Source organism: Vicugna pacos, unplaced genomic scaffold, assembly GCF_048564905.1.
Source record: "Vicugna pacos unplaced genomic scaffold, VicPac4 scaffold_20, whole genome shotgun sequence".
Classification (NCBI taxonomy): Eukaryota; Metazoa; Chordata; class Mammalia; order Artiodactyla; family Camelidae; genus Vicugna; species Vicugna pacos.
Window position 1 is genome coordinate 28,060,160 of NW_027328741.1, and position 72,089 is coordinate 28,132,248.

Sequence of the window (72,089 nt, forward strand, 5' to 3'; positions counted from 1 at the left end):
TGGAACACAGAATGACATGTTGATGGAATCTTTGTAAATTTCATATATATTTTGTAGAAATCCCTCCAGCAGTATTTTTCTGTGAAAAATGCATGAATTAGAAACTGGTGTCAGGAAAATTTGTGAAATTATGTAAACGCTATTAGATGTAAATATGCCTTGTATAAAGGATGAGTAATCATTAATCCACAATCTGTGAACTCAGAAATGCTCGTGTGTTGAATCTGTTTTGCATGTTTAATATTCAGAACATGAAAATTTATTTTAATGGGATCTATGAAAATTACATATCTATTGGGTAGAAATAGCTCCAGGAGGGTTTTTCTGTTAAAATTGAACCAATTCAAATCTGGTGTTATGAAAAATCTGTGAAATGCATTAACAGTTTACATATGTAAATATGCCCTGAATAGAGGACTAAAGATCAGTTATCCACCCGCTCCCGATGAAGAAATACATTTTTGTTGAAATTATCATGCGTGTAGCATGTTTGGAACACGGAATATCATGTTGATGGCATCTATTTAAGTTCTATATCTATTGGGTAGAAATCGCTCCAAGAGTACTTTTCTGTGAAAAATGCAAGGACACGAAACTGGTGTCAGGAAAAGCTTGCGAAACTGAGTAAACGTTACTAGATATAAATATGCCTTGTATAGATGTGAAAGTTTGGTAATCCACATGCTCACAACTCAGAAATGCATGTTTGTCGAATCTCTGATGCATGTACATGTTCGGAACATGGAATGTCATGTTGATGTAATTTATGTAAATTACGTACCTACTTGTTAGTAATCTATCCAAAATTGTATTTTTGTGAAAAATGTCTGATTGTTGAATCTGGTCATAGGAAAAATCTACAAAGTTAGAGTGAATATTTCTACGTGTGTATATGCCTTTTTGGTGGTTGAATGATATGTAATCCACATGCTCAAAACTCAGAAATGCTTGTTTGTCGAATCCATCATGCATGTAGCATGAATGGAAAACGGAATGACATGTTGATGGAATCTATGTAAATCACATGTCCATAAGGTAGAATTCGCTCCAAAAGTATTTTTCTGTGAAAAAATTCTGATTTTTGAAACTGGTGATAAGAAAAATGTAAGAAGTCAGAGTTAATATTTCTTAGTGTAAATCTACCTTTTTTGGTGTATGAAAGATCAATAATCCACATACTCACAACTCAGGATTTCATGTTTGTCGAATCCGTCATGCATGTATCATGTAAGGACAGAAATGTATGTTTATCAAATCCATGATGCATGAATCATGTTCGGATAACGGAATGTCATGTTGATGGAAACTATGGAAATCATATTTGTCTTGGGTAGAATTCACTCCAAGAGTATTTTTCAGTGAAAAATGACTTCTTTTCGCAACTGGTGATAGAAAAAAGCTACGAAGTAAGAATAAATATTTCTAAGTGTAAATATGCCTTGTTTGGTGGATGAGAGATCAGTAATGCACATGCTCACAACTCAGAAATTCATGTTTGTCGAATCCATCATGCATGAAGCATGTATGGAACGTGGAATGTCTTGGTGAGGGAAACTATGTAAATTACATTTCTATTGGGTAGAATTCGCTCCAAGAGTGTTTTCCTGTGAAAAAAGTCTGATTTTTTAAACTGGTGATAGGAAAAACCTATGAAGTCAAAGTAAACATTTCAAAGTCCATATATACCTTGTTTGGTGGTTGAAACATCAGTAATCCACATGTTCACAACTCAGAAATTCATGGTTGTCTAATCCGTGATCCATGAATCATGTTCGGAACACAGATTGTAATGGTTAAATAAACTATGTAATTTACATGTGTATTGGGGAGAATTTGCTCAAAGAGTGTTTCTTGGTGAAAAATGTCTGATTTTGGAATCTAGTGATAGACAAAATCTACGAAGTCAGAGTAAATATTTCTAAGTGTATATATGTCTTGTTTGGTGGATGAAAGGTCATTAATCCACATGCTCACACCTCAAAAATTCATGTTTGTTGAATAAGTCATGCATGTATTAAGTACAGAACCCGGAATATCGTGTTGATCCAATCTATGAAAATTACATATCTATTAGGTTGATATCGCTCCAGGAGAATTTTTCTGTGAAAAATGCACGAATTCGAACCTGGTGTTAGGAAAAACTTTTGAAATTGAGTACACTTTTCTAGATGAAGTATACCTTGTATAGAGGATAAAAGATCAGTAATCCACATGCTCTCAACTCAGGAATGTATGTTTGTCGAATCCGTCATGTATGTATCATGTACGGAATTTGGAAAGTCATGTTGAGGGAATCTATTCAAATTAAATATCTATAGGGTAAATATTGCTCCAGGAGTGATTTTCTGTGAAAAAGGAACCAATTTGGAACTCCTGAAAGGAAAAACCTGCGAATTTCAGTAAAAGTTTCTATATGTAAATATGCCTTGAATAGAGAATGAAAGATCAGTAATCCACCTGCTAAGAACTGAAAATGCATGTTTGTTGAAACTATAATGCATGGAGCATGTTCAGAACAGAGAACTTGATGTTGATGGAATCTATGTAAATTACATATCTTTTTGTTTGAAATCTCCCCAAAAGTATTTTGTGTGAAAAATGTCTGATTTTTGAATCTGGTGGTAGGAAAAATCTACGAAGTCAGAGTAAATATTTCTTAGTGTAAATATGCCTTGATTGGTGGATGAAAGATCATTAATCCACATGCTCACAACTCAGAAATTCATGTTTTTCGGGTCTGTCATGCATGTATCATGTTCTTGCCACGGAATTTCATGTTGATGGAATCTATGTAAATTATATATCCATTGGTTAAAAATTGCTCCAAGAGTATTTTACTGTGAAATATTTCTGATTTTTGGTTCTAATGATAGGAAAAATCAACGAAGTCAGAGTGAATATTTCTTCGTGCAAATATGCCTTGTTTGGTGGTTGAAAGATCATTAATCCACATGCTCACAACTCAGAAATGCATGTTTGTCGGATCTGTCATGCATGAATCATTTTCCGACCACAGAATTTCATGTTGATCGAAACTATGGAAATCATATATGTATTGGATAGAGTTTGCTCCAAGAGTGTTTTTCTGTGAAAAATGTCTTATTTTTGAAACTGGATATAGAAAAAAGCTGTGAAGTCAGAGTAAATAATTCTCAGTGCAAATATTCCTTGTTAGGTGGATGAAAGATCTATTATCCCCATGCTCACAACTCAGAAATGCATGTTTGTCGGATCCTTCATGCATGTATCATGTTCGGACCACAGAATTTCATGTTGATGGAATCTATAAATAACATATCCATTGGTTAAAAACCGCTCCAAGAGTGTTTATCAATGAAATATTTCTGATTTTTGATTCTAATGATAGGAGAAATCAATGAAGTCAGAGTGAATATTTCATAGTGTGAATATGCCTTTTTTGGTAGATGAAAGATTAATAATCCACATGCTACAAACTCAGAAATGCATGTTTGTCAAATCCATGATGCATGAATCATGTTCGGATAACGGAATGTCATGTTGATTGAAACTATGGAAATCATATTTGTATTGGGTAGAACTCACTCCAAGTGTGTTTTTCTGTGAAAATATCTTATTTTTGAAACTGGTGTTAGAAAAAATCTATGAAGTCAGAGTAAATATTTCTAAGTGTAAATATTCCTTTATTGATGGATGAAAGATCAGTAATCCACATGCTCACAACTCAGAAATTCATGTTTGTCGAATCCATCATGCATGTAGCATGTATGGAACATGGAATGTCTTGGTGAGAGAAACTATGTAAATTACATATCTATTGGGTAGAGTTCGCTCCAAGAGTGTTTTTCTGTGAAAAAAAGTCTAATTTTTGGAACTGGTGATAGGAAAAATCTACGAAGTCAAAGTAAATATTTCAAAGTGCATCTATTCCTTGTTTGGTGTTTGTAACATCAGTAATCCACATGTTCACAACTCAGAAATGCATGTTTGTCGAATCCATGATGCATGAAACATGTTTGGAACACGGAATGTCATGGTTATCTAAACTATGTAAATTACATGTGTATTGGGGAGAATTCGCCCGAAGAGTGTTTCTTGGTGAAATTTGTCTGATTTTAGAAACTGGTGATAGAAAAAGTCTACGAAGTCAGAGTAAATATTTCTAAGTGTATATATGCCTTGTTTGGTGGATGAAATATCAGTAATCCACATGCTCCTTTTCTGTTGTGTTATGTTCATTTCTTATAAATTCCATATATGAGTAAAATCATACAGCATACGTCATTCTCTTTCTGACTTATTTCACTTAGCATTTTACACTGTTGGTCTACCCATTTGTTGCAAATGAAAAACTTATTCTTTATATAAGTGAGTAATAACACATTGTATTTTTATCTTTGTGTGTGCATTTATATAGATAGATAGATAAATAGATAGATAAATCTATAAAATATAAAAATAAAATATATTGATGTGTATATATATATTCTATAAACACACATTTTCTTTATCCATCATCTATTGATGAACAATTAATTTGCTTCTATATCCCCTTTATTGTAAATAATGCCACAGTGAATATAGGTTTGAATTTATCTTTTCTAGTTTCTGTTTTTATTTTCTTGGAATAAGTATCCTGATATGGAAATGTTGGATTATCTTTCATTTTTAATTTTTAGATAAAACTGCATACTGTTTTCCACAGTCGCTGCACAAATTTACTTTCTCTCCAGAAGTGCATCAGGGTTGTTTAACTTACATCCTCACCAACACTAATATTTGTTATCTTTATGATTATATTCATTCTGACAGGACTGACCTAAAATCTTGTTGTGTTTTGGACTTGCAATTTTCTGATTGTTAGTGTTGTTGAACGGTTTCATATGCCTGTTGTTTACCTTTCCCCCACTGTAAATTCATTGTTTGTAATTGGCTAAATGAACAAATCTGTGTGATTTCATTTTCAGGCATTCTTTTTGTTCCATTATTTTCTTTGTTCTGTGCCACTACCATATTCTTTTTATTACTGTAGATTTGTATTATAGTTTTAAATCAGGGAAAGTGATACATCTTCTTTGTTCTTTGTCAAATATGTTTGTGTTTATTGTTTGTTTTCTTTTCTTTTCTTTTCTTTAGTGATTTCAACACTTTTGTGTTTACATGTATATTTTAGAATTATTTATTGTAAATTTTGAAAATGCCCTTGTTGTTTTGAAAAGCACTGAATTTAATTAACGTGTTTTCTTGGCTAGTACTGTCATTTAAACAATATTTTTTTCCTAATATATGAACGCAGTATATCCTTTCATCTCTTTGCATTATCTTCAATTTCTGTTATAAATATTTTATAGTTTTCTGTGTACAGGTCTTTTACCTCCTTTGTTGGATATATTTCTAGATTTTTTTTGTAATGCAACTGTAAACGAGACAGTTCCCTCACTTTCTCTATCTGTTAGCTTGTTGTTAGTGTGAAGAAATGCAAAATTTCTGTATGTTAATTTTACATTCTGAAATTTTACCAAATGCATTGATAAGCCCTATTACTTTTGAGGTGCCATCTATAGGATTTCTGTTTAAAGTATGTCATCTGCAAACAGATACTATTACTCATATTCTTAATTAGCTATATTATATTTACATTTATTTGGATAGCTATGGTTGGAATTTCCAATACTATACTGAATAAAATTGGCAAGAGTGAGCATTCTTGTCTTCTTACTGCTTTTACAGGTAAAGCTTTCACCATTTAATCAGTGAGTGTCATGCTAGCTGAGTTCTTGTCATATATGATTTTAACTGTGTTGAGGTATGTTTCCTCATGCCCAATTTGAGGGGAAATATAATCTTAAATTGTTAATGAATTGTCAAAATATTTTATGACTCTATTGATGTGACTATATAATTTTTATTATTTAATTTGTTAGTGTGGTGTATCATATTGATTAATTTATAGGTAATGTATCACTTTGCATCCCTGGATTTAAATGGACTTAATCATAGTATATAATCCTGATAATGCATTTTTTGCTTTGCTAAAATTTCAATGATGATTTTTACATCAATGCTTATCAGTAGTTTTTAACCTGTAATTTTTTGAGGTACTTGTTCCAGTTTTAGTAGTAGTGTGATACAAAAAGGTGGGGTAGGAAGCCTTCCTTAATCTGCAAATTTTTGGAATTCTCTGAGAAGTATAGGTGATAGCTCTTCTCTAAATATTTGGCAGAATTCAACTGTGAAGCTGTCTACACCTGGAATTTTGTTTCTTGGGAAATTTTGTTTAATTACTAATTCAATTTCATTAGTGGTAATCTGTTCATATTTTCTATTTCTCATTCCATCCTGGAGATTGTGTCTTTCAAAGAAATTGTGTATTTCTTCTAGGGTTTCCATTTTATTTACATATAATTTGTTGTATCTTCTTATGATGCTTTATAATGCTTTGATATAAGCTGTAACTTCTCATTTATTTTGGAGCTTATTAATCTGTGTTCTTTTTTTCTCATGAGTGTGGTTAAAGTTTATCAATTTTATTTATCTTTCAAAAACCATTATTAGTATGATTGAATATTTCTATTTTTAATCATTATTTTATTTATTTATGTTCTGACCTTTCAGCTGTCTTTCCTTCTACTAACAATTTTTCTCTTATTTTGATACATCTTTTGTTTGTAAGATTATGTTATAAGAGAGAGATGTTTCTTATTTGTATAAGTGGGATTATTTTTCTGTTAGCTTCCCTATTAATACTGTTTTTGCTATACCCCATGGACTTTGTTTCTTTGTCACTTTTCTCAATATATATTTCCATTGATTTTTACAGCAATCCATTGTTTGTTTAATATTGTATGATTTATCCTCCACATTTTACTATTTTTCTTAAGTTTTTACTTTTAATAAATTTCTATTCTCACAGAATCCATATGTTTCTTCTCAAAACAAGAAGAATAATAATAAAATATATACAAAAATAGGGAAGACCCAAATTTTCTAAAATTATCTTTGAAAATTGAACACAGCTGTGGGTATTATATTCCCTGAATTTATAAAGTACTACAAAGCTACAGTAATCAAAACATGAATATATATCACTAAAAGGCACGCATAGATCAATGGAACAAAATAAAGAGTCTGAAAATAACCCCACAAACATATGGTCAATTATTCTACAATGAAGGAGGTAAGAGTATACAATGGAAAAAAGGCAGTGTCTTCAACAAGTAGTTCTGGGAAAACTGGACAGTACATGTAAAAAAAGATGTATGAGCACTTACTTCCATAGAATACAAAAAAAGATAAATATGGAATAATTTCCTAAATATAAAACCTGAAACTATACAATTTCTGACCAAAAACATGAGGAGAACTGACATTGAGATAAATCATAGCAATATTTATTGGTGATTTGTCTCCTAAGTAAAAAAAAAGAAATAAAATTATCAATAATAGTTTTATGTTTATTTATGAAAAATTAGATGTACTATGTGACATAGGGATTCTACTTCTTGTATAAGTTTGAAGTCCAAAACCTTTTGCAGAGCAAAGGAAACCTTCTACGGGACATATGACAACACAAAGAATACAAGGAAAAATTTCACACAATGAGACCAACAAGGTGTTAATATCCATAATATATATGTAGCATATTAGACTTAATATTTAGAAACACAGGCCCCAACTTTAAAACAGTTTAAGGATCTTCATGGAAACTTCAAAAACAGACAAGTGGATGATTTTCTTTCACATAAAAAGAAACATAACGTTGCTATTCATTAGGAAATCTTAAATCAAAACCAGAATGAAATATAATCTCAAAGCAACAAAAATTGCTATTAAAAAAGCCTTCAAATGATAAACATTAATAAGAATGTCAATGAAAGGGAACCCAGGTACACTGTTGGTGGAAACATAAATTGATGCATCCACTATTATAAAAGTGTAAACAGTGCACAGAAAACTAGAAAGAGAATCATTATATGTTGCAGCAATTCCAGTTTTAGATATAAATCTGTAAAAAAATGAAAATAATAACTTTAAATGTTATATTACCCACAATGTTCTTAACATCATCATTTAAAATAGCCAAGGACAGTTGCACAACTCAACTGCCCATCAACAGATGATTGGCTGAAGTAGATGTGAGATATAGATAACATAATAAATACTTAATCATTGTCCTAACAAAAAATAAAATTCTTCCATTTGGAAAAATGTGACTGGATTCAGAGAGCGTTGTACAAAGAAAAATATGTCATACAGAGAAAAACACTCTACGTTATCACTTATATGAGGAAACTAAAGATATAAGAGAAGTAATCATAAAGAAACAGGAACAGAATCACATATATATGTGCAGTGTACCAAGTAGTGGTTTACTTTAGGGACAGACAAGAAGGATGGTGAAGACCGAAATATGCAAGCTACCAGTTATAAACTAGAGAAGCAAGAGGGCTATATTTATAGCACAGAGAAATATTTTAATAATTTAAATGATTTTAAAGAGATTATAGGCATATATTTTAGTAAAATGTGCATGTATGTGGGAAAAACAATGAAGAAAATAACCCAGGAAAATCAAAATATTTTGCAGTACTATGACATGAAGGGAGATGATTTGTTCACTTTCTTTACTGTTCTTATAATGTCCTAATTAAAATTTAAGGTTTTAAATGAAAAAGAATATACTTTGAAAAAAGTGACATAAGTTTAAGCTATTTTAGTCTCTCCTCTTAAATCTACAGTCAGTAAAACGTTCACATCTCAAAAAAATAACTACAACACAAAACAATATTCCATAACGCATGTGTAAAGCTGAAGTTTGCTGGGCTAAAACATATAAAGGAGGCTCAACTGAGGGAAGAGCAGATTTGGTGCCTGCAACCAAGGCCAACTTACTAGGGTATATGAGCTCACAGGCTCAGAGAACCCAGTAGAAACAGGGTCTCAGTGGTTCACACAGCTTCGGCCTTCAACTGCACCAGCACTCATGGTCACTGGTAACTAGGTGGGAGCCACAATGGAGACAGAATTTCCATCCTTCAGACTCTCAGACATTCATGACACTGTCCTAACTCCCCATTCACATTGGTGGAGAAAAGTTACCTTGCAAAACTGGACATGGGAAAGGCACTTGCCTGATTCCAAATACCCTCATATCTTTACACCTTTCCTCAATGTGTAAACTGAGTCTCAAAGGATATCAGATAAAAGGAAGGGTTTACCATACCAGTGACAACTGTGGCATTAACCACCAGAGAAGTCTAAGAAGTGACAATGAAAGCACATCTTTTATCCAGACAGAAGTGACTGGAAAGTGACATTTTGAAATAATATCAGAGGTAGCTCAGGTAAGTAAATCCAAAAATTAGGCAATATTGCAAACTACCAGAAAACAAAACAAGGGCTCCAACTCCCAATCTGTTATTTAGTGTCATCAGAGCAATAGTTTACCAAGATAATGACCAATCACAGTAACATTATAGTGCATTCACACCCACAGATACACAGACACAGACACCAAAACAGACACAGACACACACGTATAAGCACACATGCACACACACACAATGTCAACCCTGCAGCAATCAAACTTAAGGTCATGGTACATTGCCATATAATTAATAGAGAATCCAAATAGGTGTCATACAGAAACTCAATACAAAAAACAAAACTCAGTTAGCAATTTAGTGAGCTTAGGAATAAATTAAATGCTGATAAGGAATACATTACCAAAGAGGCTGAAACTAAAAAATTACCAAATATTATTTGAGGACCAGATGAACTTAATAAATGAGATGAAGAATGCAACAGAAAGCATTGGGAGCAGACTGCCTTTGTGGAAGAGAGTTTAGCAAACTCACCAATACAAAACTAGAAATGATAGAGGAGTGCAGAGATACAAGATATTAAAAAGTGAGGAAATTCTACAATAGCCGTCAGACTTCTTCAGGAAGTGCACTTTAGAGTGAAATCCTGGAGGAAAAAGAAAGTTAGAAGGTAACTGTTGGTTTATTTAAATAAGTAACAGTTGATAACTTCCCGAAAATGTGTAAGGAACTGATATACAAGTCCATGAGCCAACAAAACACCAATAACTTTAAGGCAAATAGACCTCCTTCAAGATATGTCATATGCAAATTGGCTAGTCAATGACAGAGTAAAATTTTAAAGGTAGCCAAAAAATGTTATGATAATCTACAAAGGAACCCCCATTAGACTTTCAGCAGATTTCTCAGCAGAAAACATAGGCCAAGGGTAAATGAAATGGCATTTTCAAACTACTGAAATAAGAAATCTCTCACCCAAGAATACTCTACCTTGCACAGTTATCACTTAGATATAAAGTGAAAAAATGAAGACTTTAGCAGACAAACAAATTCTGAATGAGATGAAAAAACAAAACTGAGACACCTTACACGGGGTGCAGAAAAGAGCTCTTCTAAGAAATATAAAATGGCAAAAATATGCAAAACAGTGGACAAAGTGCTAAGCAGACACCACGAGAAATTTGCAACTGTTTCTTTGAGTATGTTCTTAAATGCTACTATACTATATGGATTAAAGAGTGAAAAATACGAAATCAGAGGCAATAAATATATATAAATCTATCTGGTAACATGTTCAGAAGAGTAAAAGAAATAATTTGAGACAATAATCATAAAAGGTAAAGAGTAAAAATAAATAAATAATAAAGGAAGCTTCTATCAGCCGAAAAAAGACTAAATTATACATGAGATGTTTTATTTTTAATTGAAGTAGAGTAGATGTACTATATTGTGTAGTTTCAGATGTACAGCATAGAGATTCCAACCACTGTTTTGATTATATAACATTATAAATTATCACAATACTTTTAACATTCAATTATTATGTTATTTTGTATTATTCCCTGATCTATACATATTCTCCTTGTTGATTCTATCCTTTATGTATACTACATTATATCTCTCAATATCGTATCATAAAATTTTCCTTCCCTTCCACTTTGATAAACATAAATTTTTTCCCATATCTTTCAGTCAGTTTCAGTCTTGTCTATCTAATCTCTCTCTCAACCATGTCTCTATCAATCAATCTATCTGTCTATCTATCTGTCTATCTATCTATCTATCTATCTATCTATCTATCTATCTATCTATCTATCTACCATGTATCTATGTATCTATCCTTCTATTTATCTGTCATCTATCAATAGATAGCTATTGATAGATGTGCATAGATATTTGTTATTCTTTAGATTCCACATATAAATTATGTTATATACTTTAGTCTTTGAGTTTCTTCACAAAGCACAATATTTACTAGGCCCATTCAGGATGCTGAAATAGCAATGTGTTATGCTTTTTCATGGCTGACTAATATTACATTGCATATTTATAGAATCATCATATCTTCTTAAGTCCATACTCTTCTGTGGAATTTTGGATTGCTTCCCAATCTTGCATGTTAAAAACAGTGCTGTTGTGAACATTGATTCTGCTCTATTAAGGGTTTTTTCCCCCGATTTTTTCTAGGAGAGGTATCTCTGTTTCATATCGTAGTTCTGTTTTAGGTTTTAAAGAAATCTGGATACTCTTTTCCATAGAAGCTGTACTAATTTACATTACTACCAAGTGTATACAAGAGATTTTTTTTTTCTCCACATCATCTCCAACACTTTCCATTTGTAGACTTTTTTATAATAGCCGTTTTAATAGTGTGAAGTGATAACTCATTTTGGTTTTGATTTGCAATTACCTAATAATTAGTGATGTTGAGCATTTTTATCACCTGCCCGTTACTCATCTGTGAGTTTTCTTTGGAAAAATATTAACTCAGTTACTCTGCTCTTGTTTTTGATTGGGTTTTTACTTTTCAAATTGAGTTGTGTAACCTAAATCCATGTTACAACTATTAACCTACATCTATTAAACCCTGGTCACTTGCATTGTTTGCCAATATGTTCTCCAATTACACAGGCAGTATTTTCATTTCATTGATAGTGTCCTTAGCTGTGCAGAAGTTTTCAAGTTCTTTTAGGTCTCACTTGCTTATTTTTGCTTTTATTTCTTTTGCCTTAAGAGACTGATACAAGAAAATATTCCTATGGTATATAACCAATATTGTATCACCTATATCCCCTTCCAGCAGTTTTATACTATCAGAGCTTACATATAGGTCCTTAATTCACTTGTAGTTTATTTTTGTATATAATATCAGGGAATGCTCTCCTTTCACTGTTTTACATGTAGATGTCCAGCTTTCCCAACCACCCATTGATGGACTGTCTTTTCTCCATTGTGTACTTTTGCCTCTTTTATCATAGATTCATTACTCATAGGTGTGTGGAATTGTTTGTAGGCTCTCTGTTTTTATTGATTATATCTCTGTGACAATGCCATGCTGTTTTTATTACTGTAGCTTTGTAGTATAGTAAGGTACCTTGGAGGTTTATATCTCCAGATTTGTTGTTTTTTCTCAAGATCATTTTGGCAATTTTTAATGGTTTCATGTAAAACTTAGAGTTATTTTTTCTGTTTCTTTGGAAAATTCTAAAGCTTCATATCAGAAATTGCACAAAATCTGTAGGTTTCTTTGTGTAGTATGGCCATGTTAACAATATGAACTCTTTCAATTCAAGAGCACAAGACATCTTTCCATTTCTATGGATCATTTTTAAATACTTTGTCAATATTTTATAATTTTCAATGTGTAGATTTTTCGCATATGTGGTTACATTTATTCCAAGATAATTCAGGGGATGGGATTTTAAATAGTATTGCTTTCAATGTCCATTTTAGGGTATCTCATGATTAATGTGTAGAAATGCAAGAGACTTCTTTACATTAATCTTGTACCCTGCTCCCTTGCTGAAATTATTTATTATTCATAACAGTCAGTGTGGAGCCTTTAGGATTCTCTGTGTAGATTGTTATGCCATCAGTACTGGTGACAATTTTGCTTCTTTATTTCCATTTTGTGTTTCTTTTACTTCTTTTTCTTTTCCTTTTCCTTTCTTGTATTACTATGGTACAGAAGTGGTGATAGTAGGAGTCCTTGTCTTATTGCCATATTTACCCAGAAGGCTTTCAGCTTTTCCCCCTGAGTATTATTAATTGTTATAAATGGCCATTACTATGCTGAGAGATATTCCCATTATACTCACTTTCATGAGAGTTCTGGTCATGAATGTATATTGAAATTTGTGAAATCCTTTTTCTGTGTGTATTAATATGGTCCTGTGAATTTTTTCCTTCCTTTATTAGATATGTGTCATGCTGCTTGACTTGTGTATGTTGAACCATCCTTGTGACTCTGGAAGGAATCCAACTGATCATCGTATATAATCCTTTCTATGTATTGCTGGATTAATTTGTTGATGTTCTTTTTAGGATTTTTGAATGTATAATCATCAAGGATATTGGCTTTTCATTTTCATTTGTTTTAGGTAGTGTCTTTGGTTTTTTTAATCAGGGTAATGGTGGCCTCATAGGATAACTTTGGGAATTGTCCTTCCTCCATCATTTTTTTAAATAGTTGGGGGAAAGAGGTTTTAGTGAAGGCAACCAGGCATATTGTTTAAGGGGTGTTTTTAAAATTATACATTTTATTTAACTTACACTGTTAGCTCTTTTCAAGTTTTCTGTGTTCTATTTATTCAGTGTTGGTAGGCTGCACATATCTAGAATCTGACCATTACATTAAGGTTATCCTATTTGTTGTCACATAACTGCTCATAGGGCTTTCATAATCTATTTTTGTATATCTGTAATATCAGATGTTATTTCTACTGTTTCATTTCTTACTTTGTTTGGGTCCACTCTGTGTATTTCTTGATAAGCCTGGCTAAATGCTTACCAGTTTGTTAATATTTTTAAGGAAAAAATAGCTCATAATTTTAGGAATTTTAACTTATTTTTTTGATTTTTATTTCATTTATTTTCAACCTACTAATTAAAGATTTCTCATACTAATGCCTTTGGAATTTGTTTTTATTTCTAGTTATTTTGGGTGGTATAAATGGTCCTTTTTGTGAGGTTTTTCTTGTTCCTTGTAGAAGGCCATAATCATTCTGAACTTTCCTCTTAGATTTGTATTTGCTGCATCCCATACATTTAATGAAGCTGTGTTTTCATTGTAATTTGCCTCTAGGTATGATTTTATTCCCACTCTAATTTCATCAATGACCTTGTTTTATTTTATTTTTTTAAAGGATGTGGTTTAGTCGCATATTTGTGCATTTCCTGTTCTTCTTTCTTGAGTTGATGCATTGTCTCATACTTATGTGTATGGAAAAATACTTGCTGTAATCTATATTTGCTTAAAGCTCCTGAGGCACTTTTCATGACATAATTTGTGGTTAATTCCTTTGATAACATCCTGTGCACACTTGAAAAGTTTATGTGTTCTGCTTTTCTGATGCCGTGTCCAATAACCCAGTTAGGTTCAAATGATCTAATATATTATTAAGACCTCTGTTTCCTTATAGATATTCTTCCTGGATGATCTGGCTATCAGAATAGTGAGGTGTTAAATTCATTTACTATTATTCTTTTGTAATCAATTAATTCCCTCATGTCTACTAATATTTCTTTATATTCTTAGGATATATGGTGTTGGGCCCATATATAATTTAATGAGTGTAATACCCTATTTTAATATGGATCTCTTTTTCATTATATAATCTCATATATATCTTTCATTGTGGCCCTTATTTTGAAACATATGTTGTATGAGTTGAGCATTGCAATCTGCACTTTCTTATCATATCCATGAAATATCTCTTCCAACTACTTCCAGGCTGTGTTTATATTCCACCTTAAAGTGAGACATTTTCAGGGTTGAGGCCAAGATGGTGGAGTAGAAGAATGCTCGATACTCACCCTTTTCCACAAATGCACCAAGACTCACATCCACAGACCCACTCAGCTAACCAGAGTACATGCAGAACTCTGACAGAACATTGTCCTCTTCAATAGGTTAAGATGCGTAAAATCTGGTAGGAGAAAAGGAAGAAAGACAGAACAAAAGGCAAAGCAGAGTGGGACAGGTCCCACAGGGAGGGAGCTACAAAGATGGACTGGTGCTCATTCACTAGGTCTCCCTTCTCCAACTGAGATTTTGGCTGGACAGAGGGGGAGTCTCCAAGGCTTGGACATGTACATAGTATAAGTTGACTGACAGAAATACATTAAACAGTCACAGACACACACCCCAAAATGCAGCCCAGAAGCTGGGGGCAGGGCCATGCTGCACGAGCTGGGTGGAAGATGGGAATTGCTGAACTGAAGCAGTCTGGGGAATGGAGGGTGCTGTGTGCCATCCCTGTGGGTGTACAGGGCAGAACAACCTGGGCCCTCCATAAAGCAACTGGGCAGATTTGCCCTGTGGGTGGAAGGCTGCATTTCCCATCTCTGAAAATCCACAAAAGTTTCTAGGTGAAGAGAGCTGGGGCTCAGTCACAGCCACCATACTCTCTGGTGCTTTGCACCCAGGCAGCAGTGGGGGCAAAATCTGCATCCATGTCTAAGGACTTAGCATCCTTAAGGGCCAGATGGAGACTTCTCTACAGCCTGAGACAGATAGGATACTTCTGTCCTGGTTCCTCAGAGAACTTGCTTCACCAAAACAAACAAGTACCTGGATTTTGGGCCTGACCAGGGACAGGACTGTTCCTCAGCCTCCTTCGAGCCCACTTCTGGTGTATAAACCCGAGGCAGGCCATAGAGTGGCAAAGAGCAGTGGAGTGACTGGCACACTGAGGGGACGTGTGGTCCCCCAAATTTTCTTCTGGAATGCAGCCCCTGACCATGGTGATAGGAGAGGGCATGATGCCCACTCCTGCCTGGTCAGCCTGCAACATCTGACTGGAGCATCAGGCAGGGCAGTCACAAGCCAGCAAAGAGTAAAGAGATCTGCTCCAGATGCAGTGTTTGGGGTAGGAGCAATCTGCTTGCCGACAGGCACTGGGAGCAGCACAGTTGAGGGCTCCAATGGAGGGCATCTGAAAACAGGAAGATTAGCTTCCAAAACAGGATGAATACAGAAAGACTTCACATTAAATATTCACAGTGTCCAGGAGGACACAGACCACCCCCTTGTTTTAATCTATTTTTCCTGATCCATTTTCTCTTACCCTAAAATTTTTGCTTCTTAGGCAATTATATATACCCCTATTTTCATCCCTTTGAAATATTTTAAAAATATTTTTATTATTATTATTTTTCAACACTCTGCTACAACTTGCACTTCTATTATGCATTATACAATGTCTTCAAACATTTATTTCCCCCTTCTTAAAATTCTTTGTCTCTCTCTCTCTCTTTTTTCTCTTTTCTAAGTTGTATTACTACATAGACACTAGGTAAAGAAACTCTTTTAGGTCCACAGTAGGTAACTGATACTCCACAAACCACAGTGCCAGAGAGGTAGGAGTAAGATGAAAAGCAGAGAAACCATTCCCAATTAAAAGAACAAGAGAAATCCCCTGAAAGAATGATCAGTGAAATTGACATCAATAGCCTAATAGATCAAGATTTTAAAAAAGAAGTGATCAAATTACTGAAGGAAATAAAAGATAGTGTTTAGAGATATAAAATATGTTAAAAATGAAATGGAAGCTGTAAAGAAGAGCCGAGAAGAATAGGTAAACTCATTCACTGACATGAGGAATGATCTAAAGGTATCGCAAAGCTGACTAGATAATGCAGAGTTATGAATTAGTGACTTAGAGGACAGTACAATAGAAAACACCCAATCAGAAGAGCTACAAGAGAAACAATGAGAAAGAAATGAAAAAAACATAAGGGACCTATGGGATAATAGAAAGAATGCCAAGCTTGGTATGATAGAATTTCCAGAAGTGGAAGAAAGATCAACGGGGATTGCAAAGGTTTTTGAAGACTTCATGACTGAGAACTTCCCTAACTTAAAGAAGGAATCAGATATCCAAGTACAGGAAGCTCAGAGGGCCCCAAACAGGAAGAAAACAAGTACACCATCACCAAGACATATAATTAAGATGGCAAGAGTCAATGATAAAGAAATGATCCTAAAGGAAGCAAGAGAATAGCAAAGAGTGAGTTACAAGGGAATCCACATAAGGCTCCCAGCTGATTTCACTTCACAAATACTACTGGACATAAGGTAGTGGCAAGATATATTCAGAGTCTTGAATGAAAAAATGATATACCCTAGGATAATTTAACCAGAAAGGCTATACATTATGGTAGAAGGAGACATTAAGGATTTCACAGACAGAAAAAATCTACAAGAGTTTAGCAACACTAGACCCATGCTAAAAGAAATATTGAAAGGTCTACTCTAAAAAGAAAAGCAGCAAAGCAGTAGGATGCTACAGAAATGTGAATCTCACAGTTGGAAAATTGATAACTCATGAATTATAAATTTATATAAACACAAAATTTTAAAACAAGACATACAAATCATTGAGAGTGGGAGAGGGAGGCAGGAAAATAGAGAATTTTTTTTGGTCTTTCCTTTTAAAATTTTTTGTTCCTGGTAGGATGGGTTTAAGATCTTTTTACTATCAGTTTAATAAAAGCAGTTTTAATAATGGTCTAAAAGAAATATAAAAGGGTAACAACAAGACAAAAACTTATCAGGGTGTCACTAAAACTAAATGAATTTCATGTTAATTCAAAGGAAAATGATGAAATCATAATAGGAAGATGAAATGAACCAAGAGGAAATACCTAATTATCTGCAAAGATAAGGTCAAAATGCCAATAAACACAAACATATCATCAATTATTGTAAATGTTAATGGACTAAATGCTCCAGTCAAATGTCTTAGAGTGGCAGGCTGGATATAAAACAAGAACCTTCAATATGCTACATACAAAAGACCCACTTCAGGGAGAAGAACACATATAGATTGAGAGAGAAAGGAAGGAAAATTTATTCCATACAAATGGAAAAGCCAAAATTCCAGGTGTTGCAGTACTGATTTCTGACAAAAGAGTCTTTAAAACAAAGACCATAAATAATGATATAGACGGACATTTTATAATGATTGAAGGAGTGATACAAGATGAGGATACAACACTCATTAATACATATGCTCCAAATAGAGGACTACCTAAATAGAGTAAATAATTACTAACAGATATAAAGGGGGAGAGTGATGGGAATCTAATCATATTTGGAGATTTAAACACAGCATTAACATAACTGGACAGATCATCGAGACAGAAAATAAATTAGGAAACAGAGAAGTTAAATAATACAATTGAAATATTACACATGGTGAATATTTTTAGAGCATTGCACCCTCCACAAAATAGTAAATCATTCTTTTCAAGTGCACATGGGGCATTTACCAGGTTTCATGATATAATTGGGCACAAAAGAAACCTCACCAGTTTTAAGAAGATAGAAATTACCTCATGTATCTTTACTGACCACAGTAACATGAAGCTAGAAATCCACAACAGAGAAACAAAGGAGAACAAAAGGAAAACATGGAGATTAAACAATATGTTATTAAAAAACCAATGGGTCAGTGAAGAAATCAAAGCTGAAATGAAAAAGTATCTGGAGAAAAAAGAAAATGAATGCAAATCCACACAAAATTTATGGGACACTTCAAAAGCAGTGCTGAGAGAGGAGTTTATAGTGATACAGGAATTCCTCAAAAATCAAGAACAATCACAAATAAACAATTTAACCCACCAGCAGAATGAACTACAAAAAGAAGAACAAAAAAAACGCCATAAGGCAGCAAAAGGAAGGAAATCATAAATATTGGGGAGGAAATAAATATAATAGACATTGGAAAATCCATAGGAAAAAAATCACCAATCAAAAAGCTGGTTTTTTAAAAAAAATAAGTAAAACCAAAAAACCTCTGGCCAATTGCGACAAGAAGAAAAGAGTGAGAGCACAAATTAGCAAAATAAGATAGGAGAATGGAGAAATTGCAACAAATAAAATAGAAATACAGAATATCATACGAATATATTATTAAAAGTTTATGCAACCATACTGGATACTCTAGAGGAGACGGACAATTTTCTGGAAACATACTGTCTACCAAGAGTGAATCAAGAAGGAACTAATCCCTTGAACAAGCAGAGAACTAGAAATGAAAACAAAAGAGCAATATAAAACTTCCCTACAAATAAAAGTCCAGTACGAGACGGATTCAATGAGGAATTCTATCAAAAATACAAAGAAGAACTCATACCAGTGTTTCTCAAATTATTCCAGAAGATTGAAAAGGAAGGAATACCCTCAAAGTCATTCTGTGAAGTCACAATCACCCTGACTCCACAACCAGGCAAAGGCACTACCAAACAAGAGAATTATAGGCCAATATCACTGATGAACACAGACGCCAAAATTCTCACCAAAATAGTAGAAAATAGAATCCAACCACAGAAAAAAGATTACACATCATGACCAAGTGGGGATCATGCCAGGGACACAGGGATGGTTCAACATATGTAAGTCAATCAATGTAATACAGCACATCAACAAGAGAAAGGACCAAAACGACATGATCATCTCAATAGATGCAGGAAAATCATTTGATAAAATTCAACACCCACGTATGATAAAAACTCTCACCAAAGTGGGCATAAAGTGAACATATCTCAGCATCATGAAAGCTATAGATAACAAACCTACAGCCAGCATAGTACTGAATGGTGAGAAAGTTAAATCCTTCCCACTAAAATCTGGGACAAGACAAGGATGCACACTATCATCACTCCAACTGAAGATAGTCTTGGAATACCAAGCCACAGAAATCAAATAAGAGAGAGATGTAAACGGGATACAAATTGGAAAGGAAGAGGCAAAAGTCTCACTATATGCAGAAAATATGTTACTATTTATAGAAAACCCTACAAGATCCAGACAAAAACAACTAAAGCTGATCAAAGAATTCAGCAAGGTAGCAGGTTACAAGATTAAGGTTCAAAAATCAGTGGCATTTCTTACACTAACGATTCAGAAAATACTATAGAGATACAGTCTACATGACAGCAATGTAGTGGTAGGAAAACATACATATACAACAATGGAACAGAAGAGAGAGCCCAGAAATGAACCCACAAATTTTTGGTCAATAAATCTTCGACAAAGAAGGCAAGAAAATACAATGGAATTGAGACAGACACTTCAGCAAATAGTGTTGGGAAAACTGAAGAGCAGCATGTAAATCAATGAAGCTTGAAAACTCCCAATGAAGCTAGAACACCACACTCAAAAATAGAATCAGAATGGATCAAAGACTTAAAGATAAGTCAAGATACAAAAAACCTTGAGGAAAATATAGGCAAAATATTAACTGACATAAGTCTCGAAAATTTTCTCGTAGAAGAAATAAAAGAAAGAAAAAACAAATGAGACCTAATGAAACTTACAAGCTTCTGCACAGTAATGAAACCGGAAGTAAAACAAAAAGACAACCTACGGAATGGGAAAATAATTTGCATATGAAACCGACAAAGGCTTGATCTTAAGAGAATATAAGCAGTTCATCCAACTTAATAAAGAAAAATAAATCACCCAATGCGAAAATTGGCAGAAAACCTAAACAAGCAATTCTCCAAGGAAGACAAACAAATGATCAAGAGGTACATCAGAAAATGCTCAATATCACTGATTATCAGAGAAATGCAAATCAAAACTACAGTGAGGTATCACCTCACACCAGTCAGAATGACCATCATTCAAAAATCCCCAGATGACAAATGCTGGAGAGGCTGTGGAATAAAGGGAACAGTCCTTCATTGCTGGTGGCAATGCAGTTTGGTGAAGCCACTGTGGAAAACAGGATGGAGATTCTTCAAAAGCCTTGGAATAGACTTACCGTATGACTCAGGAATCCCACTCCTGGGCATAAATCCAGAAGGAACCCTATTTCAGGATGACTCCTGCACACCAACGTTCTTAGCCAGCACTATTTACAATAGCCAAGACATGGAAACAGCCTAAATGTCCATTGACAGTTGACTGGATAAAGAAGAAATGGCATATTTATACAATGGAATACTAGTCAGCCATATAAACCGAAAACATAACGCCATTTTCTGCAACATGGATGCTTCTGAAGAAAATCAGTCTTAGTGAAGTAAGCCAGAAAGAGAAAGAAAAATACCATATGAGATGGCTCATCAGTGGAATCTAAAAACAAAACAAAACAAAACAAAAAGAGCACAAATACAAAACAGAAATAGACTTGCACACATAGAATACAAAGTTTTGGTTGCCATGGGGCGGCGGGTGGGAAGAGATAGACTGAGAGACCAAAATTGTAGAATTGATAAACAGGATTCTACTGTATAGCATAGAGAAATGTATAAAAGATCTTACAGCAACTCAAAGATGAAAAAAATTGGACAATAAATGTACATATGCTCATTGTATTTGAAAAATTGTACTGTACGCTGGAATTGGAGACAACTTTGTGAAATTACTGTTAATCAATGAAATAAGTTAAAAATAGAAAAGAAATTATCCTAAATATTACAGGTGTAAATATAAATTACAGAGAACAAAATATATGCTAAAGAGTAACAAAATCAAAGATTTTCTTATATGTTTTGTTTTTGTGATAAGCAATTCAAAAACCTCTAGCCAGGTGCATCATGAAGAAAAGATAGATTCTCCAAAGAAATAAATTTAGAAATAAAAGAAGAGAAATAACAATTGTTACCTCAGATATACATAAAAGGGATCATTCTGTCAACATTTACATGCCAATAAACTGGGCAAATTAGAAGAAATAGACAAATGTCTAGAAAGAGACATAGATAAGGAGAAACAAGTAATTTGAACAAACTGTTTACTAGAAGAAAGATAGAATTTGCATTTTAAAAAATGTTGAATAGAAGTGCAGATTTAAACAGCTCCCGTGGAGAACTGTACAAAAATACAAAGCAGAATTTATACTCTTCAAACTATTCAAACATAGTGAAGATGTGGGAAATTCCCAAATTATTTCTATGAAGCTTTCATCAACCTGATAGCAAAACCAACAAAAAAAGTACAGGCAAAGTGAACTTTAAGCCATTATATTTGATAGATTTACAAGCAAAATTCTACAAAATATTATTAGCAAACTAAATCCAGCAATACCTAAAATGAATCATACACCATGATCAACTTGTATTGATTGAAATGTCACAAGAGAGGTTCAACATACACAAATCAATCAGTTTGATACACCACATTAACAAAAGAAAAAGAGAAAATGACATGATCATCCTAATCCATAAAAAGCATTTCATAAAATTCAACATTTATTCATTAAGAGAGCAACAACAGCAGCAACAGCAACAACAACAACAACAACAACAACAACAGCAACAATGACAGAAACCTCTTAGCAAAGTAGGGTTCATGAAATATATCTCAATATATCTGAAGTCATTAATTACAGACCCACAGACAACATAATATGCAAAAGTGAAAAACTGAAAGCCAAATTAAGGAATAAGACAAGGATGCCCACTCTCACCATTTCTATTAAACACAGTATGGGAAGTTCTAGCAACAGCAATCGGACAAGAAAAAATGTTATGCAAGTTGGATTGAATGAAGTAAAACTGTTTTTATTTTAGATGACATGATAAACTATATAGTGATTCCTAAGGATTCTCCAAACCAAAACAACTGAAACTATTAAAGACATTTATCAAAGTAGCATGATTCATGATTAATATACAAAAACTGTTACTCTTTTACACAAACAATGAAATATACCATAATTTTAAAAGATCCATATGAAATCAGATCAAAAAATGAAAAACCTATGAAAAAACCTACATAATAAAATGAATAGGACACTGATAAAGAAATTTGAAGATGATGAAAAGAAATGGAAAGAAATATCAAGGTCTTAGTTTAGAGGAAATAATATTGTTAAAATATACATACTACAAAAGATGTCTACATATATAAAGTGATTCAGATCAAACTACATATTTTCCACAGAACCAAAAACAGTCCTTTGATTTGTATGGAACTGCAAAAGAAACAATGAGAAAAAAACAAAGTTGGAGGTATAACCCATAACCCTCCAAGATCACAGAGTATATTACAACAAGACAGTAATCATAAGAGCACAGTGCTGAAAAACAACCAAACATCTATATCACTGGAATGGAACATGGAGGCAGAAATAAAATATCACACATATGGTCAAATAAACAATGACAAAGGAAACAAAAATATACAATGCCATAAAGACAGTCTTCAGCAAGTGATGCTGAGAATGCTAGACAGCTATATGTAAATCAATGAAATTAGAACAATCCCTCACACTGTACAAAAATAAACTCAAAATGATTTAAATATCTGAAACTAATACATGACACAATAAAACTCCTGGAAACTAACATAAGCAAAACAAGACATAAATTGCAGCAAAATTTTCTTATGTCACTCTCCCAAGCTGAAAACAATAAAAACAAAATAAACAAAAAGGTCCTAATTAAATTGAAAAGCTTCTACACAGCAAAATAAACAAAATGAAAAGATGTTCTTCCAAATGGGAGAAAACATTAGGAAACAATGCAATCAACAAGAGGCTAATTTCTAAAATATACACATCGTTCATACAACTCCATTTCAAAAATCTACAAACAACTCAGACAGAAAATGAGCAGAAGACAATTCTCTAAATAAGACACACAGATGACAAACAGGAAAAGGAAAACATGCTCACACTGCTAATCATTATACAAAGACAAGACAAAAATAAAATAATATTTTACCTCACACTATTGAGAAGGGCTGTCATTCAAATGTCTACAAATAATAAAGAATGGGGTGGTTGTGGAGAAAATGGTATTCTCCAATGCTGTTGGTGGGTATGAAAATTGGTGAAACCACTTTGGAACCAGTATGGAAGTTCCTTTAAATAATAAAATTAGACCTATCATATGACACAGCAATTCCATTCCTGGGCATATAAAACATAAATCCTGAAAACAAAGAATCCTAGAGTAAAATATAAGAAGTACACTCTGACATTGGACTTAATATGATTCTACATATTTCTCCTCTCGCAAAGGAAGCAGAAGCAAAACTAACAAAATACAATTGTATCACTCTAAACAGATTTACACTGCTGAAGAAATGATCAATAAAATGAAAAGTCAACAAACACAATGGGAGAATATATTTGGAAGTTATATTTTCGAATCTAGTGTTAATATCAAAAATATATGGCAAACTCTTTCCCCACAACAACAACAAAAAAGACCAAACAATCCAATTAAAAAAAAATGTCCATAGGAACTGAATAGATAGATCTGAATCAATTTTCTGTAGAAAACATACATTTGGCTAAATGACACATGAAAGTATGACCAGAGTTATAAATTATTAGGAAATTCATAAACCAAAAATGAGAAAAGACCTCACACTTGTCAGAAGACTCTCATCAAAAAGAAAACAAATACATATTGGTGAGATTGTGGAAAAAAGGAACACCATGGACACTGTTGATCGGAATGCAAAGTATTGATTGCATTGCATATATACATCAAATTTTCTTCATCCATTTTTCTGTCAAGGAATGTTCGGTTTGTAGGCCCCAGTCTGAAGGCTCTAGAGAATAAGCCCATGGGATGAACTGATAAACAAGCTGTGAGGAATGTCACATATCCAGGCTGGATAAGAAATGGCCTAATCAGTGTATCCATTATGGATGGCTGGATAGAATATGCTGGGTAAGATCCTCAGTGGAGGACAACCTAAGACAGGCACAGACGGCTGTATAAGAGATGGCCTACTTAATGAAGTTCTGTGATGAACTTTAAAACAATCCGTGATCATTTAATATCCTGCGCTTACTGCAGGAGCATGAGGACATAAAGAGCTTAAGATTGTTAACATTGTTAAACCTTAGATGATATGTGAGGCATTGTGCATGTCCTATATAAACCCTTCTAAGAATCAATAAATAGAGAACTGCTTCACTCTATCCACACAGTGTTTGTGTGTATATGATATCATGCCAATGACAGGGTTAATTTAATTTGTTAGGAGTATCTTAAAAGTATGTTGCATTATATACAAGGCACTTTCCGCACTTATTGGGATGATTATATGAGTTTTTCTTCTCATTCTATTAGTGTGGCATGTCACCTTTATTAATTTGAATATTTTGAAGTATCCTTAACCCAGGGATAAATCCCTTTACTCATGTATGTGTATTATACATTAAATGTTGTTGAATTCATTTTGCTTGTGTTTTGTTGAGAATTTTGGCACATAAGTTCATCAGGGATAGTATTCTATATTTTGCATATAATGTCCTTTCTAGCATTGTTATGCAAGTAAAGCTGGCATCATAAATCATGTTTGGAATCTTTCACCCCCTTCAAATTCTTGGAAGATTTGGGGAAGAATTGGTGAAAAATTGTCTTCAAATGTATGACAGAATTCACCAGTAAATTCGTCTTTCTAATTTTTTCTGGTGTGGGAAATTTAGATTATTGATTTACTCATTCACACTTTTGCTCTATTTAACTTTTTTATTTCTTCTTGATTCAGTATTGGAAGACATATGTAACTGGGAATTTGTCTTTTGTTCTAAGTCATTCAGATCCTTGTCTAGTGGTAATTTCTTATGTTGCTTTGCATCTATACAACATCAGTGATAATATCTTCTATTTTATTTCTAAGATGTTTTGAGTATTTTCTTAGCCAACCTAAACGTTTGTCCACTTTGTGTTTAAAAGAAACAGACTTAGGTATATTTTTTTATATTTTCAATTGCTTTTCTTGTTATTTGCCTTACTCTCATTCATTCAATTTTCTTCTTTCTTCTTTCTGTTTTTTCCTAGATTTTGAGGTGAAAATTTAAGTAGTGAGAATCTTTGTATTTCATTTATTGCTAAATACTTTTTATTTAGATTTTATTTATTTATTTATTTATTTATTTATTTAATTTATTTATTTATTTACATATTTTGTAATTTATTTATCATTGAAATACTGTCATTTACAATGTTTCAATCTGTGGTTATAGCACAGTGTTCCTGTACATGTATACATTTGTGTATCTATTAAAGGTTACTTCACGATATTTAACTTACTGCCCTGTGTCATACAGAAGATATTTTGAAAAAATCTATTTTTTATATAGTGTATAACATTTATAAATCTGAAGCTCCCAAATATATCCTCTCACAGCCCCTTTTTTCAGTATTCATAAAATTGTTTAGTAGGTCTGCAAGTATGCTTAAGTTTTGTAGATGAAATCATTGTGTTCTCATCCAAAATTTTTTTGAGATTCCACATATGTCATGTCATGTGTTATTTTTCTTTCTCTTTCTGGCTTTCTTCAATTAGAATGACAGTTTTTGGGGACATCCATTTTGCTGCAAAAGTCATTGTTTTATCATCTTTTATTGCAGAATATTATTGCATTGTGTAAATACAGCATAACTTCTTAATTATGTCATCTGCTGTTGGACAATTAGGTTGCTTCCATGTCATGGATGTTGTATATAGCACTGCTAAGAACATTGGGGTGCAGGTGTCTTTTTGAATTAGAGTTCTCTTTGATATATACACTGAAGTGGGATTGCTGAATCGTATGTAAGTCTATTTTTATTCTTTTCAGGAATCCCCATCCTGTATTGCACAATGACTGCACCAATCTACATTACTTCCATCTGTGTAGGGGGGTTCACTTTCTCCACAGCTTCCCCAGCATTTATTGTTCGTGGATTTTTGAATGATGGCCATTGTGACTGTTGGGAGGTGATACTTTATTATAGTTTTAAATTGCCCTTCTCTGATAATGATAGTGAGCAATTTTTTTTTCTTATATCTGTGTGGCATTTGTATGTCTCTATTGGAGAATTGTTTGTTCAGGGCTTCTGCCAATTTTCAGATTGGGTTTCTTGTTGTTCTTTATTATTATTATGTTGTATGAATTCTTTATATTCTGGAAAGTAAGACTTTGTCAGTTGCATCACTTCTAAATATTTTCTTTAATCCTGTAGGTTGTCATTTTGTTTTGTTTATGATCCCCTTTTCTTTGCAAAGGTTGTAAGTTTAAATAGGTCCCATTTATTAATTTTGCTCTTACATCCATTACCTGGGTAGGCTGTTCTAGGTGATCATTGCAGTGATTTATGTCAGAGTGCTTTTCCTATGTTTTCTTCCAGGAGATTTACTGTGTCTTGCCTTACATTTAAGTCTTCAAGTCATTTTGAGTTTTTTCTTGTGTATGGAGTGAAGGAGTGTTCTAACTCCATTGCTCTGTATGCTGCTATCGAGGTTTCCCAACACCATTTGGTGAAGAGATGGTCTTTTCTCTGTCGTATTCTTGGCTAATCTGTCAATGATTAATTCATCAGAGACCTGTAGACTTATTCCTAGGCCCTCTATTCTGTTTCATTGTTCCATATGCCTGTTTCTGTACCAATATCTTGTCATTTTGATTATTATAGCTCTACTATAGTGTATGGAGACCTGGTGGTTTATTCCTCCATCCTCTTTCTTTTTTTTTTGAATATTGATTTGGAAATTATGGATCTTTTATGACTCTCTGTAAATCTAAGAGCATTCGTTTCAGTCCTAAAAAGGAATGTTTTGCATAATTTGATAGGATATCACATTAAGTCTGTTGATTGCCTTGGGCAGTATGACCATTTTAACAATTTTGTTTCTTCCATTACAAGTCCATTGGGTCTCTTTTTAATTCTTCAAATCTTTTTTGATTTCCTCAATCAATGTTTACTAGTTGTCCATGTATAAGACATTTACCTCCTTGGTCAGATTTATTCTTAAGCATTTAATAGTTTTGGGTGCAGTTATAAAAGCAGTTGTTTCTATACTTTGTTTTCCTGTTGATTCAAAGGTAGTGTAAAGAAATGTAATTGGTTTTTGTACATTACTCTAGGTACCTTGCCCAGTTTGATTTTTAGCCTAAGTATTTTTTTGTGAAGCTTTTACAGTTTTCTCTATATAGTGACATGTGTGTATATCATGGCAATTTTACCTCTTCTATTCCAGTCTGAATAATTTTATTTCTTTTTCTTGCCTGATCATTGTGGCTAGGACTTCCGAGACTATATTGAATTGAAATTGTGAAAATGGGCAACCTTGACTTGTCTCAGGATTTTGTCAGAAGGGTTTCAGTTTTTCACCATTGAGTATTTTGCTGGCTATATGTTGGTCATAAATAGCTTTCATTATGTTTAGATATCATCCCTCTATGCCCACTGTGATAAGAATTTTTATTTCAAATAAGTGTTAAATATTTTCAAATGCTTTTTCTGTATCTACTGAGATGATCATGTGGTTTTTTTCTCCTCTCTTCTGTTGATATGGTGTATCACAATTGATTGACTGATTTGCATATGTTCAACCATGCTTGTGTTCCTGGTATGAACCTAACTTGACCATGGTTTATAATCTTTTTTTTACATGATGTTGGATTCTGTTTGTTAATAATTTCTTAAAGACTTTAACATCTTTGTTTATCAATGATATTGCCCTTTTTTTGTCTTTTGGGGCAGTGTCTTTGGTTTTGGTGTCAGGTTGATGTTGGCCTTATGGTGTGAGATTGGGAGTACTCTCTTCATATCAAGCTTTTGGAAAAGTTTGAGGAGGAGTGCTATGCATTTTTCTTTGAAAGTTCGGTCAAATTCCCCAGTGAAGCTATTTGGGTCTGAATTTTGCTTGCAGAGATTTTTTATTTTATTGATAATTCTATTCAAATTCTAATGATCTGTCTGTCCAAATGCTCAATTTCTGCTTAATGCAAATATGGTGGGCTGAATGTTTCCAGAAACTTCTGCATTTCTTCCTAGTTATCCAGTTTGTTTCCATACAGTTGCTCATGGTATTCCCTTATGATATTTTGCAAATTTGTTGTACACTTTGTAGTTTCTCCATTGTCATTTCTTATGTTATTTGTGTTCTCTCTCAATTCTGGTGTTGAGTCTTTCCATAGTTTTGTCAATTTCATTTACTATTTCAAAAAAGAGTTTGATTTTTTCTATTTTTTAAACGCTATTTCCATTGTTTCTTCCTTGATCTTAAGTATTTCCCTCTTTCTGGTGACTTTTGGTTTTGTTTGCTCTTCTTTTCATGATTAGTGTACATAGAACGTTAGATTGTTTATTTGAAATTACTCGTCTTCTTTGAGGAGGGTCTTGTCACTATGAACTTCCCTCTTAAGCCTGCTCTATCTGTATTCCATAAACTTTACGTAGTGTTTTGTCATATTTCTCGATATTTTTTAATTTCTTATTTTACTTCTTCACCTCCCCTATTTGTTTTAGTGCCATGTTGTTTAATCTACATGTTGTCATTTTTTCTCACTTTTTTTCTGTGATTGATTACTAGTTACATGGTATTATACTCAGAAAAGATGCTTGAAATAATTTTTATCTTCTTATATTTGTTGAGGCTTCTTCTGTGCCTGAGTACATAATTTTTCCTTGAAAATGTTCCATGTGCACTGGAAAAGAATGTATATTCTGTTTTGGGGAGAAGTACTGTTTTGAAAATATCTAGCAACTCCAATTATTTCATCGTATCTTTTAGTATCTTTGTTCCCTTATTCATTTTCTGTCTGAAAGATCTGTTTAGTGATGGAAATGGGGAGTTATAGTCTCCTACTGTGATTGTGTTCCCTCTAATTTCTCTCTTCTTATCTATTAGTATTTGCTTTATGTATTTAGGTGCTCCTATATTGAGTTCATATATATTAATGTGTATAATACCCTCATTTTGTATTGCTCTTTTAATCATTATATCATGTCCTTTTTTATCTTTCTCTATGGCCTTTCATATATAGTCTATTTTGTGTGAAGTCTGTACTGCTAGTCCTGCTTTCTTGTCATGTCCATTTGCATGGAATATATTTTTCCATCTTCTGACTTTAAATTGATATGTGTTTCTCTTACTAAAGTGGGTCCCTTGTATGCTTCATAATGTAGGGTCTTGTTATATTATCCCATCTGACACTATATATCTTTTGATTGAAGCACTTAGTCTATTAACAATTGTAATTATTATTGATAGACTGGTGTTTATTTCCATTTTGAACTTCATTTCCCAGTTGATTTTGTATTTCCTTTTTGTTTATTTCTTTTTCTTTTTGTGGCTTGATAAGTTTTATTTTATTATCTTGGTTTCTTTTTGGCTCTTTTACTTCATTGTAAGCTTTTGACTTATGGTTACCATGTTTTGTATGTATATTGAGCCTTTACTATATCTGTTAATTTTGGCTGATAGGAATACAAATTCTAACCCCTCCTACAGAGAAGAGAAACAAGAAGAAAATACTCTGTATTGTCCTGTTTCACTCTCTGAAACTTAAAAATTTTGATGTCCTGTTTTACAACATCATGTATATTCTATTGTATGTCATTGTAGCTATTGCCTTTCTAATTATGACTTTCTCCTTTCTATAGCATCCTTCTTCTTTTCTTTAGAGTAGATCGTTCATTATTTCTTTTTTGTTGCTATATTCTTTTAGTATTTGCTTTTATGGAAGTTATTTATCTCTCCTTCTATTCTAAAGGAAATTCTTGCTTGATATATTATCTTAGAATACAGCTTTCTTTCATTCAGGACTTTGAATATGCCTTGCCACTGCCTTCTGCGTGTTGTATTTCTGTAGGAAACGTGTTTACAAATATAATGTATATAATTATATACATATGTAAAGTATACTTAGAAATGAAGTTAACAAATAAGATGAAAACCTATACATTAAAAAATAGAAAACGTTGATGAAAGAAATTTAATCTGATCCAAAAAAATGAAAAGATCTATTATGTTAATGATGCGAAACTATGTGGTTGAAACAAACATACTACAAAGCAATCTACATTTAGTGTGATTCATGTCAAATTACCCATGAGATTTTTCCATTAATAGAACAAATAAATTCAAAATTTATATGTAACAACAAAGATTATGAGTTACCAAAATAATCTTGAAAGAGAGTATTAAATCTAATAGTGTAAAATACTCTGATGTTAAAGAGTCTTATAAAGCTTTAGTAATTTAAACAACATGATACTGGATCAAAAACAGACACCAATCAATAGAAGAGTGTAGATCACCCAGATATAATCCCTCACACCTATGATCAATTAACACATGAAAAAGGAAGCTAGAGTATAAAATGAAGAAATGAAATTCTCTTTAATATGTTGTGCTGGGGAGAATGAACATGTGAAAGATAGATTAGAGTATTTTCTCACATTCTATACAATCTATGAGCACAGAATATCTTTTATTTATTTTGTTTACTTAATTTCTTGCACCTTTAATTTATAGAAATTGTTTAGTTCTTTTATTTCACTTATCAATTTTATTCCTATTTTATTCTTTTTGGTATAAATGTACACACAATTGTTTTCCTAAATTCTGTTTCTGATAATGTGTTGTTAGTATTTAAAAATGCAACAGATATTTGTATATTGATTTTGTAATTTGCAACTTTACTAAGTTTGTTGACTATATCTAACAGTCACTGGAGCAGTCTATTGAATTTTCCATTTATGTATAATTATGCCATATGTATAAATGTACTACTTGTTTACAAGTTGGATGCCTTTCATATTTTATCTTGACTAGTTTTTCTGGCTAGGACTTCTTGTAGTGTAATTTAGGACTTGAGAGAATAAGCTACTTTTTTGTATTACTGGATCAGTGAAAAACCTTCCTGTATGTTAACATTGAACTTGATCTTAATCATGGGTTTTTCATATCTGGCTTTTATTTTCTTTAGTTATATTCTATCTAGGGAGAATTTGTTAAGAATTTTTTGTATACAAAAGTTAAGATCAGTTCTGTCGATAACATTGCTACATTTTTTGAGATTGTTACTTTTGACTTCTCTGTTATTTAAGGGATGGTATCTCATTTATTGATTTGCATATGTTAAATAATATTTATGAATCAAGACCAAATCAAGCTTAACTATAGTTTATAATACTTATATTATTCAATGAATTCAAGTTGCTAATATTTATTTAGAATGGAATATACACATACTGAAAGAAAAATTTACATTGTAGATTGAGTGTACTTTTATTTATTTAAAAATTTTTCACTCATTTTGAATTTGGCTTATGTTTAATGGAATTTATTTCTAAATAAAAAATATAACTTTTGGTAGAACTGGATTTACTACAGTTTACTGATACAGAACATAGCTATCATTTACAATTAGTGCACAAAGTAGTTGCCTTAAAATGCCGTATTATACTAATAATGCCAACTGTTTCAGGACTGGGAAACATATTGCTTCCTAAAATGCATTACCTGGTCTTTTCCACCCCAACCAACATATAATGTTATTTCTTTGTTTATTGATTGTTTGCCCCTTAATGGAGTCACTGCTTATAGAACCCAGCACCTTGTGCATAAATGTATTAATCAACATCTTTTTGGAACACTTAACAGAAGCCACAAGAGTATGTAATATAAAAATGACAAGAAAATTTATCCCTTCTAGGGACTGAAAAACCTCTGAGTGAAATAATGGCAAAAATAAACATTTGTAAGTGTACAGTAAGATTTTCTCTTGTGTAATTTTAATGTAGAATATTAAATTACATTTGCTTACATATAGCACTGAATTACAATTTAAAACAAAAATTCCCGCCTTTGGGATTTCTTAAATTTGATTGATTACTTTAATAAAATTTTTATGCATAAATGTTTACCATTTATTTATAAACATACCAAATAAGCTGATATTTATTCTGCTGATGATTTGAATATAGAGCTACTTATTGCAGTACACAGATTAATAAATACTTCTGTTTCAAAATCAAATTTTCTTCACTTTAATTACAACAGATAATGAAATTGTTATACATTTTCTGTAAAGGTTTTACACAAATTTCACTTTAAATACCAAAACTTTAAAATAATATTTTTATTTTTTGCATATGTATACTCTGTTCACTAATCTGGTATAAATTTGTGTACAAAACGAAGGAGATTGTTTGTATTTAATAAAACGCAAAATTAAATTATTTAAAAAGAGTTTGTGGTGAAAATATTTGCAGATCACACTATAAATATAAACATCCTATATGTTTCATATTAACTGGATGAATGAGAAAGAAAGACTGGCTGAATGTTACACTTGGGTTGCTAGGAGACCTGTCATTTTGTGATGTCACAGCCACTCAGGTTGAGAACCATTTTCATGGCCTAGCAGTTTAACTGTGCAGGCCTGCTAAAGCAGCATTTGAAGCTGCAGTGCTCAAAATCATGCAGATTAGAAAAGTAGCTTTAGAAAAAGTTATTTGACATGGAACATATTACTTCAGAAATTCAAGATGTGTCTCCTAAAGTTGGACCAAGTGGTTCAGGAAACTCCGGTAGATATCTATTTTGTGATCAAACATTCTCTGGGGACTTGGATTTGAGGTTTATGATTGAAGAACATGTTTTTCAGACTTGTCTGAAGAATCCTTGATAAAAACACCATGTTACACATATTGTGTCTCTGAACCAGATGAAGATAATTATTTTTTGCTCTCTGACATTTCCAAGAAAACTCTGGAAAATGGCTGGGAGTGACCAATTTAAATCCATCTTGTGGGATGATAATGGAACTTCCATAGTGATTGATGAAGTTGTCTTTAAGAAGGAAGTTTTGGAAAGAAAGGCCCCTTTCAGAATATTTGAAACTGGAAGTATGAAAAGTTTTATTAGACTGCTTAATCTTTATGGGCTTTGTAAAGTGTGGCAGAAATTTCAACGATCTGCTTGTCTAGCTGAATTTCTGGAAGAAGAAAAAGAAGTCTCTGTTTTATGCAAGGTATTCAGAAATTTTAGTTATCACTTGGTAACTTAGGTATAAAATTTTATTTTGTACATCAATCTCTGATAATATAAATGTAAAGCTTGATTTTGAAAATTGTATAAATCTGTAAAGGCTAAAATTCTTAATTTTTTTAAAAAATGAGAACAGTGCCTTAATTATTCAAGATTATGAGAAACTTTGCAAGCAACTATGAATCTTAACAGAAATCTAAATAAAGGTACTAAAGCTGCTTTTCAAAAGTGGCATTCACCATTACTTCAAATGCTAACTTCTTAAATTGGATGACTATATTATTTAAATGTGTATTTTCCAAATAAGGAACTTCAAAATATCGTCAGCAATGTTCATATTTTGATGATATTATCTTTGCATAGTAAACGTGAAATCTGAGGTTTTATAAGTTATGCTTATTTTAGTCTTGTATTTTGGTTTAGAATATTACTAAAATCTTTCTACTTTGGTTGTAGATGCACTTATACCATAATCCAAATTTTAAACGAGACAGTCCCCAGCTTCTATTGAGAATAAAAAGAAGAGTTGGGATTAAAAATGCCTCTCTGGTATCTTCATTGGCTCAAGATTTCAACAAGAAGCCCTTTAAAGGAGGGGGTAATGTTGGTAAACATAATTCTGATTTTGTGTCTGACACTAGTGGAGAAGGTGCATTTTTACCCTCTCCAAATTTAAACATGCCTCTAATAAGACAGCCCTCTACTAGCCACATAATTGATGATACAAATACCCCGATCAGAGGTGACTTTTCTCCTCCATCATCAATGTCACTTAGACCACCAAACAAATTTCAGTGGATCAACGTGCTATTTTAAATCAGTTGACCACTGTCCATGGGCACTCTCAAAGCAGCTACACTGAAGCAAATGGCCGTGTTGTCAACTTCATTACAACCACAAATTCTACTTCTCAGTACAGCATCTTGTCTCCCAAACACAACAATTATTTTGGACTGATGTTGGTGCCTTCTACTTTTCCAAATAGATATCACAACATATCTGCCAATGAAGGTGGTTTTCTAAACTTCAACCAGGTATCAACCCACGGTTTCCAGTGCCAGTGATAGCTGATATATTTGCTAACTCCCTTTCATGGCCAACTCAACAGCCATCTTCAGTTTATGAACGTCACCCTAATTACAACTGATCTACCAGACGACTACCAGGTTATGTAGGATTACAAAGATTAAAATTGATGTTGCCAAATATTATCAAATATCAGCAATTTTCTTATTGAACAATTAACATAGATGTGTACATTTATTATCCTTATGTTTTTTTAAAATAGATAAAGATTTAAATGGGAGACTAAGTTACCATTTAAAGAAAAAAGAGATATTTGATTGATATGATCATTTGATGTAACAATATGGGTGTAAATTTAAGTAATTTCTGTAAGAAATAAAAGAAAATTGAAGAATTTGGAAAAAGACTAAAACATGGAGAGAGCTAAAATTACTAAGTGATTTATGGTTCATCCTCGAAAGTATTAAAAGTGTTAAGTAAGGATATGTTGAAACAGGATATAGATGCTGGAACCAGCCCAGGGATCATGGTCTCTATTATGTCATCCATGGTATCAAAAAGTCTCATGATGTAGTCTCAGATGGCACAGTCAGCAAAGGGTAGAATTTAAGAATTAATTTTATCTATGGTCTTCTTTGTGCTGTTATAAAAGCATTCCAATTGGTGCTTTCTTTCCTCCCCTCAAGAGTCTACACTATATTTTCAAGTGAATATTTAATGTTACTTTTATGTTCCAGCCAAAGACAAGCTTACATCCTCTGGGTGGCACTTAATGCCTTTCCAACTCTAAGCCCACAAACTCAACATAGTTTGGTCATTTCATTATAGATCTGGCATCTGACTAACTTGGCATATCTTTATGTTTCACTGTTTCTGGAACTACATCCAGGCAAATGCTTATCAACCATATTAAATCCAACCTCACAACTTTTGCTCCAGCGCATCCTTAGACTTAGGATGTTCTCCTTTTACCTACTTAGACTTTCCCAGTCTCAGCATAGAAACCACCTCCTCCAGATATTTTCTGTCTGTCCCCCTTTCCTTGTCTAACTTGGATACCAGCACAGTAAGCACAGCACATGCCACAGGATGCATTTTAGTATTTAGTGAATGAAAAATACATGTTGACTTTAAGCAAAATCTACTTTCCTGAAACAGCAAAACTCTCATGGTTTTCAAACTATTTCATTATGGTCTTTACTCTTCACCACAATCTAGCTATTTTTGTAGCCCAAGGACTAGTCACTCAAGACTGAACGTGTAGGTAGGTACAGGAGACAAAGTATTATTTTCTACTTAATTCATGCCTCCAGAGGCCTAAAGCATTCCATTCTCATTTGCTGGATTTTTTCCTGTCTCTTCATCACCCAACCACCGCAAAATAGCTGATTCTCTTCCCCATACCAATAACTATACTGCTTTCTAATTAATTGTCTTACAGAAGAGACAGTGCTATTGCAAATATTTAATGTAGGCTTATACACCCCACATAACTTGTGCCCCTTCTAACCTTCACAGTGGAAGTGTCTAAGAGGTACTAGCCCCTTGGTTGGGGTGCTCATATTCTGTAACTAAATTGCAATCAAACTGTGTGGACTAAAGGAGGTGAGGGTGATGGAATTAAAACTTTGTCCAACTGCAAGAATACCAAATTTCTGCAGATATTAGGAATTATAAAATATTCATGGAAGACTTTGACTATTTCCCATTAATTTAAAATAAAAGGTGAAGCATTTTCAGAATGTGAAATGAGCTGAAATTCTGGAAAAACTGTAGGCAAGGTCAGGGAGCCTAAGGCTTCTGCTCACAATCATGCAGCCTGTGTCAGCTGATAAGACTAGAATGGCAACATTGATTCCTGAAAATGTGTCACCAGTTGTGAAGAAAGACTTTGATAATCTGAAGAATGGGCAAATGTGCCAAGATAAGCTCTAGCAACATTCCACAAATATGAGCTTTACCAAGAAAAGAAAAGAGCCACATGCAGTAGGAGATCTGTGTCTGGACAGCAGTGGTTTTCCTATAACAGAAACATCAAGCTTTAAAGTTTGTCAGCTCAACTCTCATGTTGGCTACATTGTTGCTTACATTAGCAGTCTGTGGTTCAGATGGACTGGTTCAGCAGCTAGTTTTCAGCTCTCTTATCACACAGTGGGTCTTACCGTGATCATCATAACAAGGTTCTACACTGATAAGTCAAAAGCTACAGTTTACTTTCAAAATTAGAAACCCTAAAGAAGAATATTGTTTGTTTCTCCATCTCTACTTTTCTATCTGGGAAAACTAGACTATTGGCAAAAGTACAAATGTTGGCTGGTGATTTGAAAACGATTCTCTGATCTGTCCAGTGAATTCTTTCCACTAAATACTTCAAATCAGTCTACCACTGTGTGTGTGTGTGAAGATGGATTGTTAAGCTGTAAATAAGTTTGTTTTAGTTGAGTCATCAGTGAATTGTTCCTCTGCATCTTGCAGAATCTTTGTGAATTAAGAGTTTCAATGAGCCATCATATTTTCTTCTGATCAAGGAGAGGTAGATTATATTTCTCCCAGTATACTAATTTTTACCTGTTCATTGAATCCCGAGCTGATGCTAGGGCCAAGCCACTGAACCCTTGAATTGGACTGTGGCATATACATTCTCCAGTCCCCAGAGCCCAGCACAGGACTGTGTCTCCTTTTTAATTTAAGCTTATGTCCAAGTTTATTTCTCTTTTAATTCTCTTTGTTGACATGACTTCTTTTGGCTTTGAACACCCATAGACTAATTTATAGAGACTGAACGACTGATGTATTCCAGTTCAACTACAAATAGCAATAACCTTTCTTTTATTGGACTACCTGGAATACAGTGAGCATAGTCATCATTTTGAAAGCAGTCCTCAGTCCTAATAATGCAGAACATTTACAGTTCTTTGCCAGCACTTGAGCGAGGATGTTTCTTGTGGATCTCAGGGATTTTCCTCACATCCCCTAATGCAACCATGAGAAAACACCATATTGTTATCCAAAATCAAATTTTTGTCAGTATTGCATTCCCATTGCAAAACAGTTAAGAATTTTAGGAGTTTTGAGATTTTACCATGCTGAGATTTTTAGCAACCTAGCATGTTCCTTTCTTTCTGATGCTGTTGGGGAGATGAGACCTTTGGTCAGAGACAGTGAACTTTATCACTCAAAGCAAGAGCAGTCATGGTTAACTTTTGTATCCATTCCCTAATCTCAGATGAATACACTGAGTGCAATTTTGATGCCTACAGAATCAGTGGGCTGTTATCATAAAGAAAGTTTAAGGCATGGTAAAACACTATTTATATTAGTATCTTTATGTATAATTTATTAGAATCACTTATTTATTAGTATCTTTATCTAGGATAAGTCTATCATGACTCAAGATTACTTGCTGCAAAACAATCATGAGAAATGACATGGGAATCAATGATCATTGTCTTTCCATTTTTCCTTCTGCTTTTATTGATATATAATTGACATAAAACATTGTGTAAGTTTAGGTGCATTGGGTAGATATTTGAGTTACATGTGACAAGAAGTAAATATTATAGCAACTTTATGGAGAATTCATTATCTCATTTAGATAAAATATTAAAGATATACAATTTGTCTTTTGGTTGTGATGAGAAAGCTTATGGTCTACCCTCATAACAACATTCATATGTTACATAAAGCAGTATTAATTGTATTTATCATGTTAATACATAGCATCCTTTCAAAATGTTTATTTAACGGCTGGAGGTTTGTATATTTTGAGTGCATTAATCTTATTCTCCTTTCCCAACCCCTGCCTCTGTTAACTACAAATCTGTTTTTTTCTATAAGTATGTTTGTTTGTTTTTGAAGTGTTCTTTAATGTATAACACTGTGTTAGTTTCTCTACATAACATAATGTTTGAAAATTTAAATACATTTCAAACTGATCACAAGAATAAATCTAGTTATGATATATTGCTATTTAAAGATATTTCATAGTTATTGACTATTCCCCATACAGTACATTTCTTGTCCTTGACCCATTTAATTTGACACTGGAAAATTTTCTGTCTTAATTTTCCTCAACTCTTTCTTTTTCTTCACCACATTTCCCTCCTTCTTGTGAACAACCTGTTTCTTTCTATATGTATAACTCCTTTTCTCTTTTGTTATGTTAATTTGTGTTAAATTCCAAATATGGTTAAAATAATTTAGCATTTGTCATTATCTGTCTGACTTATTTCACTTAGCATGTTACCCTCTTGGTATACCCATTTGTTGCAAATGACAAGAACTTGTTATTTTTAGAGCTGAGTAATGACCCGTTGTATTTTTATGTGTGTGTGTGCATATATATAAATATACATATATATATTTAGTGTGTGTGCATATATATATATATACAAATATAGATAAATCTTTAGTTAATAGATGGTTAGATATACACACTAATAACAGACATTTTTTTATCCATCATTTATTGATGAGCAATTAATTTGCTTCTATATCCTGGCTATTGTAAATAATGGCACAGTGAATATAGGGTTCAATTTATCTTTTCTGATAAGTGTTTTTATTCTCTTGGAATAAGTATCCAGATATGGAAATGTTGGATCATATTTCATTTTTAATTTTTAGGTAAAACTCCATACTATTTTCCACAGTGACAGCACAAATTTACATTCTCTCAAGCATTGCATCAGGATTCTATTTCTTACATCCATACCAATATTTATATTTGTTATCTTTTTTATCATTGTCATTCTGACAGGAGTGACATAAAATCTCATTGTGTTTTGGACTTGCGTTTTTCTGATGGTTAGTGATGTTGACAATTTTCCTGTACCTGTTGATTACCTTTCCACCACTGTATATTCATTTTTTTTGTAATGGGCTAAATGACCATAACTCGCTGATTTCATTTTTAGGCATTCTGTTGTGTTCCATTATTCTGTTTGTTCTGTGCCACTACCATATTCATTTCTGTAGCTTTGTATTATAACTTAAAATCAGGGACAGTGGTACTTCCTCTTTGTTCTTTGTCACAGTTGTTTGTGTTTTAGTTTGTTTGTTTTCTTTTTTTCTAGTGATTTCAACTCTTTTATGTTTACATGTAAATTTAAGAATTATTTTTGTAAGTGTCTGAAAATGCACTTAGTATTTTGATAGGCACTGTACTTAATCTGTGTATTTTCTTGGCTAGTACTGTCATTTAAACAATATTTTTTTCCTAATACATGAACACAGTATATCCTTTCATCTGTTTGCATTATCTTCAATTTCTGTTATAAATATTTTGTACATTTCTGAGTACAGGATTTTACCTCCTTGGTTGGATACATTTCTTGATTTTTTATTTGTAATGCAACTGTAAATGAGACAGTTCCCTCACTTTCTCTATCAGTTAGCTTGTTGTTAGTGTGTAGAAATGCAAGATTTCTGTATGTTAATTTTACATTCGGAAATTTTAACAAATGCATTGATAAGCCCTAGTACTTTTGTGGCGTCTTTTTTAAGATTTCTGTTTAAAGTGTTTCATCTGTAAACAGATACTTTTACTCCTTTTCTGAAATAGCTATATTTTCTTTACTTTTATTTTGGATAGCTATGGCTAGAATTTCCAATAGTATATTGAATAACAGTGGTAAGAGTGAGCATTGTTGTCTTCTTCCTGCTTTTATAGGAGATGCTTTCAGCTTTTAATCCGTGAGTGTCATGTTAGCTGAGTTCTTGTCATATATGACTTTAACTGTGTTGAGGTATGTTTCTTCACGCCCACTTTAGGAGAAATTTAATCATAAATAGATACTGAATTTGTCAAAACATTTTATGTCTCTTTTGAGGTGACCATATACTTTTTATTTTTCAATTTGTTAGTTTGGTGTATCATATTGATTAATCTGTGGGTAATGTATCAATTTTGCATCCCTGGGATAATAGGGACTTAATCATACTGTATAATCCTTTTAATATTTTGTTTGCTTTGTAACAGTTTAGTGATGATTTTTGCATCTCTGCTTATCAGTAGTATTTAACCTGTAATATTATGAGATATTTGTACCTGATTTAGTAGTAGTATGATACCAAAATTGGGATAGGAAGACTTCCTTACTCTTCAAATTTTTGGAAATCTCTGAGAAGTATAAGTGATAGCTCTTCTCTAAATGTTTGGCAAAAGTCACTTGTGAAGCTGTCTAGGCCTGGAATTTTGTTTCTGGGGGATTTTATTTAATTACTTATTCAATTTCATTAGTGATAATCTGTTAATATATTCTATTTCTCATTCCATCCTGGAGATTAGGTCTTTCTAAGAAATTGTCCATTTCTTCTAGGGACACCATTTTAATTGGCCTATAATTTGTTGTATCATCTTATGATGCTTTCTGTTACTTTGATATAAGATGTAACTTCTCATTTATTTTGGAGCTTTTTAATCTGTACTCCATTTTTTGCTCATGAGTCTTGTTAAATTTATCAGATATATTTATCTTTCAAAAGCCATTATGTAGTTTGATTAGATATTTCTATTTTTAATCTTTATTTTTTTATTTCTGTTCTGACCTTCCAGCTGTCTTTCCATCTACTAACAAGTTTGTTTATTATTTTTCTACATCTTTTGCTTGTAAGATTATAAGTGAGAGATATTTCTTATTTGTATATGTGGGATTATTTTGCTATAAGCATCCCTATTAATACTGCTTTTGCTATACCCCATGGACTTTGTTTTTGTTGTAATATTTCTTTATGTATTTTTTCTTTGATTTATGCAGCAATCCATTTGTTGTTTAATATTGTATGATTTATTCTCCAAACATTACAATTTTTCTCAGGTTTTTCCTTTTAGTAAACTTCTATTCTCACAGAATCCATATGTTTCTTCACAAAACAAGGAAAAAAATAATAAAATTTATACAAAATTGTGAAAGACCCAAATTTTCTGAAGTTATATTTGAAAAATGAACAAAGCTAAGGGTATTATCCTCCTTGACTTAAGAATATACTACAAAGTTACAGTAATCAAACCATCAAAATATATCACTAAAATATTCCCATAGATTAATGGAACAAATTAAAGAGTCCTAAAATAAACCCACACTCATGTGGTCATTTAGTCTACAATGAAGGAGGCGAGAGTATACAATGGAAAAAGGGCAGTCTCTTCAACAAGTAGTTCTGGGAACACTGGAAATTACATGTAAAAGATAGATGTAAGAGCAATTCCTTCCATATTATGCAAAATAAGAAAAAAATGGATTAATTTCCAAAATGTAAAACCTGAAACTATACAATATCTGACCTACAACAGGAGCAGAACTGCCTTTGAGATAAATCATAGCAATATTTACTTTTGATCTATATCCTAAGTTCAAAAAATTTAAAATGTAAATAACAGATATTATTTTTACTGAGGAAGTAATAGATGTACTGTATGACACAGCGATTCCACTTCTTGTATAAGTGTGAAATGCAAAACCTTTTGCATAGCAAAGGAAACCTTCAGCAAGACTTATGACAACACACAGAATAGTAGGAAGAGTTTCATACAATGAAACCAACAAGGTATTAATATCCATAATATATATATATAGCATATTAGGCACAATAGTTAAAAAACAAAGACCCCAACTTAAAAACAGTGGAAAGATATTCATTGAAACTTCAAAAACAGGCATGTGGATGATTTTCATGCATGTATAAGAAACATAACTTTGCTATTCATTAGGAAATCATAAATCAAAACCAGAATGAAATATAATCCCACAGCAACAAAAAAGGCTATTAACAAAATGTCTACAAATGACAAACATTAATAAGAATGTCGATATAGGGAACCCAGGTACACTGTTGGTGGAAATATAAATAAATGCATCCACTATTATAATAGTGTGGACAGCGCTCAGAAAACTAGAAATAGAAGCATTATATGTTGCAGCAATTCCAGTTTTTGGTATAAATCTCAAAAAAAAATGAAAACATTAACATTAAAGAATATATTTCCCCCAGTGTTCTTAACATCATCATTTATAATAGCCAAGGACAGATGCACATCTCAACTGCCCATCAACAGATGACTGGCTGAAGTAGATGTGAGATATAGATAAAATAAAAAATATTTAGTCATTGTCATATTAAAAAAAAATGCTGCCATTTGGAACAATGTGACTGGACCCAGAAAGTGTTGCACATAGGAAAATAAGTCATACAGAGAAAAACACTCTATGTTGTCACTTAAATGAGGAAAATAAAGATAAAACAGAAATAATCATAAAAAAACAGGAACAGAATCACATATATATGTGTAATGTACCAAGCAGTGTTTTCCTGTGGGGACAGGGAATAAGGATGGAGAAGACAGAAATGTGTAAGCTACTAGTAATAAATTAGAAAACCAACAGGCCTATATTTACAGCACAGAGAAATATTTTAATAATTAAATTGATTTTAAAGAGATTACAGGGATATTATATAGTAAAATGTGCATGTAGTCGGGAAAAACATTAAAAAAAAACCCCAGCAAAATCAAAATATTTTGTAGTACTCTGATATAAGGCAGGTGATTTATTCACTTTCTTTACTGTTTTCATAATGTCCTTAGCAGAATTTAAGCTTTTAATTGAAAAAGTGTATACTTTTAAACTTGACATAAGTTTAAACAAATTTTGTCTCTCCCCTTACATCTACAGTCAATAAAAGGTTCACATCTGAACAACAAAAAATACAACACAAAACAATACTCTGGAATTCATGTGAACAGGTAAAGTTTGGTGGAGTAAAACACACAAAAGAGACTGAACTGACGGAAGAGCAGATTTGGTGTCTGCAACCAAGGCCCCCTGACTAGGATATATGAGTCCTCAATTTCGAAGAACCTAGTAGAAACAGGGTCTCAGTGGTTCACACAGCTTCAGCCTCCATCTGCACCAGTACTCATGGTCACATGTAACTTGGAGGGAGCCACAATGGAGACAGAAATTCCATCTTACAGACACTCAGACATTCATGACACGGCCCCTAATCCCCATTCACAGTGGTGGAGACAAGATACCTTGCAACACTGAACATAGCAAAGGCACTTGCCTGATTCCAAATACCCATCTGTCTTTACACATTTCTTCAATGTGTACACTGAGTCTCAAGGGATATCACATAATAGGAAGGGTTCACCATCCTAGTGACAACAGTGGCATTAACTACCACAGAAGTCTAAGAAGTGACAATGAAAGAACATCTTTTATCCAGACAGTGACTGGAAAGTGCCATTTTGAAATATTATCAGAGGTAGCTCAGGTAAGTAAAACCAAAAATTGCACAATATTGCAAACTACCAGAAAACCAAAGCAAGGGCTCCAACTCCCATTCTGTAATTTAGTGTCATCAGAGAAATAACTTATCAAGATCATGACCTATCAAAGTAACATTATAGGGCATGCATACACAGATACACAGATACAGACACCAACAGAGACACAGACACACACGCATATGCACCTGTGCACACACACACACACAATGTCAACCATGCAGCAAACAAACTTAAAGTCATGGAATATTGCCATATAACTAATAGAGAATACAAATAGTTGTCATTCAGAAACTCAATACAAAAACAAAACTAAGAAAGCAGTTTAGTGAGCTCAGGAATCAATGAAATGATGATAAGGAATACATTACCAAAGAGACTGAAACTATAAAGTAACCAAACATCATTGGAGGACCAGGAGAACTTAATAAATGAGATGAAGAATGCAACAGAAAGCATTGGAAGTTGAGTGTCTTTGTGGAAGAGAGATTAGCAAACACACCAATACAAAACTAGAAATGATAGGAGAGGGCAGAGATTCAAGATACTAAAATATGAGGAAATCCTACAGTAGCCATCAGATTCCTCAGGAAGTGCACATTAGATGGAATCCTGGAGGGAGCAGAAATTTAGAAGGCAGCTGATGGTTTATTTAAAGAAGTAATAGTTGATAACTTCCCGAACGTGTGTAAGGAACTGATATACAAGTCCGTGAGCCAACAAAACACCAATAACTTTAAGACAAAGGGACCTCCTTCAAGATACATCATATGCAAATTGGGAAGTCAATGACAGAGTAATATTTTAAAGGCAGCTAAAAATAGTTAAGATAGTCTACAAAGGAACCCCCATTAGGCTATCAGCAGATTTCTGAACAGAAAACATAGGCCATAGGTAAATAAAATTACATTTCAAACTACTGAAACACGAAATCACTCACCCAATAATACTTACACAGCTATCACTTAGATATGAAATGAAAATAAAGACTTTAACAGACAAACAAACCTGAATGTGATGAAAAAAACAAAACCGAGACACCTTAAAAGAGGTGCAGAAAAGAAGTCATCTAAGAAATATAAAATGGCAAAAATGTGCAAAACATTGACCAAAATGCTAAGGAGAGACCACGAGAAATTTGCAACTGTATCTTTGGGTATGTTTTTAAATGTTACTATACCGTATGGATTAAACAGAGAAAAATAGGAAATCAGGGGCAATAAATATAGATAATTCAAACTGTTAACATTTTGACAACAGTAAAAGAAATAATTTGAAACCGTAATCATAAAAGGTAAAGAGTAAAAATAAAACAATATTAAAGGAAGATGCTATCAGCGGAAAAAAGACTAAATTATACATGATATTATTTATTTTTAATTGAAGTACAGTAGATGTACTATATCATGAATTTTCAGATGTACAGCATAGTTATTCTAATCAGTTTGTAGATTATATTGCATTATGAATTATTACAATAATTTTAACATACAATTATTTTAAGCTATAGTGTATATTTCCATAATCTATACAGATTATCCTTGTTGCATCTCTCCTTTTTGTAAACTACTTTCTATCTGTCAATATTCTGCTGTTGAAATCTCTTTCCCTACCACTTTGTTAAACATAAATTTTTTCCCATATCTTTGAGTCTGCTTAAGACTTGTCTATCTAATCTATTTACCTCTCCAACGTGTCTCTATCTATCTATCTATCTGTCTATCAATCCCTCTATCTCTCTCTCTATCTATCATGTATTATCCTTCTATCTATTTATCTATCATCAATCAATAGATAGTTATAGATAGATGTACACAGATATATGTTTTTCTTAAGATTCCACATATAAATTAAATTATATACTTTTGTCTTTGTCTAAGTTACTTCACAAAGCACATTATTTACTAGGTCCATTCAGGATGCTGAAATAGCAATGTGTTATGAATTTTCATGGCTGAGTATTATTCCATTGCATATTTATAGAAACATCATATCTTCTTATGTCCATAGTCTACTGTGGACTCTTGTATTGCTTCCCTGTCTTGCATATTATAAATAGTGCTGTTGTGAACATTGGTTCTTCTCAATTTAGGGCTTTTTCCCCAGATTTTTGCAAGGAGAGGTTTTACTGGGTCTTATGGTAGTTAACTTTTTAGTTTTTAAAGAAATCTGAATAATCTTTTCCAAAGAAGTTGTACCAATTTACATTCCTACCAAGAGTATACAAGAGATTTCTTACCTCCACATCGTCTCCAACACTTACTATTTGTAAACTTTTTGATAATAGCCATTCGACCAGTGTGAAGTAATACCTCCTTGTGGTTTTGATTTGCAATTACCTAATAATTAGTAATGTTGAGCAATTTTATCACTTGCCTGTTAATCATCTGCATGTTTTCTTTGGAAAAATATTAACTCAGGTACTCGGCTCTTGTTTTTGATTGGGTTTTTGATTTTCAACTTCAGTTGTGCAACCTAAATCCATGTTACATCTATTAACCTACATCTATTAACCCCAGGTCACTTGCGTTGTTTGAAAATATGTTCTCCAAGTACACAGGCAGTGTTTTAATTTCATTGATAGTGTCCTTAGCTGTGCAGAAATTTTCAAGTTTGTTTAGGTCCCACTTGCTTAGTTTTGCTTTTATTACTTTTGCCTTAGGAGACTGATATAAGAAAATATTCCTAAGATATATATACAATAGGGTATCACCTATATTCCCTTCTAGCAGTTTTATAGTATCAGGTGTTACATTTAGGTCCTTAATACACTTGGAATTTATTTTTGTTTATGATGTCAGGGAATGCTTTCATTTTACTGTTTTACATGTAGATGTCCAGCTTTCCCAACACCATCCATTGACATGACTGTCTTTTTTCCATTGTGTACTCTTGCTTCTTTTATCATAGATTCATTGCTCATAGGTGTGTGGAATTATTTCTAGGTTCTCTATCTGTTTTTATTGATTATATCTCTGTGCCAATGCCATACAGTTTTTATTACTGTAGATTTGTAGTATAGTAAGGTATCTGGGAGGGTTACTCCTCCAGATTTGTTGTTTTTTCTCAAGATCAATTTGGGAATTTTTAATGGTTTCATGTAAAACAGAGTTATTTATTTTCTGGTTCTGTGGAAAATACTACATGTTCGTAACAGGAATTGCACTAAATCTGTAGGTCTCTTTGTGCAGTATGGCCATGTTAACAATATGAACTCTTTCAATCCAAGAACACAAGACATTTTTCCATTTCTTTGAATCATTTTTAATTTCTTTGTCAATGTTTTGTAATTTTAAGTGTGTAGATCTTTCCATACGTGGTTACATTTTTTTCCAAGATATTCAAGGGAATGGGGTTTTAATTATTATTGCTTTCAACGTACATTTTATGGCATCTCATGATTAATGTGTAGAAATGCAAGAGACTTCTTTACATTAATCTTGTACCCTGCTCCCTTGATGAAATTATTTATTGTTCATAATAGTCAATGTGGAGCCCTTAGGACTCTCTATGTAGATTGTTATTCCATCAGTACTGGTGACAATTTTGCCTCTTTCCATTTTGTGTTCCTTTTTCTTCTTTTTCTTTTCCTTTTCCTTTCTTCTTTTATTATTGAACAGAATTGGTGGGAGTAGGAATTCTTGTCTTGTTCCTGAATTTACCTAGAAGGCTTTCACCCTTTCCCCTGAGTATTATAAATTGTTATAAACAGCCTTTAGTATGTTGAGAGATGTTCCCACTGTACTCAGATTCATGAGAAATCTGATGATGAATGTATGTTGAACATTGTCATATGCTTATAATTTGTGTATTGTAATGATCTTGTGAATTTTGTCTTTCCTTTATTAGATTCGTGTCATGCAGATTGACTTGTGTATGTTGAACCATCCTTCTGACTCTGGAAGAAATCCAACTGATCTTCATATATAATCCTTTCTAAGTATTGCTGTATTCATTTGTTGATTTTTTTGAGGATTTTTGAATGTATATCATCATTCATCAGGGATATTGAATTTTCATTTTCATTTTTTTTTGGTAATGTCTTTGACTGGTTTTGTTATCAGGGTAATAGTGGCCTCATAGAATAACTGGGAATTTTCCTTCCTCCTTCATTTTTTAAAATAGTTGGGGGGGTAGAGGTATTAGTGAAGGCATCCAGGAATTTTGTTCATGGGGTATTTCTAAAATTATACATTTTATTTAACTTAAACTGATTTTTCTTTTAATGTTCTCAGTTTTCTTTTTATTCAGTGTTGGCGGGCTGTGCATTATAGAAATTTGTCCATTTCTTTTAGGTCGTCCAGTTGGTTGTCACGAAACAACTCATACTGCTTTCGTAATCTTTTTTGTATTTCTGTAATATCAGATATTATTTCAACTCTTTAATTTCTTATTTTGTTTAGGTCCACTCCCTGTATTTCTTGATAAGCCTGGCTAAATGCTTACCTGTTTGTTAATATTTTTAAAAAAATTTAAAGCGGTTGGATTTATGATTTGTAATTTATATTTCAACTATTATTTTATTTATTTTCAACATTATAATTAAAGATTTCTCGTTCTACTGCTTTTGTGTTTTGTTTGTTCTTATTTCTTGTTATTTTGGGTGGTATGCATGGTCCCTTCTATAAGGTTTTTCTTGTTCCTTTTAGAAGTCCTGATTTGCTCTCAACTTCCCTCTTAGATTTGTCTTTGCTGCATCCCATACATTTTATGAAGCTGTGTTTTCATTGTAATTTGTATCCAGTTATAATTTTATTACCTCTTTGATTTCATCATTGACCTTGTTTTACTTTATTTTTTAAAGGATATGGTTTCTCCTCATGTTTGTTCTTTTCCTATTCTTCTTTCTAGAGTTGATGCACAGTTTCTTACTTTTGTGTATGGAAAAATACTTCCTGTAATCTATATTTGCTTAAAGTTCCTGAGGCTCGTTTCATGACATAATGTGTGGTTAATTCGTTAGATAACATCCTGTGCACACTTGAAAAGTTTATGTGTTCTGCTTTTCTGATGCAGTGTCCAATAGCTCATTTAGGATCAAATGATGTAATATACTATTAAGATCTCTGTCTCCTTACAGATATTCTTTGTGTATGATCTGGCTATCAGAATATTGAGGTGTTCAACTCATCTACTATTATTCTTCTATAATGAATTAATTCCTTCATGTCTACTAAAATTTCATTTTATATTTAGGATCTACAGTGTTTGGTCCATATATAATTTAATGAGTGTAATACCCCATTTTATTTATCTCTTTTTCTTTATATAAGCTCATATTTGTTTCATTTTGACACCTTTCTTAAAACGTTTTCTATGAGTTGAGAATTGCAATCTGCACTTTCTTGTCATTTCCATGGAATATCTTTCCATTTATTTATAGACTATGTTTATCTTCCATAATAAAGTGAGACTTTTTTGGGGGGAGGCAAAGATGGTGGAGTAAAAAGATGATCGTAACTCACCCTTTCCCACAAATGCACCAAGACTCACATCCACAGACCCGCTCAGCTAACCAGAGAACCTGCAAAACTCTGAAAGAACAGTGTCCTCTTCAATAGATAAAGATGTGAAAAATCTAGTAGGAGAAAAGGAAGAAAGAAAGAAGAAAATGCTAAACAGAGTGGGACAGGTCCAACAGGGAGGGAACAGCAAAGGACTGGTGCTCATTCACTGTGTCTCCCCTCTACAACTGGGAGATCAGCAGGAAGGAGGGGGAGCTTCCAAGGCTTGGAAATGTACATAGAATAAGTTGACCGAAAGAACTAAGTTAAACAGGCACAGAGGATCCCTGTGACACTCAGCTGAAGATTCAGCCCGGAAGCTGGGGGCAGGTCCATGCTGCCCGACCTGGGTGGTAAATGGGGATGGCTGCACTGTGGCGGCCCAAGGAAATGAAGTTGGCTTTGTGTCATGGCTGTGGGTGCACAGGGCAGAACAACCTGGGCCCTCCATAAAACAACAGGGCAGAAGTGCCCTGTGGGTGGAAGGGTGCATTCCCCATCTCTGAAATTCCACAAAAGTGTCTAGGTGAAGAGAGCTGGGGATCAGACACAGCCACCATACCCTCTGGTGCTTTACACCCAGGTGGCAGCAGTTGCAAAACCTGCATCTACACCTAAAGACTAAGCAGCCTTAAGGGTCAGACTTTGACTTGTCTACAGCCTGAGGCAGATAGGAACCTAATGTCTGGTTCCTCAGAGAACTTGTCTGACAAGACAAACAAGGAGCTGGATTTTGGCCCAGAACAGGGACAGGGCTGTTCCTCAGTCTTTCCTGAGCCCACTTCCGGTATGCAAACCCAAGGCAGAACATAAAGTAGCACAGAGCAGCAGAGTGATCGGCAACCTGAGGGGGCATGTGGCCCTTCAAATTTTGGGCTGGAATACAGCTACTGACCATACTGGTTTGAGAGGGCACGATGCCCAATCCTGCCTGGTCATTCTGCAACATCTGCCTGCAGCATCAGGCAGGGCATTGTCAAGCCAGCCCAGAGTAAAGAGAGCTTCATCAGACCCAGTGTTGTGTGTAGGAGCGATCTGCTTGCCGACATGCCCTGGGAGCAGCCCAGATGAGGGCTCCAATGAAGGGCCTCTGGAAACAACAAGATGAGTTTCCAAATCAGGATGAAAAAAGTAAGAATTCACATTAAATGTACACATTCTCCAGGAGGACACTGACCACCCCCTTTTGTTGATCTGTTTTTACCTGTTCCATTTTCTATTACCCTCTTAATTTTTACTTCTTCTAGAATTATATATACCTCCATTTTAAACCCTTTAAAAATTTAAAATATTTTAATTATAATTATTTTTCAAAATTCTGCTTCAACTTCCTTTTCTATTACACATTATACAATGTCTTCAAACCTTTTTTCTACCTTCTTTAAAATTCTTTATCTCTCTATCTCTTTCTTTTTCTAAGTTGTATAACTACATAGGCATTAGGTAGATTAACTCCTTTAGGACCACAGTAGAAAACTGATACTCCATAAACCACAGTGCCAGAGAGGTAGTAGAAAGTTGAAGAAGCAGAGAAACCATTCCCAATTAAAAGTACAGGAGAAATCCCCTGAAAGATTGATCAGTGAAATAGACATCGGTATCCACCTAGATCAAGATTTCAAAAATGGAGTGATCAAAGTACTGAAGGAAATAAAAGAGATAGTGTTTAGAGATACAAAATATGTCAGAATTGAAATGGAAGCTTTAAAGGAGAGCTGAGTAGAAAAAGTAAACCAGTTGACTGAGATAAGGAATAATTTAAAGTTGTAGCAATGCTGATTTGTTAATGCAGAGGAATGAATTAGTGACTTAGAAGTCAGGAAAATAGAAAGCACCCAGTGAGAAGAGCTACAAGAGATAGAAGGAGAAACAAATGAAAAAAGCATAAGGGACCTATGGGATAATAGAAAGCCTGCCAATCTTGGCATGATAGAGGTTCCAAAAGGGGAAGAAAGATCAAAGGGAATAACAAACGTTTTTGTAGAAATCATGACTGAGAACTTCCAAAACTTACAGAAGGAATCAGAAATCCAAGTACAGGAAGCTCAGAGTGTTCCAAACAGGAAGAACACAAATACACCCACACTGAGACATATAATTAAGATGGCCAGATACAAGGATAAAGAAATGATCCTAAAGAGAGCAAGAGAATAGTAAAGGATGAGTTACAAGGGAATCCCCATAAGGCTACCAGCTGACTTTTCTACACAAATACTACAGCCCAGATGGGAGTGGCAAGATATATTCAAAGCCCTGAATGTAAAAATTATATACTGTAAGATACTTTGACCAGCAATGCTATCCTTTTAGGTAGATGTGGAAAAAAAGGATTTCACATACAAGAAAAAGTTTAAAGAGTTTAGCAACACTAGACCCATGCTAAAAGAATTATTGAAAGGTATACTCTAAAAAGAAAAGCAGCAGGATGCTACAGAAATGTGAAACTCACGGCTTGAAAGGTGATAATTAATGACTTACAAATAAAATAAACACAAAATATTAAAACAAGTCATACAATCATTGAGGAGGGAGAGGGAGGCAGGAAACTAGAGATTTTTTTTTTTTTGGTCTTTCATTTTAAAATTTTTTGTTCTCAGTAGGATGAGTTTGAGATCATGTTACTATCTGTTTAATAAATGCAGTTATAGTAATGGTCTAATGGAATTATAAAAAAGGGTAGCAATAAGACAAAAACTTATCAGGGAGTCACTAAAACTAAATAAAATTCATGATAATACAAAGGAAAATAACCAAACCTTAAAAGGAAGATGAAGGGAACAAAGAGGAAATACCAAATTAACTGCTAAGTTAAGGTCAAATTAGTGTTAAACACAGCCTATCAACAATTATTGAAAATGTTAATGGACTAAATGCTCCAGTCGAAAGTCATAGAGTGGCAGGCTGGATAATAAAGCAAGAACCTTCAATATGCTGCATACAAGATACCCACTTCAGAGAGATGGACACATATAGATTGAGAGTGAAAGGATGGAAAAGGATATTCCATACAATTGGAAAAGCCAAAAAACAGTTGTTGCATTACTGATTTCAGACAAAACAGTCTTTAAAACACAGTCCATAAAGAAAGATAAAGGACATTTTATAATGATTGAAGGAGTGATACAATATGAGGATAGCACACTTGTTAATACATATGCACCAAATATAGGAGCACCTAAGTACATAAAATAATTACCAACAGATATAAAGGGGTAGTCATATTTGTAGATTACAACACTGTAATAACATCACTGGACAGATCATCGAGACAGAAAATAAATGAAGTAACAGAAAAATTAAAAAATACAATAGAAATATTAAACTTGGTGGATATTTTCAGAACATTGCAAACCCCCAAAATAGGATATACATTCTTTTCAAGTGCACGTGGAACTTTTTCCAGGATTCATGATGTAATTGGGCACAAAAGAAACCTCAGCAATTTTAAGAAGATAGAAACTATCTCAAGCATCTTTACTGACCACAAGGCCATGAAGCTAGATCAACAACAGAGAAACAAAGGACAGCAAAGGAAAACATGGGGATTAAACAATATGTTATTATAAACCAAGGGGTCAATGAAGAAATCAAAGCTGAAATGAAAAATTACCTTGAGAGAAAAGAAAATGAAAGCAAAACCACACAAAATTTATGGACACAGTAAAAGCAGTGCTGAGAGGGGAGTTTATAGTGCTAAAATGAAGAACAACCACAAATAAACAATCTAACACACCAGCAGAAAGAACTAGAAAAACAAGACCAAAAAACCCAAAAGGCAGCGGAAGGAAGAAAATCATCAATATTGGGGAGGAAATAAATAAAATAGAGTTTAAAAACAGAATAGGAAAATAGTCAACCAATCTAAAAGCTGGTTTTTCCAAAAAGTATGTAAAATTGACAAACCTCTGGCCAAACTCAAATAGAAGAAGAGAGAGAGAGCACAAATTAGCAAAATAAGAAAGGAGAATCACGAAATTACCACAAAAAAATAGAAATACAGACTATCATTTGAGAATATTATGAAGAGTATATGGAACGAAACTGTATAACCTAGAGGAGATGGACAAGTTCTGGTAGCATACTGTCTACCAAGAGTGAATGAAGACAAAACTGACCCCTTGAAGAGAGCACTACAAATGAAATCAAAATAGCAATATAAAACCTCTCAACAAATAACAGTCCAGGACTGGATGGATTCACAGCGGAATTCTACCAAACAAAGAACTCGTACCAGTCCTTCTCAAACTCTTCCAGAAGATTGAAAAGGAAGGAATACACACAAATAAATTCTATGAATCCACAATCACCCTGATACCACAACCAGGCAAAGGCACTACCAAAAAAGAGGATTATAGGCCAATATCACTGATGAACACAGATGCCAATATCCTAACCAAAATAGTAGCAAATAGAATCCAAACACAGAAAAAAGGATTATATATCATGACCAAGTAGGGATCATGCCAGGGACACAGGGGTGGTTCAACTTATGCAAATCAATGTAATACAGCACATCAACAAGTGAAAGAACCAAAACCACATGATCATCTCAATAGATGCAGGAAAAGCATTTGATAAAATTCAACATCCACGTATGATAAAAACTCTCACCAAAGTGGGCATAGAGGGAATATATCTCAGCATCATGAAGGCTATAGATAACAAACTTACAGCCAGGATAGTACTCAAAGGTGAGAAAGTCAAATTCTTCCTACTAAAATCTGGGACAGTAAAAGGATGCACACTATCATGACTCCTACTCAAGATAGTCTTTGAAGTCCTAACCACAGCAATCAAACAAGAGAGAGAAGTAAAAGGGATGCCAATTGGAAAGCGAGAGATAAAATCTAACTATATGAAGATAATATGCTACTATTTATAGAAAACCCTACAAGATCCAGAATGAATTTACTATAGCTGATCAAAGAATTCAGCAAGATAGCAGGTTACAAGATTAAGATTCAAATATCAGTGGCATTTCTTAACGCTAACGATTCAGATAATACTACAGGGCTACAGTCAACATGACAGTACTGTATTGGTAGATAAACATACATATAGGCCAATGGCACAGAATAGAGAGCCCAGAAATGAACCCGAAAACATTTGGTCAATTAATCTTAGACAAAGGAGGTAAGAAATAACAATGGAAAAGTGATAGTCTCTTCAGCAACTGGTGTTTGGAAAACTGGACAGCAGCATGTAATTCAATGAAGCTAGAACACCATACACAAAAATAAACTCAGAATGGATCAAACTTAAACATAAGACAATATACAATAAACCACCAAGAGGAAAATATAGTCAAAACGTTATCTGAGATAAGTCTCGAAAATTTTCTCTTAGAAGAAATAAAAGCAAGAATAAGCAAATGAGACCTCATGTAACTTACAAGCTTGTGTACAGTAAAGAAACCGGAAGTAAAATAAAAAGACAACCTACAGAATGGGAAAAATATTTGCATATGAAACCGTCAAAGACTTGATCTCCAGAGTATATAAGCAGCTCATACAAATGAATAAGAAAAAAAAAACCCAATGCAAAATTGGGCAGAAGACCTAAACAAGCAATTCTCCAAGTAAGACATACAAATGATCAAAAGGCACATCCGAAAATGTTCAATATCACTTATTATCAGAGAAATGCAAATCAAAACTGCAATGAGGTATCACCTCACACCAGTCAGAATAGCCATCATTGAAAAATGCACAGATGACAAATGCTGGGGAGGCTGTGGAGTAAAGGGAACCATCCTTCATTGCTGGTGGCAATGCAGTTTGGTACAGCCACTGTGGAAAACAGGATGGAGATTCCTCAAAAGTTTAGGAATAGACCTACCATATGACCCAGGAATCCCGCTCCTGGGCATAAATCCAGAAGGAACCCTACTTCAGGATGACACATGCACTGCAATGTTCATAGCCAGCACTATTTACAATAGCCAAGACAAGGAAACAGCCTAAATGTCCATCGACAGTTGACTAGATAAAGAAGAGGTGGTATATTTATACAATGGAATAGTAGTCAGTCTTATGAACTGACAACATAACGCCATTTTCAGCAACATGGATGCTCCTGGAGAAAATCAGTTTACGTGAAGTAAGCCAGAAAGAGAAAGAAAAATACCATATGAGAAGGCGCATGTGTGGAATCTAAAAACAAATCAAACCAAACATAAAACAAATAAATACAAAACAGAAATTGACTCACAGTCAGAGAATACAAAGTTTTGGTTGCCAAGTGGGTGGGGTGTGGGAATAGATAGGCTGGGATGTCAAAATTTCAAAATAGATAAACAGGATTGTACTGTAAAGCACAGGGAAATATATAAAATATCTTATGGCAGCTCACAGGGAAAAAATGGGACAGCAAATTTATATATGTTCATTGCAACTAAAAAATTGTGCTCTACAATGCAATTTGAGACAACTTTATAAAATGATTAAAAATCAATGAAAAAAGTTAAAAATGAGAAAAACATAACCCTAAATATTACAGGTGTAAATAAAAATTAGAGAGAAAAATAACTATGCAAAAGAGTAGTAAAACCAAAGATTCTGTTTTTGTTTTCTTTTTAAGATAAGAAAATCAAAAAACCTCTAGCCAGATGCATCATGAAGAAAAGAGAGATGCTCCAAAGGAATAAAGTCAGAAATAAATGTGGAGAAATAACAATTGTTCCCTCAGATATACAAAAAAGGGATCATTTTGTCAACACTTACATGCCAATAAAGTGGACAACTTGGAAGAAATAGACAAATGTCTAGAAAAAGACAGGGATAAGAAGAAACAAATAATTTGAGCAAACTGTTTACTAGAAAAAGGAAGAATCTGCATTAAAAAATCATTAAACATTAGTGAAGATTTAAAAAGCTCCCGTGGAAAACTGTGCAAAAAAAGAAAGCAGAATTTATACTCTTCAAACTATTCAATAATAGTGAAGATGTGGGAAACTCATAAATTAATTCTATGAAGCTTTCATCACCCTGATAGCAAAGCCAACAAAAAAAGTACAGGCAAGGTGAATTTCAAGCCAATATCTTTGATTGATATAGATGCAAAAATTCTACAAAATATTATTAGCAAACTAAATCCAGCAATACCTAAAATGAATTATACACCATGATCAACTTTAATTCATTGTAGGGTCATAAGAGAGGTGGAACACACATGAAATCAATCAGTTTGATGCACCACATTAACAAAAGAAAAAGGGGAATTGATGTGGTCATCCCAACAAATCCATAAAAAGCATTTCACAAACTTCAACTTTTATTAAATAAAAAAGCAGCAACAACAGCTACAACAACAGCAACAACAACAACAGAAACCTCTTAGCAAAGTAGGATTCAAGAAATATATCTCAACATAACTAAACTCATTAATAACAGACACACAGACAACATTATATGCAAAATTGAATAACTGAAACCCAAATTAAGGAATAAGGAAAGGATGCCCACTCTCACCATTTCTATTAAACAAAGTATGGGAAGTCTTAACAACAGCAATTGCACAGGAAAAAATGTTATTCAAGTTGGATTGAATGAAGTAAAACTGCTATTATTTTAGATGGCCTGATAATCTATATAGAGAACCCTAAAGATTCTCCACACCAAAACAAATAAAAGAAATAAATACATTTAGGAAAGTAACATGATTCAAGATTAATATACAAAAACTGTCACATTTCTTTACACTAACAATGAAATATTCCATAATTTTAAAAAGTCCATATGCTATCATATCAAAAATAAAAACCTATGAATAGGTTTGAATGAACCAAGATAATAAAATCCAGAGGGCACTGATAAAGAAATTTGAAGATGATTCAAAGAAATGGAAAGAAATCTCAAGGTCTCAGTTTAGAGGAATAAATATTGTTAAAATATACATACTACAAAAGATGTCTGCAGATAAAAAGTGATTCAGATCGAACTACATGATATTTTCCACAGAACTTAAACAGTCCACAGATATGTATGGAACTGCAAAATTACCAGAACTTCAGAAGTATCAATGAGGAAAAAGAACAAAGTTGGAGTCATAACCAATAACCCTCCCAGATATCAGACTATAGTACAAAAACAGTAATCAAAACAGCACAATTCTGAAAAATGAACAAACATCTATATCATTGGAGCAGAACACAGAGGCAGAAATAAAACATCACACCTACGGTCATCTAAACTATGACAAAGGAAAATAAATATACAATGCCTAAAAGACAGTCTTCAGCAAGTGATGTTGAGAAAGCTAGAGAGCTACATGTAAATCATTGAAATTAGAATACTCCCACACATTTTACAAAAAAAAATCAAAATGTTTTAAATATCTGAATCTAATACATGACACAATAGAACTCCTGGAATCTAACATAGGCAAATGAAGAAATAAATTGTAGCGAAATTTTCTTATGTCAATCTCCCAAGCTGAGAAAAATAAAAGCAAAATAATCCAATACGTCCTAATTAAACTTAAAACCTTCTACACAGCAAAATAAACAATATGAAAAGATGAAATTCCAAATGGGAGAAAATATTAGGAAACTATGCAATCAGCAAGAGGCTAATTTCTAAAATACAAAAATCGTTCATACAACTCCATTTCAAAAATCTACAAACAACTCAGCCAGAAAATGAGCAGAAGACAATTCTCTAAAGAAGACACACAGATGACAATCAGAAACATAAAAGCATGCTCACATAGCTAATCATTATACAAATGCAAGACAAAGATAATATAATATTTTACCTCACACTAGTGAGAAGGGCTGTCATCAAAATGTCTTCAAATAATAAAGACTGGGGCAGTTGTGGAGAATAAGGGACTCTCCAACACTGTTGGTGGCAATGAAAATTGATGCAAGCACTTTGGAAACAGTATGGAAGTTCCTTTAAATAATTAAAATAGACCTATCATATGACCCAGCAATCACACTCCTGAGCATATAAAGCATAAAACCTGAAAACAAAGAATCCTAGGGTAAAATATAAGAAGTACACTCTGACATTGGAGTTAAATTGATTCTACATATGCCTCCTCTGAAAAGGGAATCAGAAGCAAATCTAAAAAAATATGATTGTATCACTCTAAACAGATTTACACTGCAGAAGAAATGATCAATAAAACGGAAAGTAAACCAACACATTGGGAGAATATATTTGCAAGTGATAATTTCCAATCAAGTGTTAAAATCCAAATATGTGGCAAAATCTTACCCCACAACAACAACAAAAAAGACTAAACAATGCAATTAAAAAAACTGTTCATAGGAACTGAATAGATACATCTGAATCAATTATCTGTAGAAAACATACAGTTGGCTAAATGACACATGAAAATATGTTCAGAGTTATAAATTATTAGGAAAGTCATAAACCAAAAATGAGACAAGACCTCACAATTGTCAGAAGTCTCTCATCAAAAAGAAAGTAAATATATATGTTGGTGAGACTGTGGAAAAAAAGGAACACCATTGACACTGTTGATATTAATGCAAAGTATTGATTCCATTGCATATATACATCAAATTTTCTTCATCCATTTTTCTGTCGAGGAATGTTGGGTGTGTAGGCTCCTGTCTGGAGGCTCTAGAGAATAAGCCCATGGGCTGAACTGATAAACAAGCTTTGAGGAATGTCACATATCCAGGCTGGATAAGAAATTACCTGTTCATTGTATCCAGTATGGATGGCTGGATAGCATATGCTGGGTAAAATCCTAATAGAAGGACAACCTAAGACAAGCACAGCCGGCTGGATAAGAGATGGCCTACTTAATGATGTTCCGTGATGAACTTTAAAACAATCCTTGATCATTTACATCCTGTGCTTACTGCAGGAGCATGGGGACATAAATATCTTAAAATTATTAACATTGTTATAAATTAGATGATATGTGAGGTATTGTGCATGTCCTATATAAACCATTTTCTTAGAATCAATAAAAAGAGAACTGCTCTGCTTCTCTCCACACAGTGTTTATGTATATATGATATCGTGCCACTGACAGGGTTAATTTAATTTGTTGGGAGTATCTTAAAATTATGTTGCATTATATACAATGCTCTTTTTGCACCTATTGAAATTATTATGTGAGTTTTATTTCTCATTCTATTAGTGTGGCATTTCACCTTTACTGATCTGAATATTTTGAGGTATCCTTAAACCCAGGGATAAATCCGTTTACTCATGTATGTGTATGATACATTAAATGTGTTGTTGAATTAATTTTGCTTGTGTTTTGTTGAGAATTTTGGCACATAGGTTCATTAGGGGTAATATACCATATTTTGCGTCTAATGTCCTTTCTAGCTTTGTTATGCAAATAAAGCTGGCATCATAAAAGAAGTTTGAAATCTATCACCCCCTTCAAATTCTTGGAAGATTTTTGGAAGATTTGGTGAAAACTTCTCTTCAAATGTATGACACACTTCACCAGTAAAGTCATCTTGTAAATTTTTTCTGGTTTGGGAGGTTTGGATTACTGATTTACTCATGCACACTTTTGCTTTATTTAATTTTCTAATTTCTTCTTGATTCAGTATTGGAAGATATATGTTTCTGGGTATTTGTCTTTTGTTCTAGGTCATGCAAATCATTGGTTAGTGTTAATTTCTTATGATGCTATGCATTTCTAAAACATCAATGGTAATATCTTCTCTATTATTTCTAATTTTATTTGAGTTTTTATTTTCTTAGCCAACCTAAACTTTTGTCCACTTTATGTTTAAAAAAAACAGACTTTGGTTTTTTTTTATCTTTTCTATTGTTTCTCTTGTTATTTGTCTTACTCACATTGATTCAATTTTCTTCTTTATTCTTTCTGTTTTCTCCTAGATTCTTTTTTTTAACTTTTTTTATTGATTTATAATCATTTTACAATGTCGTGTCAAATTGCAGTGTTCAGCACAATTTTTCAGTCATTCATGGACATATACACCATAATTGTCACATTTATTTCTCTGTGATTTATCATAATATTTTTTGTATATTTCTCTGTGATATGCAGTGTAATCTTGTTTATCTATTTTACAATACTGAAATAGCAGTCTTTCCCTTCTCACCCTCTACCCCCCTGGTAACCACAAGTCTGTATTCTCTGTACATGAGTCTATTTCTGTCCTGTATTTATCCTTTGTTTGTGTTTGTTTGTTTGTTTTTGTTATTGTTTTTTAGATTCCACATATGAGTGATCACATATGGTATTTTTCTTTCTTTTTCTGGCTTACTTCACTTAGAATTGCATTCTCTAGGAGCATCCATGTTGCAGCAAATTGCATTATGTTGTCGGTTTTTATGGCTGAGTAGTATTCCACTGTATAAATATACCACATCTTCTTTGTCCAGTCACCTGTTGATGGACATTTAGGCTTTTTCCATGTTTTGGCTATTGTAAATAGTGCTGCTATGAACATTGGGGTTCATGTGTCATCCTGAAGTAGATTTCCTTCTGGATACAAACCCAGGAGTGGGATTCCTGGGTCATATGGTAAGTCTATTCCTATTCTTTTGAGGAATATCCACAATGTTTTCCATAGTGGCTGCACCAAACTGCATTCCAACCAGCAGTGTAGGAGGGTTCCCTTTCTCCACAGCTTCCCCTTCTCCACAGCTTCCCCAGCATTTATTGTTAGTGGACTTTTGAATGATGAGCATTGTGACTACCGTGAAGTGATACTTCATTATAGTTTTGAATTGCCCTTCCCTGATAATAATAGTGAGAAATTTTATTTTTTCATATATCTGTGTGGCATTTGAATGTCTCTATTGGAGAATTGCTTGTTTAGGGCTTCTGCACATTTTCAGATTGGGTTTCTTGCTTTTTTTAATTATTGTTAGGTTGTATGAAGTCTTTATACTTTGGAAATTAAGACTTTGTCAGTTGCATCAATTCTAAATTTTCCTTTCATCCTGTAGGTTGTCATTTTGCTTTGTTTATGGTTCCCTTTGCTGTGCAAAACTTATAAGTTTTATTAGGTCCCATTTATTAATTTTGCTCTTACATCCCTTCCCTGGGTAGTCTATACTAGGAGATCATTGCTGAGATTTATCTCAGAGTGTTTTGTCTATGTTTTCTTCTAGGAGATTTACTGGATTTTGCTTATATTAAATTCTTTGAGCCATTTTGAGTTTATTCTTGTGTTTGGAGTGAAGGATTGTTCTAACTCCATTGCTCTGATGCTTCTATCCAGTTATCCCAACACCAGTTGGTGAAGTAATGGTCTTTTCTCTGTCATATTCTTGGCTACTATGTCAAAGATTAATTGAACAAAGGCCTGTATATTTATTCCTAGGATCTCTATTCTGTTCCATTGGTCCATATGCCTGTTTCTGTATCAATATCATGTGATTTTCATTATTGGAGCTCTGCAATAGTGTTTGGAGACCTGATGGGTTATTCCTCCCGCCTCTTTCTTTTACTTCAATATTGCTTTGGAAACTATGGTTATTTAATGACCCTATGTAAATTTTAGGATCATTTGTTTCAGTCCTAAAAAGAAATGTTTTGCATAATTTCATTGGAAATCAAATTTTCTTGCCTGATCATTGTGGCTAGGATTTCCAAGACTATAATGAATTGAAATTGTGAGAATGAGCAATCTTGTCTTGTCTCAGGTTTTTGTGAGAAGGGTTTCAGTTTTTCACCATTGAGTATTTTGCTGGCTTCATATTTGTCATTAATCGCTATTATTATCTTGACATATGGTCCCTCATTACCCACTGTGATAAGAACTTTTTTTTTGCAGATAGGTGTTAAATGTTATCAAACATTTTTTCTGCATCTACTGAGATTATCATGTAGTTTTTTGTCCTCTCGTTTGTTGATATGTTGTATCACAATTGATTGATTGATTTGCATATGTTACACCATCCTTGTGTTTCTGGGATGTACTTAACTTCATAATGGTGTATGATCTTTTTTTACATGCTGTTGAATTCTGTTTGCTAATAATTACTTAAAGACTTTTACATCTATGTTTATCAATGATATTCCCCTATAGTTTTCTTTTTAGGTAGTGTCTTTGTCTCGTTTTGTTACCAGGTTGATGTTGGCCTTATGTTGTGAGTTTGGGAGTACTCTGTCCATATCAAGCTTTTGGAAGTGTTTGAGGAGGACTGGTATGGATTTTTCTCTGTACATTTGGTCAAATTCCCCAGTGAATGTATTTGGGTCTGAATTATTGTTTGCAGAGATTTTTTATTTTATTCATAATTCTATTCCATTTCTGGTGATCTGTCTGTTCAAATGGTCAATTTCTTCTTGATGCAATAATGGTGGGCTGAATGTTTCAAGAAACTTCTCCATTTTTTCTAGATTATCCAGTTTGTTTCCATGCAGTTGCTCATGGTATTCCCTTATGCTGTTTTGCAAATTTGATGAACTCTTTGTAGTTTCCCCATTTTCATTTCTTATGTTATTCCTGTTCTCTCTCTATTCTTGTTGGTGAGCCTTTCCTGAGTTTTGTCAGTTTTGTTGACTATTTCAAAAAACAGTTTGATTGATTTTTTTCTATTTTTTAATCTTTATTTCAATTCTTTCTCCCTTGATCTTTATTTTCCCACTTTCTGCTGACTTTTGGTTGTGTTTGCTCTTCACTTCATGATTAGATTACAAGAACGTTAGATTATTTATTTGAAATTGCTCTTCTACTTTGGGGCGGACCTTGTCACTATGAACTTCCCTCTTAAGCCTACTTTAACTGTATTCCAAAAACTATGTGTAGTGTTCTGTCATATTCCTCAAGATATTTTTTAAGTTCTTCTTTTAATTCATCACCTCCACCCCTTGTTTAAGTACCATGTTTTTTAATTTACATGCTGTCATTGTTTCTCCCTGTTTTTCTGTGATTGATTTCTAGTTTCATGACATTATACTCAGAAAAGATGCTTGAAATGATTTTTGTGTTTAAATTTGTTGAGGCTTCTTCTGTGCCTCAGTACATAAACTTTCCTAGAAAATGTTCCATGTGCACTGGAAAAGAATGTATATTCTGTTTTGGGGAGAAGTAGTGTATTGAAAATATCAACCAAATCCTATTATTTTATCATAGCTTTTAGTATCTTTGTTCCCTCATTAATTTTCTGTCTGAAAGACTAGTCTAGTGATGGTAATGGGGAGTTATATTCTCCTACTGTGATTGTGTTCCCATCAATGTCTCCCTTTTTATCTATTAGTATTTGAATTATGTATTTAGGTGCTCCTGTATTGAGTGCATATATATTAATGAGTATAATACCCTCATTTTGTATTGCTCCTTAAATCATTATATCATGGCCTTGTTTATCTTCCTTTATGGCCTTCCTTGTAAAGTCTTTTTTGTGTGAAGTCAGTACTGTTATTCCTGCTTTCTTGTCATGTGCATTTGCATAATATATATTTTTCCATCTTCTGACTTTGAATTGATGTGTGTTCCTCTTTCTAACGTGGGTCTCTTGTATGCTTCATAAGGTAGGGTCTTGGTATATTATCCCACCTGACAATATATATCTTTTGATTGAAGCAGTAAGTTCTTTAATATTTGTGATAATTATTTATAGACTGGTGTTTATTTCCATATTGAACTTCATTTTCCAGTTGATTTGGTATTTCCTTTTTGTTCATTTCTTTTTCTTTTTGTGGCTTTATAAGTTTTCTTTTATTATCTTGGGTTTTTTCTGGCTTTGTGAATTCATTGTAGGATTTTGACTTATGGTTACCCTGTTTTGTTTGTATATTGACCCGTTACTATATCTGTTTAAATTACCTGAAAGGAATACATATTCAAACGCATCATAAAGAGAACAGAAATGAGAATAAAATACTCTGTATTGTCCTGTTGCACTCTCTAACCCTTAAAAATTTTGATGTCTTGTTTTACAACATCATGTTTATTCTGTTGTAAGTCACTGTAGCTATTGCCTTTCTAATTATGCCTTTCTCTTTTCTATAGCATTCTGCTTCTTTATTTTTAGTGTAGGTGTTTCATTATTTCTTTTTCTGTTGCTAAATTCTTTTTGTATTTGCTTGTGTGGAAATTATTTATCTCTCCTTCTATTCTAAAGGATAGCCTTGCTTGATATACTATCTTAGATAACAGCTTTCTTTCATTCTGGACTTTGAATATGTCTTGCCACTACCATCTGCCTGTTGCATTTGTGTGGGAAACGTGTTTAAAAATATAATGCATTTAATTATATATATGTAAAGAATACCTACAAATGAAGTTAACAAATAAGGAGAAAACTTATACATTAAAAAATAGAAAACATTGATGAAGGAAATTAAAACTGATCAAAAGAAATGAAAAGATCTCTTCTGTTAATGAAGTGAAACAATGTGGTTGAAACAACCATACTACACAAAGGAATCTACATTAGTGTGATTCATGGCAAAATACCCATGAGATTTTTCCATTAAATAGAAGAAATTATTTCAAAATTTATATGTAACCACATAGATCTTGGGTTGCCAAAATAATCTTGAAAAAGAATATTAAATATAATAGTGTAAAGTTCTCTGATGTTAAACAGTCCTACAAAGCTTTAGTAATTTAAACATGATACTGGCTCAAAAACTGACAGTAATCAATAGAAGAGAATAGAGCAACCAGATATAACCCTTCACACCTATGATCAATTAACCCATGAATACAGAAACAAGAGTATGAAATGAAGAAAAGAGATTCTCCTCAATAAGTAGTGCTTGGGAGATTGAACAAGTGAAAGATAGATTATAGTATTTCCTCACATTGTATACAATCAGTAAGCACAGAATATCTTTTATTTATTATGTTTACTTATATTTCTTCCACCTGTAATTTATAGATCTATGTTTAGATCTTTTATTTCACTTATCAAATGTATTCCTATTTTATTCTATTTGGTATAAATTTACACACAATTGTTTTCCTAATTTCTCTTTCTGGTAATATGCTGTTACTATATAAAAATGCAATGGAGATTTGTATATTGATTTTGTATTCTGCAAGTTTACTAAGTTTGTTCATTATTTCTAACGGTCACTAGAGGAGTGTATGGGCTTTTTTACCTATATATAAATATATCATCTGTAAAAATTGTACTTCTTTTTACAAGTTGAATGCCTTTTATATTTTTTCTTGAATAGTTTTTCTGGCTAGAACTTTTAGTAGTGTAATTAAGGACTTGTGAGAATGAGCTCCTTTTTCTTATTACTGGACTAAATGAAAACCTTCCTGTATGTTAACATTGAACTTGATGTTTGTCATGGGTTTTTCATATATGGCTTTTATTACGTTTAGTCATATTCTATCAAGGGCAAATTTGTTAAGAATTTTTATATAAAAAATTTAAGATCAGATCTGTGAATAATTTTCCTACATATTTTGAGATTGTTATTTTTGAATTCTTTGTTATTTAAGGGATGGTATCAAATTTATATATTTGTGTATGATTAATAAAATTTATGAATCAGGATTATTTCCAACTTATCTATGCTATATAATATACCATGAATTCAGCTTGATAATGTTTACTTAGAATGGAATATACACATACTGAAGGAAAAATTTTCATTGTAGCTTGAGTGAACATTTATTTATTTAAAAATTTTATCTCTCATTTTGAATTTGGCTTATGTTTTATGGAATTTATGTCTAAATAAAGAATACAACTTTGGTAGAACTGGATTTACTACAGTTTACTGATACAGAACCTAACTATTATTAACAATTAGTGTACAAAACACTTGCCTTGAAATGCCGCATTATAATATCAATGCCAACTGTTTCAGGACTGAGAAATATATTGCTTCCTAAAATGCATTACCTGGTCTTTTCCACCCGAACCCACATATACTGTTATTTCTTTGATTTTGATTGTTTGTTTGCCCATTAATGGAGGCACTGTTTATTGAACCTAGGATCTTGTGTATAAGTGTATTTATCAACATCATTTTGGAACACTTAACAGAAGCCCCAAGAGTATGGATTATAAAGATGACAAGAAAGTTTATTCCTTCTAGGGACTGAAAAACCTCTGAGTAAAAGAACGTTAAAAGTAAACATTTGTAAGTATATTATAAGATTTTCTCTTTTGTAATTTTAAAGTAGAATACTTAATTTCACTTGTTTTACTTATAGCATTGAATTACAATTTAAAACAAAAATTACCCCATTTGAGATTTCTTAAATTTGATTCACTATTTTAATCAAGTTTTATTTCATAAATATTTATCATTTACTTATAAACATTGCAAATATACTGATAATTATTCTGCTCATATTTTGAATATAGAGCTACTTATTGTAAAATAAACAGATAAGTAAATTCTTCAATTTCCAAATCAAATTCAGTTTCACTATAATTACAAATTATAATGAAATAGGTATACCTTCTCTGTACAGGTTTTACACAAATTTCACTTTAAATTCCATAACTTTAAAATTATTTTTATATATTTTGTGCATTATTTATACACTGTTCACAAATCTGGTATAAATTTTTGTACAAAAGTATGGAGATTGGTTTAATTTCATAGACCCCAAAATTAAATTATTTAAAAGGATTTTGATGGGATAATATTTGCAGATCACACTATAAAAATAAGCATCATATATGTTTCAATTTAACTGGATGAATGAGAAATAATCACTGGCTGAATGTTACACTTGAGTTTGTAGGAGATCTGTCGTTTTGTGATGTCACATCTACTCAAGTTGAGATACATTGTGATGGCCTAGCAGTTTACCTTTGCAGGCCTGCCAGAGCAGCATATGAAGCTGCAGTGCTCAAAATCATGCAGATTAGAAAAATAGCTGTAGAAAAAGTTATTTGAGATGTCACATGATCCTTCAGAAATCCAAGATGTGTCTCATAAAAATGGTCAAACTGGTTCAAGAATCTCCTGTAGATCTCTATTGTGTTATCAAACATTCTCTGGGGTATTGTCTTGAGGCCTATGATTGAAGAAAATGATTTTCAGACTTTGTCTGAGGAATCCTGGTTTAAAAGTCCATGTTACACACATTGTGTCTTGGAACCAGGTGAAGATAATGATTTTCATTCTCTGACATTTCCTAGAAAACTCTGGAAAATGGCTGGGAGTGACCAATTTAAATCAATATGGTGGGATGATAATGAACTTCCATAGTGATTGATGAAGGTGTCTTTAAGAAGGAAATTTTGGAAAGAAGGGCCCCTTTCATAATATTTGAAACTGGAAGTATGAAAATTTAGTTAGACAGCTTAGCATTTATGGGTTTAGTAAAGTGCGGCAGAATATTCAAAGATCTGTTTCTCCTGATAACTTTCTGGTAGAAGGAAAAGAAGTCTCTGTTTTAAGTAAGGTCTTCAGTAATTGTAGTTATGACTTGGTAACATATATAATATTTTATTTTGTACATCAACCTATGGTAATATAAATGTAAAGCTAGATTTTGAAAATTGTATAAAACTACAAAGGCTAAAATTCTTTACTTTTTCTAAAAATGAGGACAATGCCTTAAGTATTCAAGATTATGAGAAACTTTCCCAGTGACTATGAATCTTACCAGAATTTTAAATAAAGGTATTAAAGCTGCTTTTAAAAAAAGGCTTTCACCATTACTGCAAATACTAACTTATTAAATTTGATGATATACTATTAAAATGTGTATATTCCAAATAATTTCAAAATATAGTCAGCAATGTTCATATTTTGATGATATTATCTTTGCATAATCAACATTAAATCTGAGGTTTTATAGGATAGGCTTATTGTAGTCTTGTATTTTCGTTTAAAATATTACTAAAATCTTTCTCCATTAGTTGCAGCTGCAGTTCTGCCATAATCCAAATCTTAAACAAGGCTTTCCCCAGATTTTAGTGATAATAAAAAGAAGAGTTGGGATTAAAAATGCCTCTCTGGTATCTTCATTGGCTGAAGATTTCAAGAAGAAGCACTTTAAAGCAGGGGGTACTGTGCATAATCATAATTCTAATTTTGTGGCTGACACTAGTGGAGAAAGTGAATTTTTACCCTCTCCAAATTTAAACATGCCACTAATAAGGAAGCCCTCTACTAGCCACATAATTGGTGATACAACAATGCCAATCAGAGGTGAGTTTTCTCCTCCATCATCAATGTCAGTTAGACCAGCATAACAATTTGCTGTGGATCAATGTGCTGTTTTAAATCAGTTCACCACTGTCCACGGGCAATATCAAAGCAGCTACACTGAAGCAAATGGCCGTTTTGTGAACTTCATTACAATTATAACTTCTACTTCTCAGTACAGCATCTTGTCTTCCACACAGAGGAATTATTTGGACTGATGGTGGAGCCTCCTACTTTTCCAAATAGATATCACAACATATCTGCCAATGAAGGTCGTTCTTCTAAACTTCAACCAGGGAGCAACCCATGTTTTCCAGTGCCAGTGATAGCTGATACATCAGCTACCTCTCTTTCAAGGTCAACTTATCAGCCATCTTCAGTTTATGAACGTCATCCTACCTACAACTTATTTACCAGAGGACTACCAGATTATGCAGGATAACAAAGATTAATATTGATGTTGGCAAATGTTGACAAATATCTGCAATTTTCTTATTTGAACAATAAACATAGATGTGTTCTTGTATTTTCCTTATATTTTTTAGAATAGGTTAAAGAGTTAAACAGGAGTCTAAGTTACCATTTTAAGAAAAAAAGAGTTATTGAATTGACATGATCATTTGATGGAAAAATATGGGTGTAAATTTAAATAATTTCTTCGAAGGAAGAAGAGAAAATGGAAGAATTTGGAAAAGGACTAAAACATAGAGAGTTGGAAAAGTACTAAGTGGTTCCTGGTTCATCCTGGAAAGTATTAAAAGTGTTAAGTTAGGGTAGGTTTGAACAGGACATAAATGCAGGAACCTGTCCAGGGATCATGGTCTCTTTTATGTCATCCCTGGTATCATAATGGTCACATGGTGTAGTCTCAGATGGCACATACAGCATGTGGAAGAATTTCAAAATTAATTTTATCTATGATCTTCTTTGTGTTGTTCTCATAGCATTCCAACTGTTGCTTTCATTTCCTGCCCTGAAGAGTCTACGCTATATTTTCTAGTCAATACTTTATGTTGCTTTTGTGTTCCAACCAAAGACAAGCTTACGTCCTCAGGGTGGCACTTAATGCCTTTCCAACTCTAAGCCCACAAACTCAACATAGTTTAGTCTTTTTTTATATAGATCTGGCATCTGACTACCTTGGCATATCTTTATGTTTCACTGTATTTGGAGATACATCCAGGCAAATGCTTGTGAACAATTTTAGCTCAAACCTCAAAACTATTGCTCCAGCTCATCCTTGGACTTAAGATGTCCTCCTTTTACCTACTTTGATTTTCCCAGTCTCAGTACAGAAACTACCTCCTTCAGAAGTTTTCTGTCTATCCCCCTTTCCTTGTCTAACTTGGATATCAGCACAGTAAGCACAGCACATGCCACAGGATGCATTTTATTATTTAGTGAATGAAAAATACATGTTGACTTTAAGCAAAATCCACTTTCTTGAAACAATAAAACTCTCATGGTTTTCCAACTATTTTGTTATGGTCTTTACTCTTCACCACAAACTAGCTCTTTTCATAGTCCAAGGACTAGTCACGCAAGACAGAAATTGGAGGAAGTTACAGGAGACAAAGTATTATTTTCTTCTTAATTCATGCCTCCCAGAGGCATAAAGCATTCCATTCTCATTTGCTGGATTTTTTCCTGTCTCTTCATCACCCATCTACCCCAAAATAGCTGATTCTCTTCCCCATACCAATATCTATACTGCCTTCTAATTAATTTACTTCTTAGAATCAGAGCTTTAACCAGAAAGACAGTGTCATTGCAAACATTTAATGTAGGATCATACACCCCACATAAATTGTGCCCTTTCTAACCTTCACACAGGAAGTATCTAAGAGTTACTTGACCCTTGGTTGGGATGGCCGTTTTCAGTAATCAATTTGCAATCTAAAATGTGTGGACTAAATAGAGGTGAGGGTGGTAGAATTAAAAATTTGTCCAACTGCAAGAATACCAAATTTCTTCAGATATTAGGAAATATAAAATATTCATGGAGGACTTTGACAATTTCCCATTAATTTAAAGTAAAAAGTGTAGCATTTTCAGAATGTGAAATGCCCTGAAATTTTGAAAAATTTTAGACTAGGTCAGGTAACCTAAAACTTCTGCTCAAAATCATGCAGCCAGTGTCAGCTGATAAGACGGGAATGGCAACATTGTGTCCTGTAAATGTGTCACCATTTGTGAAGAAAGCCTTTGATAATCTGGAGAATGGTAAAATTGGCCATGGTGAACTCTTGCAACATCTCAACAATATGAACTTTACCAAGAGAAGAAAAGCACCCACTTGCAGCAGGAGATCTGGGTCTGGACATCAGTGGTTTTTCCTAAAACAGAAACATCAAGCTTTAAAATTTGTCAGCTCAACTATGATGGTGACTATTTTGTTGCTTATATTAGCAGTCTGGGGTTCAGATGGGCTGGTTCAGCAGCTAGTTCCCAGCTCTATCATCACACAGTGCATCTTACTGTGATCATCATAACAAGGTTCTATACTGATAAGCAAAAGTTCCAGTTTACTTTCAATATTAGAAATCCTAAAGAAGAATATTGTTTGTCCATCTGTAGTTTCCTACCTGGGAAATCCTAGACTATTGGCAAAAGTACAAAATTTGGCTGGTGTTTGAATACTATTGTCTGAGCTCTGCCCACTGAATTCTTCCCACTAAATAGTACAAAATCTGTCTGCCAATTTATATGTGTGTGAAGATGGATAGTTAACTAGTGACTAAGTTTGTCTTAGTTGAGCCATCAGTGAATTATTCCTCTGCATCTGACAGAATCCCTGTGAATTAAAAATTTCATTGAGCCACCAGATTTTCTTCCAATCAGGGAGAGGTAGATTATATTTCTCCCATTATTCTAATTTTTACCTGTTCATCGAATCCCTAGCTAATGCTAGGGCCAAGCCACTGAATCCTTGAATTTGACAGAGGCATATACATTCTCCAGTCCCCAGAGCCCAGCACAGGGCTGTGTCTCCTTTTTAATTTAAGCTTATGTCCAATTTCTTTTTTCTTCTAATTCTCATTGTTGACACATCTTATTTTGTCTTTGAACACCCCATGAGTAATTTATAGAGACTGAACTACTGATTTATTCCCTTTAAGCTACAAATTGAAATAACCTTTCTTTCCTTGGACTATCTGGAATACAGTGAGCATAGTCATCATTTTGAAAGCAGTCCTCAGTCCTAAAAATGTGGAAACTTTACAGTTCTTTGCCCAGAACTTGAGCGAGGATGTTTGTTGTGGGTCTGAGGGATTATCCTCACATCCCATATTGCAACCATGAGAAAACAGCACACTGTTATCCAAAATCAAGTCTTTGTCACTATTGAATTCCCATTGCAAAACAGTTAAGAATTGTAGGAGTTCTGAGATTTTACCATGCTGAGATATTTAACAACCTGGCATGTTCATTTCTTACAGATG

The 72,089-nt window shown here is 33.2% G+C and overlaps 1 long non-coding RNA gene across 1 annotated transcript; it reads left to right on the top strand.

Annotated features, from left to right (window-relative positions):
• Positions 1–33,475: 33,475 nt before the first annotated feature.
• LOC140694183 (uncharacterized) lies at positions 33,476–34,914 on the top strand. Its single transcript, XR_012069923.1, has 3 exons — positions 33,476–33,751; positions 34,225–34,366; positions 34,754–34,914. It is a non-coding gene; the product is annotated as an uncharacterized lncRNA (long non-coding RNA).
• Positions 34,915–72,089: the final 37,175 nt, after the last annotated feature.